The sequence below is a fragment of the Saccopteryx leptura genome, chromosome 6 (assembly GCF_036850995.1).
Source record: "Saccopteryx leptura isolate mSacLep1 chromosome 6, mSacLep1_pri_phased_curated, whole genome shotgun sequence".
Classification (NCBI taxonomy): Eukaryota; Metazoa; Chordata; class Mammalia; order Chiroptera; family Emballonuridae; genus Saccopteryx; species Saccopteryx leptura.
In genome coordinates this window covers 49,845,356-49,916,818 of record NC_089508.1, presented here as the reverse complement: position 1 = coordinate 49,916,818, position 71,463 = coordinate 49,845,356, and the positions used below count along the sequence as shown (strand labels likewise).

Genomic DNA, 71,463 nt, shown 5'->3' with positions numbered 1-71,463 from the left:
CTCTGTCGGGTAACACAGGCGGGCGCCCACTTCCGGGGCACTTGGAGGAAACTCTCACTCACTGGCTGCGCGCGCAGACCAGGATATCTGGCCAGCAGTCTCACGCTCTGAGTGAAACCCCCAACCGCAGGGAAAAGTTGCAGCGTTGGAATTGAGTCTCGCTCCGTCCCCGTGTGCAGCTTTTGCAAGGCGCTGGGGCAGCCCGAGATTCTGCTTTGGCCCACACAAAGACCCCTGACTCTGCCCCTCTGTGCGATAACACGGGTGCACACTGCCGAGGCACTCGGAGGAATCTCTCATTCACTATCTGCGTGCGCAAACCAGGATATGAGGCCAGCCGCGTTTCCCTCTGAGTGAAACCCCTCCAGCACGGAAAATCTCCACCGTTGGAATTAGTTCTCACTCCCTACCGTGCGTGGCTTTCCCAGGGCGCTGGGGCTGCCCAGAGACTCTGCCCTCGGCCCACAGAAAGGCCTCTGACCCTGCCTCTCCGTGGGGCAACACGGGCACCCACTCTCGGGGCCTAGGAAGAAATCTCTCGCCCACTAACTGCACGCACGCCAACCAGGAGACCGGGTAAAATGGCCGCCCCACTTGTCTTTCTTTGTTTGGGTTTGGCGCGAGTGTTAGCTTGTATTGCCCGGGTTGCCACAGGATCAGTTTTTCCTCGGCTTGGATCTCCATGCCACAGCCTGGTTCGGCCGTTTGTGCCGCGGCCTGGATCTATTCACCCCCTTTGCCTGCCTCAGTTTCTATATTCACAGTTACCAGAGAAAGCCGCCCTGTTTAGGTTAGTGAGGAAGGCGGAGCATTTCTTACTCCCTATTTCCTTCGGGGTTTGGTTATATATTTAGCCAATTTTTCACTCGACCATACCTTTGGATGTATTGCGAAGCTTCTGGAGGCTCCAAGTATAGGTTTTTCTGTTTCTGGTTGAAGATCTTGTTGAGTTTTGGGGGAGATTTATCGGTATCGCTTCCTACCCCGCCATTACTCTGACGTCATCTCTCAAGTATGTCTTGATAGAGTAAAAGTAAAGTGGAGTGAGAACTAAATTAGGTTTTTTGAGGGGGTGTGCTGAGGAGGGAACATTTGTGGTGGCTCTTGAAGGCTATGTAGGAGATCACTAGGTGAAGAAATGAGGAAAGCTATGATATGCTTGGTGCTAAAATCCAGGAGCTGACTCTGTCCAGAGAGTTCTCAAAGCATACCATGCTGCTGTGGCCCAACCCTTCTGCAAATCCAGGATTTAAGAAGCAGGTTCAGGTGAGCTCAGAGCCTAGTGGGAAGCAGTGCCCTCTTGTCAGCTGGCTAGAATGTGTTTGGTCAAGATGGAACCTGTAAGATGACAATATGCACTGAATCACCAGGTGTTCCACTGCTTCTCTGGTGGAACCAGCATCCTGGGAATGGGCTGGGGCCCTCTGCTCTAACGTAAGACATTGTCATTTGTGTTGTGATTCCTGTGGGTACAAACTGTATAGAGTTAAAGGAAGAAAACGGAAGGAGGGATGGGAAAGACATGGCAAGAGAGAGAAAATAGGCAGTGGCAAGTCTGCTTTGGTGAAGGCCTCAGGCCGTGGCCTGCCCGGTTATAAATTTATGATCAGAGCACCCTGCGAGGTTACTTTCCATAAGATCCCTTTTTTCATCCACAAAGCTCATATTTCCTTCCTCTGGGATTCCTTAAGCCTGATGATTCTTGGCACTTCTATAAAACAAAAGGCAAGAATAATATTTTTATTTCTTCCAACAAAAAGTGTGAATTGATAGCTCCTAACCTAACCTTATTCCAAGAACCAGTTCTCAGGAAAAGAGGTGATGACATAAATTGAGGGAGTTTCTGGGTCAGCCCAAGTTTCTTTCTCCCCGACACTGCAGGTTCCCCACCCTGCCTCTGCCCTCTTCACCTCTCAGATGCGGAGCCAAGCCTCGTGTTCCCGAGTCACCACTTCATCATGGAGGCTGATGGGAAGAGACCTGCACTAGGGGTCCAGGGTTCTAGTCCAAGCTCCCCCAACTCCTGAGTTACCTCCAGGAAGATACAGCCACTCTGTGGGCCTGAGTCTCTCCATCTAGAAAGGAAAGGTTGCATTAAATCTTTCACAGAAAACAAGCAGCATGCATATTTGGGGGTTGGGTGGTCAGTTAAAATTCTACCCACATAACTAATGTAAAAGTACTGTAAAAAATTAATTTTAAGTGTTTGGAAGCCACTGGAATAAATAATTTCTAAGACTGTACCTTGACCTAACTCCTATCAGCCTCTAGACCAGGGGTCCCCAAACTACGGCCCGCGGGCCACATGCGGCCCCCTGAGGCCATTTATCCGGCCCCCGCTGCACTTCCAGAAGGGGCACCTCTTTCATTGGTGGTCAGTGAGAGGAGCATAGTTCCCATTGAAATACTGGTCAGTTGGTTGATTTAAATTTACTTGTTCTTTATTTTAAATATTGTATTTGTTCCCATTTTGTTTTTTTTACTTTAAAATAAGATCTGTGCAGTGTGCATAGGGATTTGTTCATAGTTTTTTTTATAGTCTGGCCCTCCAATGGTCTGAGGGACAGTGAACTGGCCCCCTGTGTAAAAGTTTGGGGACGGCCTGACCTGTGGCGGCGCAGTGGATAAAGCGTCGACCTGGAAATGCTGAGGTGGCCGGTTTGAAACCCTGGGCTTGCCTGGTCAAGGCACATATGGGAGTTGATGCTTCCAGCTCCTCCCCACCTTCTCTCTCTCTGTCTCTCCTCTCTCTCTCTCTCTCTCTCTCTCTCTCCCTCTCCTCTCTAAAATGAATAAATAAAAAAATTAAAAATAAAATTAAATTTAAAAAAAAGTTTGGGGACCCCTGCTCTAGACTTTAAGAGCAAAAGCGGAAGAGAGTAGGAGGGTGGCAGCCAGGTCCCACAGCTACCCTCTCCCATCCACTGCCCTTTTTCACAAAGAGGAGTGTGTCTCGCACACACCACCTGTCTCCTGAGCTGAATGGTGGTGGCAGCAGCAGCTGGCCCTGCTGCATGTGTTTCCGATGTCTGCAGGGGCAGAGGGCCCCTGTGCTAAGGATGCAGGCCGCTGGAGAAGTGGGTGGCCAAAGATGAGAGGTTCTTGCCCAGCCTCAGAACTCTGCCCACACTAACTGAACCAGCCTGGAGGAGGAATGGGGGACAGGAGCTAGCGTGGACCCGGTGCCACCTGCTAGGGGTGTCCTCATGGTGTCTCAAAGGAGCCCAACAGCTTTAGGAATGTAGGGCTATGTGGCAACCCCCTTATACAGGTAAGAAAAATGAGAAACAGGGAAAGGGAGCAGGTTGATCTCAGGCCTCAAGTGGTGGACCAAGTGCCAATTCTGCAGGTGGTTAGTGAGTTGGGGCATCAGGACCATGACACCTGGGTGGATAATAGGGGTCATGTGCACTGTTATTTCTGTTTCAATAGGACTAATCAGGGTTCTTTTATTGGAACTTGGGAAACAAAGAAGGTAGTTGAGAATAATCAGAACAACCTTTGGAATAAGTGAAAGTGAATTGAGTGTCTGTCCTGGGCCAGGTGTTTCCTCCTCGGGGCTACAAGGGAGGGCAGACAGCCGGTCAAGGCCGGTCCCTCTCTCTCACTCACTGTTCTCAGACCCGTTGTGGGGCCTGCTGCTCACACTTACCAAACAGCTAATTATCTTATGTGACTTATACAGGGTGAGCCATGTATAAGTCACCCTCTCCCTCCTGCTTCTGGCCCAGCCCTGGGTGTGGACGTGATACTCAGAACCAGAGCATGAGTGTTTTTCAAACTACTGTAAAATATTTGAAGCTGTAAACTTCTCCCTGCCCTGCCCAAAGTCTCTCCCTTTTCCATGTGTAGTTTCCCATGTGCCAGAATTGCTCCTAACAGCCAAGTGGGAAAACAAGTCTTTCCCTTTAGCAGGAAATCATACCCCAGTGGGGTCCTAGAAAAGAACACTGTGCTAGGAGTCCAGCACCAGAGCAGCCACAACCCTCTGGGCGCTTCAGTTTCCCCATCTGTGCCATGAAAGTTTTCCCTGATAAGCGGCAGGCCTCTGCAGGGCTGAAGGTCTCCAACCCTTTTATGAGTGGGGTTTATCTCTCAAACGGCATAGAATATTTCTTGAAGGAAGGCATGAATGAAATAAGGAATGAGTGGAGATGGTTTCTGCCTGCCTAGAGCTGACAGGCTAGTTAGGGAGAGAAGACACACACACACAAAGTTAAATAATGACCGAAGGACCAAGTTACCATACAAAGCAAAGGTATGACAGCCTAACCAGGTGGTGGTGCAGTGGATAGAGAGTCAACCTGGGACACTGAGGACTCAGGTTTGAAACCCCAAGGTTGCTGGTTTGAGCAGGGGCTTACCAGCTTGAACATGGGATCATAGACATGATCTCATGGTCGCTGGCTTGAAGTCCAAGATTGCTGGCTTGAGCAAGGGGTCACTGGCTCGTCTGGAGCCCCCCAGGCAAGGCACATATGAGAAGCAATTAATGAACATATAAGAGTGCCACAACTATGAATTGATGCGTCTCCTCTGTCTGTCTGTCTGTCTGTCTGTCTCAAAAAAAAAAAAAAAAAAAAAAAAAGGAAATGTTACAAGACAGCACGTATTCAAACAGACAGTCAGGAGTGCAGGAACATGGAGTAACTCTGGTCTGGGGGCAGCAGGAAGGGCCTCCCAGAGACGTGGACTTTGCGCCTGCAAAGCCTCTGTGTTGGAAATGTGCAAGGCACGCTCAGGCTCTCCCCCAGAGGGCGGGGCTGTGCCACAGAGAGCAAGGAGACTGGGCAGGACCAACTCGGCTCAGAGCATTCTGGTCCAGCCCTGTCCCTCCATTTCTCTGTCTAATAAACAGAAGCTTAGAGTCCACGCACTGGGGTCTTGTTGGGAGTCCCTGGGATGTGTCTGCAGAGGCATTCTGAGCAATGATCTGCAAATGCTGATGCTCACCTCGACCCCCGAGCTCCCCGAGAAAACTGTTGCTTGGGGCAGGCACAGTGTCCCGCAATCCTTCCAGCTGAGGGACAGTGAGTGACTCAGGGCCCAGGAAACTGACAAGGACCATATCAGCACCCACTGATGGAGCAGTACCCACTGGTGCACTGCAGGAAATGCAGGAGAAGCCCCAGCCTTCTGGGGCTTAAATAGGAGAACAAAAAACCGGTGAAACTTCACGTCCTGTGAAATGTAATGTAACAGAACTTGAAATGACATTAAGTGACCTTAACTGCCCCATTTGCATGAGTTCATTTCAACTCAGGGGTGGGGGAATGATAATATTTCATCTCATTAGAATGAACCCTAGTTACATCAGGGTTTACTGACCTCAAGGATGCCAAACTGGTGGACAGATCTCCAGGGGGAAAATTATCCTCAGCAAATAGCTGAGTAAAGAGCTTCTTGGGAATCTCTTTCCTAGACATGAGTTGAATAATGTGGAGAAGAATAACATTTTTGGCTTTAAAAACATCTATCCCTGTCTGCTTTGATACTATGTCCTGAGTCAGGACATACAGAGGAAAAAAATATCCATTGAGTAGGTGAGGGACTGGGTCCTGGAGAGAGGAGGTGACTTCCCCAGGCCATGCAGTGAGTTAGGTTGGGTGTAGAGGCCATTTTCCTGATTAACACCAGGAGCTGGTTGGTCCTCTGTTCCTGCTGATGATATTCCTTGGAACCGAAGTGGGACACTGAATGGTGGACTAAAGTGCGGAGTTTCTTCCATGGGATGCCGATGTAGCCAGCCCACTTCAGCCATTGACTAAATATTGATTGTGTGACTGTTATAGTCCAGGCATTCTTTGAGTCTCTTGAGATGCGTCTTCAAATAAAACAGACTCAAGTTCCCACCTTCATAGAGCTGACATTCTAGTGAGGGGTTGCAGACATAAAACAATAAATGTGATATGGCATATCAGAAAATGATACATGTTCTGGAAAAAGGAGAGCAGAGTAATGGGGACCAGTAGTTTGGGGTGAGGTGAGACCCAATTTGAAAATAGGAGCTCTGGGTAGAATTCATTGAATAAGTGTGAGACAAGCAAAAGCTTAAAGGAGGTGAGGGAGTTAGCCAGGTAGATCTCTTAGAGCAGAGCATTCCAGGAGGAGGGAATAGTCAGTGCAAAGACCCTGGGGCAGAAGTGTGCCTGCTATGTTCAAGAAATACTAAAGAAGCCAGTGTGGCTAGTGGGGCCATGTCATGGGGACTGTATGGGGCTTTGGTGGTTATTCTAAGTGGAATGAGAAAGCACGTGAAGGTGTTAAGCAGAGGAGTGACCTCATCTGACTGATATTTAAATAGAATTTCCAGGGAAGCTGAGTAAAGAACAGACTATACAGGGTTGAGGGTGGAACAGCAAGGTGAGTTAGGAGGCTGTCAGAATAATAGTCCAGGTGAGCAGTGATGGTGGCTTTGGCTGGGGTGGTAGCTACAGAGAGGCAGTCAGATTCTAGATCTATTTCTAATGTAGAAGCAACAGGATTTGCTTGGGGGTTGGATGTCAGGCAGGTGGGGAAGAAAGAAATGGCTGAGTACTCCATGGCTCTGACTCTGAACAGTTAGGTGAATGGGAAAAGGGTCATTCACCTAGATGGATGGGCACATGAGGGTAGTTCAGAGTTAGGGTCGCTGTGAGTCCAGTTAAGGACTTGTTAAGTTGGAGATGCATATTGACATTCAAGTGAAGATGATAAGTTCAGGGCCAAGGTTGGGGTAGGAAACATGCTCTTGTTGATGCACTTTGGAAACAATGGAGCTGGCTCTGGCTGGTTAGCTCTGTCTGTTAGAACATCGTCCTGAAATGACAAAGTTGCAGGTTTGATCCCTGGTCAGAGCACGCACAGGAAGCAACCAATGAATGCACGACTGAGTGGATCAAGAAATGAATGCTTCTCTTCCCTCTCTCCTCTCTTTCCTTCTCTCTCTCTTTCTCTCTCTCCCTCTCTCTCTAAAAATCAATCAATTAATTAAAAAAGTAAGCCCTGGATGGATAGTTTGATTGGTTGGAGTGTCTCCCTGAAGTGCAGAGGTTGCCGATTCGATCCTTGGTCAGGTCACATACCGGAACAGCTCGATGTTCCTGTCTCTTTGTCTCTCTCTCCCTGCCTCTCTCTAAAAAAAGAAAAAGAAAACAACAGAGCTAAATGAACTTAATGCAGAAGTTAATCTAGATAGAAAAAAAAAAATAAGAGGCCTGAAAACTGAGCTCAACTTTCAAAGGTCGTATAAAAGAACAGGATGGGCCCTGGCCAGTTGGCTCAGTGGTAGAGCGTCAGCCTGGCATGCGGAAGTCCCGGGTTCAATTCCCGGCCAGGGTACACAGGAGAGGCGCCCATCTGCTTCTCCACCACTCCCCCTGTCCTTCCTTTCTGTCTCTCTCTTCCCCTCCCGCAGCCAAGGCTCCATTGGACCAAAGATGGCCCGGGTGCTGGGGATGGCTCCTTGGCCTCTGCCCCAGGCGCTGGAGTGGCTCTGGTCGCAACAGAGCGACGCCCCAGAGGGGCAGAGCATCGCCCCCTGGTGGGCAGAGCATCGCCCCTGGTGGGCGTGCTGGGTGGATCCCGGTGGGGCGCATGCGGGAGTCTGTCTGACTGTCTCTCCTCGTTTCTAGCTTCAGAAAAAAAAAAAAAAAAAAAAAAAAAAAAGAACAGGATGGATCAGTAAGTCAGGACACTGAGAAGGAGTCAGTGAGTTAGGAAGGAAACCAGGACAGGGCTGGATCGTGGAAATCAAGTAAAGACAGGATCAGAAAGAAAGAGTACTCACATTTGTCAAATTCTGGAAAGGACTGAGAACAATTGTTGGACTTGGCCATTAGGAGGTTACTGTGATCTTATAAGAATTGGGGGATAGTAGAACTCTTCAACCAAAAACAAAACAAAACAAAACAGAACAAAATAAAACAAAACAAAGAAGTGAAGACTGAGTATAGGTAACTCTTCCAGGTCAATAGCTGGAGAAAGAATGAGCAAGGAAGGGGAAATTATGCAGAAAACAAGGGGATTATTGCAGGTCACCATCCTTGAGTGGGTGACAGGATGAGGGCCCCAGGCACAGGTGGTGGGCAGCCACAGGCAGGAGCACAGGCAGGTGACCTATTGTCTTTCCTGCTTTGTCTGCACCTCCGTTGTTTTCCCTGGCTCCTACTGGCCGAGGCAGAAGAAAGTGCTGTAGCAGTATCTTCACCCCACAGCGAGGTGGGAAATCCATGGGCTACCACAGGGTTTTCAACTGTGGGTCCACGGACCAGACGGCCCACCAGTAATTTCATGCGGGTGCACAGAAAAATTAACTACCCTGATGCTGTATGAAGATTATAGAGTCTATTTGAAAAACACTGGGCTACAGACCCAGGACTTAAAATCAGGCCCAAGAATAAATGAATAATCTGAGGGGGGCTAGATCAATGCATGTAATGCCTTTGACCAAAAAAAAAAAAAATGTATATAAAAAAGTTTTTTATTCTAAAAACCAACCTATTGGGAGCTTAGTTATATAAAAGAAGCTCTGTATCCCCAGTGTAGAAAATATGCTTCACTTCACCCAGGAAGTGAAGAAAAGAGGATTTTGTGATTTTTCCTTTCATGATGATGTTTCACTTTGTTACTAATCAGATAAAAGCAAATAAAAACTGCAAGGTATCCTTTTTCCCCCTAATCAACAAATATTTTAAAAGATGAGCCTTAGTATTCACAAGTGTTTGGTGGAACAGGCATTCACTTTAAATAAGAATGAAAATAAAAATTGGTTCAAGATTTTTGGGACACAACTTAGCTATATTGAAAGACTTGGGAAAGTTCATACTTTTGGAGCTTCGTAATTCCCCCTATAGAATCCAATGTAGAGAAACCACTGGAAATTTGGAAAAGAATTTAATCACAATCTTTCTCACAAACTTGAGAAATCAAAGTATAATTAATGGAATAAATATGAATAAAATTAACGGTTCAAACATAGAGGACTAGTTTATAACATTTTGACGTATTCATATTTCATATTATAGAGAAATGATTAAAAAATGTTAAGTAAAAAAAGTTACAAAATTATTCTAGGTGAATATTATCTTATGGATTATACAACTACTTTTTTTTATAATTTTATTTTTTTAATGGGGTGACATCAATAAATCAGGATACATATATTCAAAGATAACATGTCCAGGTTATCTTGTCATTCAATTATGTTGCATACCCATCACCCAAATTCAGATTGTCCTCTGTCACCTTCTATCTAGTTTTCTTTGTGCCCCTCCCCCTCCCCTTCCCCTCTCCCTCTCCCCCCTCCCTCCGTAACCACCACACTCTTATCAATGTCTCTTAGTCTCACTTTTATGTCCCACCTATGTATGGAATAATGCAGTTCCTGGTTTTTTCTGATTTACTTATTTCACTTCGTATAATGTTATCAAGATCTCACCATTTTGCTGTAAATGATCCGATGTCATCATTTCTTATGGCTGAGTAGTATTCCATAGTGTATATGTGCCACATCTTCTTTATCCAGTCATCTATTGATGGGCTTTTTGGTTGTTTCTATGTCCTGGCCACTGTGAACAATGCTGCAATGAACATGGGGCTGCATGTGTCTTTACATATCAATGTTTCTGAGTTTTGGGGGTATATACCCAGTAGAGGGATTGCTGGGTCATAAGGTAGTTCTATTTTCAGTTTTTTGAGGAACCACCATACTTTCTTCCATAATGGTTGTACTACTTTACATTCCCACCAACAGTGTATGAGGGTTCCTTTTTCTCCACAGCCTCTCCAACATTTGCTATTACCTGTCTTGTTAACAATAGCTAATCTAACAGGTGTGAGGTGGTATCTCATTGCAGTTTTGATTTGCATTTCTCTAATAACTAAAGAAGATGAGCATCTTTTCATACATCTGTTGGCCATTTGTATTTCTTCTTGGGAGAAGTGTCTGTTCATGTCCTCTTCCCATTTTTTTATTGGATTGTTTGTTTGTTTGTTGTTGAGTTTTATGAGTTCTTTGTATATTTTGGATATTAGGCCCTTATCTGAGTTGTTGTTTGAAAATATCATTTCCCATTTAGTTGGCTGTCTGTTTATTTTGTTATCAGTTTCTCTTGCTGAGCAAAAACTTCTTAGTCTGATGTAGTCCCATTCATTAATTTTTGCCTTCACTTCTCTTGCCTTTGGAATCAAATTCATAAAATGCTCTTTAAAACCCAGGTCCATGAGTTTAGTACCTATGTCTTCTTCTATGTACTTTATTGTTTCAGGTCTTATGTTTAGATCTTTGATCCATTTTGAATTGATTTTAGTACAGGGGGACAGACTGTAGTCCAGTTTCATTCTTTTGCATGTGGCTTTCCAGTTTTCCCAGCACCATTTATTGAAGAGGCTTTCTTTTCTCCATTGTGTGTTCTTGGCCCCTTTATCAAAAATTATTTGACTATATATATGTGGTTTTATTTCTGGGTTTTCTATTCTGTTCCATTGGTCTGAGTGTCTATTTTTCTGCCAATACCATGCTGTTTTGATTGTCGTGGCCCTATAATATAGTTTGAAGTCAGGTATTGTAATGCCCCCAGCTTCATTCTTTTTCTTTAGGATTGCTTTGGCTATTCAGGGTTTTTTATAGTTCCATATAAATCTGATGATTTTTTGTTTCATTTCTTTAAAAAATGTCATTGGAATTTTGATGGGAATTGCCTTAAATTTGTATATTGCTTTGGGTAATATGGCCATTTTGATTATATTTATTTTTCCTAACGAAGAACAAGGAATATTCTTCCATCTCATTATATCTTTTTTGATTTCCCTTAACAATGGTTTATAGTTTTCATTATATAAGTCCTTTACATTCTTTGTTATGTTTATTCCTAGGTATTTTTTTTTGTTGTTGTTGCAATCATGAAGGGGGTTATTCTTTTGAGTTCCTTCTCAGTTGTTTCATTGTTGGCATATAGAAAGGCTATTGACTTCTGTATGTTAATTTTGTATCCTGCGACCTTACTGTATTGGCTTATTGTTTCTAGTAGTCTTTTTGTGGATTCTTTGGGGTTTTCGATGCATAGGATCATATCATCTGCAAAAAGTAATACCTTTACTTCTTCTTTTCCGATATGAATGCCTTTTATTTCTTTGTCTTGTCTGGTTGCTCTGGCTAGAACCTCTAGTACCACATTAAATAAGAATGGAGAGAGTGGACAACCCTGTCTTGTTCCTCATTTAAGGGGGAAAGCCTTCAGTTTAGTGCCATTTAAAATGATGTTAGCTGATGGTTTATCATATATGGCCTTTATCATGTTGAGATATTTTCCTTCTATACCCATTTTGTTGAGAGGCTTAAACATAAAATTGTATACAACTACTTTTCAACTATGTCTAATCCAAAAATTATTCTATTTACTAAATTATTTAAAATTTTTAAAAATCACTGGCCTGTGGTGGCACAGTGGATAAAGCGTTGATCTGGAACGCTGAGGTTGCCAGTTCAAATCCCTAGGCTTACCTGGTCAAGGCACATATTAGAGTTGATGCTTCCTGCTCCTACCCCCCTTCTCTCTCTCTCTCTCTCTCTCTCTCTGTCTCTCTTCTCTAAAATGAATAAATAAATTTAAAAAATTTAAAAAAATTTTAAATTATATTTTTCTCCATATTTCTAGTTGGGTTTTCTATAACATCAACTGGGACTGGTTTCACTTCTGCCCATTTTTATTTACATTCCTATTCTTTTTTATTTTTCATTTATTTTCTATTTATTTATTTTGAGAGGCAGGGAGAGAGAAACAGAGAGACAGGAACATCAAACTACTCCTGTATGTGCCCTGACGAGGGATCGAACCAGCAACCTCTGTGCTTGGGGATGATATTCGAACTAACTGAGCTATTTATCCAGGGCTTAATTTCTTTTATTTATTGTCGATTTTTAGAAAGATAGAAAGGGAGAGAGAGGGGAGGGGAAGGAAAGCCTTCATTTGTTGACCCACTCAGTTGTGCATTCATTGGTTGCATCCTGTTGTGTGCCTTGATGGGAATCAAACCGGCAACCTTGTCATTTCAAGACGATGCTCTAACTGACTAAGCTAACCGGCCAAAGTCTTAATCTTTTTTATTTTTATTTTTTTAAATATATTTTATTTATTGATTTTTAGAGAGAGAGGAGAGAGAGAGAGAGAAAGAGAGAGAGAAGGGGGAGGAGCAAGAAGCATCAACTCCCATATGTGCCTTGACCAGGCAAGCCCAAGGTTTCGAACCAGCAACCTCAGTGTTCCAGGTCGACGCTTTATCCCACTGCGCCACCAAAGGTCAGGCTTAATCTTTTTTAAATGGATGTTTTTGTTTCCTTTCTCTTTTTGAGGATTCTAAATATGCTTAAAGTATACTATCCTTACTTCTTTCAGAATAAATTCTCCCTACGCTTGGTTTAACTGGCTATCTTTTTATCATTCATTGTTTAAAAAAAATTTTTTTAAAGATTTTATTTATTGACTTTGGAGAAAGGAGAAAGACAGGGAGAGAGAGGACAAGCTTGGGGTTTCGAACCAGCGACCTCAGCATTCCAGGTTGACACTCCATCCACTGCGCCACCACAGATTAGGCAGCATTCATTCTTTTTGGGTCTTTTGAAATATCATTTTGCTAGCTCATCTTGAATAGTCTATGTGAGTGTGTGTGTGTGTGTGTGTGTGTGTGTGTGTGTGTGTGTGTTCATGTTCAGCCCAACTCTAGAAGTTTTGTGGTTGCTTCCCTCAGCTTCCTGATTCCTTTAGTTCAATATGGACCATACCTTGGTGGCTTGGGGCTCTTATCCATAAAGACTTGAGAATATTATGGATCCAGTGACCAAGCAGCAATTGGTCCAGGTCTTGGCTAGGAGGCTATGTCAACTTCTCCTTTACGTCTAAGTACAAAATACGAATCATAGTCCCAGATAACGGTCAGTGTCAGCTTTTCTTCAGCTCTGCTCCATAACCCGTGCCCCCTTGGCGGAGAGGTTCGCATCCCTTCCCAGCAGCAGAACTCCTAAAAGCCTCTGCTTGCCTCTTAACCCAGAGCTGAGCAGAACCAAAGCTTCCATTTCACTTGCTAATGTGTGCTTCTGCTTCACCTTTGGTCAACAGAAGTGTTTATATTACTTTTGAAAGCAGTTTTAAAATTTTTTTAAATATATTATCTATCATCATTTTGTGTATGGTACAGATGAGAGGGCCTCAAAGAGTGAATTTAATGCTATCTTAACCAAAAGTCCTAAGTTGCAACTTCTTACTTTCCTGACTTCGTCTTGTGGGTGTGAAGGAAGTGTCATTAGCATCTGTCTCCACTCTTGCCAAGTACGGCTTACTCCACTCTCCATCTTCCCCAGGCGTTTCTCAGGGTGAGCACTTGGGTGTGTCACATGTGATCACCAGCCAGCCTACTCAAATATGGCCACTCTGGTGTCCTGGGGATGGATGTCTACTATCTGGCAGCCATTTGAGGACATCTCTGCTCCCACTGTCTGTAACCGGTGTCCTTTTGGAAAGTACCTCCCAGTGCAGGGGTGAGCTCCTGGACCTCCAAATATTCAAGACCACTGAGTCCAAACAGTACCAGAGTCATCTGATTTTCCTGCAAAAGATGGGAGAGCACCCTGTGAAAGGAAAACAGCAAAATGGGGTGATATGATCAAGGGAAGGGTCTACAATGGAACCAGGAGGCTTTTAGGAAGCTAAGCTCACACACCCTTCCGAAGAAACTGAGATAAACTACAAGTGGCTACATCCTGGTAGCTTTCGTAATTAGTTCTCTGTCACTGAACTCTCTACTGAGAAATAAAATTTTCACCTAACAGCAGACATAAGCAATCAATCACATATATAGTACAGTGTAAGTTTGTCAGCACCAATCATAGCTCTTTCAAAACATCTTGTATATCTCCTGTCGGGAGCCGATCTACAACTGCTGGCTGACAAGGTCACAGCAGGAGAAGACCCACAACTGCTGGCTGACAAGGTCACAGCAGAAGAAGATCAAAAACTGCTGATTGACAAAGTCACAGCAGAGAAGACCAATGGCTGCTGGTTGACAAAGTCACCGCAGTGAAGACCAATGGCTGCCAATGGCTGCGGGTTGACAAAGTCACCGCAAAGGAAAGGCACAACGATACTTCCCCCTTTGACCTTTTTGAATTAATCTGGCCTTATATCCCCCCTTTTCTGGGTGTGTGCTATCATTTATGGCACAGGGATAATAGTACCATGCTTTCCCTGTAGATTCGTAGTAATTTCTTTGGAAATGAGACAGAGGGTGTGAGTTCCACAGAAAAGCCTGTAAGCCCTTTGAACTGGGCTCATAGACATAAGAGGCTGGCTATGATATCCCTCATAAAGGATTAAGTTTGTAGGAGAATTTCTTCTTATTAATCATGTTAGAAAGAATAGATTGTGACTTATGAATAGGTAGGAAACAGTAACTATACACAGAGCTCCTTTCAGCCTTCACTTAATTCATCACTTTACCTCCCTAGGCTTTTCATGTGGTAGAGTAGAGAAACTTTCCTTTCTTCTTGCATACCTGACCTGCAGGTGGTTGAACACTCTGAGAAGAATAAAGTTAGAACTTAACTAGTGTATGAATATAGTAGATAAATAAATTTTTTTTGTTTTTTTTTTACAGCCAACACTTTGGTCAGCTCTTTTTTTTTTTTTTTTTTTTTGCACTTTTCTGAAGCTGGAAACAGGGAGAGACAGTCAGACAGACTCCCGCATGCGCCCGACCAGGATCCACCCGGCACACCCACCATGGGGCGACGCTCTGCCCACCAGGGGGCGATGCTCTGCCCATCCTGGGCGTCGCCATGTTGCGACCAGAGCCACTCTAGCGCCTGGAGCAGAGGCCAAGTAGCCATCCCCAGCGCCCGGGCCATCCTTGCTCCAATGGAGCCTCGGCTGCGGGAGGGGAAGAGAGAGAAAGAGAGGAAAGCGCGGCGGAGGGGTGGAGAAGCAAATGGGCGCCTCTCCTGTGTGCCCTGGCCAGGAATCAAACCCTGGTCCTCCGCACGCCAGGCCGACACTCTACCGCTGAGCCAACTGGCCAGGGCCAGTAGATAAATAAAATTTGACTAGACAATAGAATCCTAGACAAGGTAGAGTTATTAATCAGTACTGACCTTTTGGAAATTTGTACCAATATTGTTATTGCTGTTCAAGTTATTGTATAATTGTACTTTGAATGACTTACCACCTGATTTATAGTTTATAGAAATGAATTAACTGTTACCTAGAAAATGTAACCATAGTGAAACAAAAACAATGATTAATCAATGTATTCTGAATACCATGTGATTGTAACTTAGTGTGCGTGCATAAAAAGAAAGCTAGACCAGCATTTTGGCAGAGATGCCTGGCAGTAAATGCTAACTAGAGAATAAAGAGAAAGAAAAGAATTCAGCTCTCGCACTCGATTCGCGCCGACGCCGTCTCTTCCTGTGGGACCCCTGGATTCCCCCCGGGGCTGGACCCCGGCAATCTCCTCTTTAGAATTCCCCTTTTTCTGTCTTTATAAATTGTCTCTTTTTTTTCCCTTCAGAACACAGTTGGGTTTCTACTCAAATCTGTGTCTCCCAATTGCAATTCCTAAGCCCCCCAAAATCAAGCTTTTGTTTGCCTTGCAACTCTTGGTCAAAATTGATCAACAACCCCCTCTCTCATCAGAGATCTCAGAGCAGAGTTCAAGGGTAAGACTGAAGAATAGACCCATGCTTCCCTCTCCCTCTTCTCAGGTGCCACCCCAAGTCCTCCACTGACACCGTTCTCTTCAGTGGGCCCTTTCCTACAAGCAAACCAGCTCTGTGAATGAGTTCAGCAGACACACCACCACTCTGAATTCTATACTGTACTACCTTTTGCATGTGACTACAGAGAAACACTAAATTTTAGCAGTGATTTTATCTGGGCGCATGTATTAGAGTGATTTTTAAAATCTTCTTTTGTGCTTTTAGGTATTTTTTCTAATTAGCGTTTATAATTTTTGTAATCATGAAAAATGTTATTGGGTGCAAACTTTGTCCTTCTAAGGTGCTTGTTAGAAGGAAAACACTTAAAAATAAAATTTCACAATGTTTAACATCTTCCTTTTATAAACTTGCATTTTGTCCAGATACTGAGGGTGGGGACCCTAATAATGAAATCCAGGATGTAAGCTTTGGTTAACATGAAAAACTGCAGAAGCAGATCCCATGACTTTCTGGGCTGCTTGCCCTAGCTCCAGCTTCCATGCATATTTGGGCTGACTATCTCAGCTTTTGCTTGACTCAACAGCTGACACCACCTCACTGATGTGATGTTGGCCCCATGCAGCTATTGTCCCTAAGCATTATATCTACAAGCTCTGGCACTGCTAGGTAGGAGACTGGGGCACTGAGGAGACATCAGGACTCAAGAGACTGAGAGAGTCCTGCAGAGGACTGCAGGACTGCTGGTTTGCAGTACTCCTTGGAACCCAGCATAGAATAAAGCATTGCAGAATGTTTCACCTTCCTCTGGCTTCTCGTGCTTTTCTTCACCTTGGGGATCTCACTGCCGAGATCATCCCTTGAGGAGCTGGTGGGCTCTGACACTAGGATACATACTAGTCTTTTACCTGTCTGAATTTTGGCATGTTATTCCTTTGCTTAACATTTCTTACTTCTTCCAGAGCTAGCTCCTTAACTTGCCTCATACCACACCCTTCGTGTTCTGACTCCTGCTTCTCACTCCAGTTCTTCTTGCAAGCTTGTCCCTCTCCATTTGATTGTTTAGTTATACCTGAACTGCTTATAGTTCTCTAAACACAGAATGCATTCTCATCTTCACACCTTTGAGGTTGATCTTCCAGCTGCTCCGACTTTCTTTTTCCACTTAGAAAACACCTGTTCATACCCACTCAGATCAGTGACTTCCATTGGGAAGTCCTCCTGTTGCTCTCTCCTGGGCACTCTCCACCATGTACATACTTCTGTATCTGCCTTTGTCACATATTGTACGCATCTTTGTGTACCCAGACAGCACCTACACATGGTATTTCATAATTATTAGTAGAATAGCGGCTAGTTTATTCACTCCACAAATGTACATGGAATGCCACTATGTGCTGAGCACAGCGCTAGTTTCCTGGGATTCAAAATTAATGAGATGACCTGTGGTGGTGCAATGGATAAAGTGTCGACCGGGAATGCTGAGGTTGCTGGTTTGAAACCCTGGGGTTGCCTGGTCAAAGCACATATGGGGGAGTTGATGTTTCCTGCTCCTCCCCCCTTCTCTCTCCCTCTCCTCTCTAAAATGAATAAAGTCTTAAAAAATAGTAAAAATGAAACTCTCAATTAAAAAAAATTAATGAGGCCCTGGCCGGTTGGCTCAGCGGTAGAGTGTCAGCCTGGCGTGCGGGGGATCCGGGTTCGATTCCTGGCCAGGGCACATAGGAGAAGCGCCCATTTGCTTCTCCACTCCCCCCCTCCTTCCTCTCTGTCTCTCTCTTCCCCTCCCGCAGCCAAGGCTCCACTGGAGCAAAGATGGCCCGGGCACTGGGGATGGCTCCTTGGCCTCTGCCCCAGGCGCTAGAGTGGCTCTGGTCGCGGCAGAGCGACGCCCTGGAGGGGCAGAGCATCGCCCCCTGGTGGGCAGAGCGTGGCCACTGGTGGGCGTGCCGGGTGGATCCCGGTCGGGCGCATGCGGGAGTCTGTCTGACTGTCTCTCCCCGTTTCCAGCTTCAGAAAAATACAACAACAACAACAAAAAATTAATGAGACACAGACCTTGCTCACAGTCTAGTGGGGTAGCCTGAAAGAAGCACATTAATTACAATGACAACGAGATATGGCAACTGTTTCACCTCTTCTCATTTTTTCTTTTCTCTCTCTTAATTGGCCATAATTGAAATTAAGGCTTGGCCAGAAATGAAAGCTTGGTACATTTCTTCAAAGGAATTTTCCATTTTTTACACTTCATTTCTGAAATTGCTTAATAGAACTGTTTTTGTATTTGTCCTCACTCTGGTATGAGGGAGACTATTTGAACAAAGTAGCACTGTCCCCCCAACAGTTGATTCCCAAGCAAGAGAGAACCCTGTGACTGGCATGCACATCAGGTGACCACAGGTGTGGTTGTAAAAGGGTGGAAGAGGGACATTAAGATGGGGGAGAAAATAATTGGTTGAACTCTATGAACTTGAAGGGCTTTCTAATCTTGATTCCAAGTAAAACAAGGCTGAACTCCAAAAATGCAGCCATCACAGTGCAAACCCTTGAGGGGATACAACCAGATGCTCTTCATTCTTTCTGATACTCTGTTTTAAATGATTTGGACCCAATGGATTTAATCATTTGCCAAGTCAGAATGAGAGCACTGCCAGGGATCATCAGATCACTCCCGTTCTGCAGACCTTATCTTGCTTTAGGGTTGTCCAAATGAGAACCTCTGAGCCTGTGGGCAGAGAAATATGTGGTGACAGCAAAGGGGCTTCTAGTGAATCCCTGTTGGTTCAAGCGTCCTGACATGACTGCCACCCAGGGAACCCATTAAAAGTACCTCACACACACCTGACCTGTGGTGGCACAGTGGATAAAGCATAGACCTGGAACACAGAGGTCATTGGTTCAAAACCCTGGTCTTGCCTGGCCAAGGCACCTATGGAAGTTGATGCTTTTTGCTCTTCCCCCTTTCTCTCTTTCTCCTTTCTAAAATGAATAAATTAACAAGTAAAAATTTTTTTTAAAAATTATAAATATGTATTTTTTAAAAAGTGCCTCACATAGAATTGAAGAAATTTCTTCTACCAGCCTGCTTTAAAACAAAACAACAAAACCAAAATTATTTCCCTCATTTTTTTTTGAAATTAATCAGAGACGCCTAAAATCATAAGGAGGAGGTGTTAATCTTCAACAGATGTCCAGGATTATAAGCCTAACTGATCTGTTGCCAGGCTGGACAAAAAATAAATAAATAAGATGCACTTCGAATTTTAGTTGCAGGGTGGCCTTTCTAAGTAATTATATAATTTCTCTTAGATTTTTAACAAATAGAACTTGCAGACCTCCTTTCTTCCCCAGGTCTCTTGGCTGTTCCAGTGTATTTTCACAATGTTGGGGCTGAGTTTAGCTCCCTGCATGGTTAAATGCAGTCTCCAGGTTCATCCCAACATGGATTAAACTCCTTCTAAGCCACCTGGATATGTTACTTCACCCGTCTGATCTACCCTCTTCTCATCTGTAGAATGATGATGTTAATGCCCATCAGCAGGTCTATGTTGGGTAGCTAATAGAGCAATATGTGTAAAGGCCTTAGCACAGTGCTCAGCTCAGAGTAAGCAGCTCAACATTTGTGATCAGTGAAGTCTCACGTAGCTCACTGGCACCAAGCAGGGCCTGTCTCAAGTTGTTGGGAGAGTTTTTCAGGGTGCATTTCTAGATCTCTTACCTGTACTTTCTCCCCGAGGGGGAAAAGTAGAAGACACTGAGCTGGAAGAAAGACTGCTGACCTGAAACCCATATAATATTATTAACCTATGCACCCTAATAAATTCAATTTGACAAAATAATAATAAATAGAAAGAAAGAAATATACAAATTTAAAAAAGAAAGAAAGTCAGCATTCTTCCAGAGAAAGTCTTGCCTCACCCCTGCACAGGGTTTCCTTGTTGAAATTTCTGTGGACCAAACCAGCCAAAAGCCATCACATGGATGACAGCAGGGCCAGGGGTGTGAACAGCTATTTAGGAAAGTCAGGAAAAGGAGGAGTTGGGGAGAAGTGAGCTGTGGCCTCCACCATGCAGGCTACTGTGTGGTCAGCAACCTCTTAGGACCTGTGACCTAGAGGACAGGAAAAAGGGATGAGCATGCCAGGAGACCCAGCCCAGCCAGACCCTGAAGACTGCAGAGGGTGAGTTGCTCATTTGTCAAGTTTTCCATGCCAGGGACAAGGGAAAGGCAAGGGTTCTTTGCCTTTTTGGGGACTCTACAAAGGGTGACTGTGTCTGCCTGGGACAGAAGTCAGGAAACCTGGCGACTAGCTGTGCAATCTTGGGTAAGTCATCAGTCCTCTCTGGGACTGCTTTCTCATTGTAAAGTAAGGACTTGGCAAGGTCAGGCTGATAACAAGAGCTAGCATTTGTACAGTGCTTGCCACTTGCACTTTCTTAACTAGCATCTCACTTGGTCCCCGGGGCAGCCCTTGGTTGGACGGATGCTCGTCACATTTCATAGATGAGAAAACTACAGTGCAGAGGGGTGAGTTATTCAGCTGGTACAAAGCAAGGCTGGATCTAAATTCCTGGTCTCTGGGGACAGTTCTGGCCTCTGTGAATACATTGTTCCTTGGAGCTCTGGACTCCACAGAGCCCCGGTTCCTTGTCAAGATTTCTGGATCTTTGGTGCTGCCTCCCCCCTCCCCCCACCAGGCCCTCGCCTCCTTCCTGTAGCCAGCTGTTCCAGCCTCTTTTCTATCCCCCTCCCAGAATTACCTTTCTTATTCTGCAGGGCAAGACACTAATATTTCTGAGAAGAGGAAGGTGAGCGCCAGCTACAGCATCTCTTCGCTCTCTGTGTTAGCACTTGCATGCAGTTAACTTTCCAGAGTTCTCTCTGCTTTGTGGGCTGTCTTCCTCTGGGGTTCCAAGAGGTAAAGAAAGTAAGGGCTCTCTAACTCTCAGGGCAGCGTTTCTCTCTGGTGTGGGTCACAAATATCCAAGATGTCGGTTAATTGTGCAGATTCTTGGGTCCCACCCCAAAGTTGCATTTTAGCAAGGTCTCCCTGTTTCTGACAGGCACTTAACAATTTGGGACCCACTACTCTTTTTTTTTTTTTTTCCATTTTCTTTTTGGAGTAGGGGGCCACCACTTTTTAGCAGACTGTACCATTGGGCTGTTAACAGATTCCTTTTTCTTTTTTTTTTAATTGAGTGAGAGGCAGGGAGGCAGACAGACAGACTTCTGCATGCGCCCCTACTGGGATCCACCCAGTAAGCCCCCTACCAGTTGATGCTCTGCCCATCTGGGGCTGCTGCTCTGTTGCTCAGCAACCGAGCTACTTTAGCACCTGAGGTGAGCAATGAAGCCATCCTCAGTGCCTGGAGCTAACTTGCTGAAACCTATTTGAGCCATGGCTGCTAGAGGAGAAGAGAGAGAGAAGAAGGGGAGGGGTGGAGAAGCAGGTGGTCACTTCTCCTGTGTGCCTTGACTGGGAATCGAACCCAGAACTTCCACATGCCAGGTGGACACTCTACCACTGGGCCAACCAGCCAGGGCTAACAGATTTCTTAATAGTGACTATCCTTATATTGTTGGAGTAAGCTTTTCCTGATAAACATAGATTATTATTTTTTAAAGTAGACTTCAGGATTTAGGTTGGTTATATTTTAGTTTGAGTTTTGCATCTTTAAAAGTTAAATTTGTCTAGAATTACCTTTTTTGGGGGGTATGCTATATTCATGGGGATTGGGTAATGCTAGCTTTGTAAAATAAATCAGTGATTTTATCATTATTTTCTACTATCTGAGATAGTTTGATATCGGACTTATTCTTTGAATATTGGGCAGAATTCAGCTATAAAAACCAGGTGGGCCTGGCATTATTTTAAGTGGCTGACATTTAACTGCCTTTCTAATTTTCTAAATGATTATTGATCAATTCAGGTTGTTACTTCTTGAAATTAATTCATTTCTCTAAGTTCACCAAACATTTGTACTTGCTACTCTTATATTTCTGAAGCCCTCCATTTTCTGGAGTTTTATTGTCTTTACCAATGATAATATTGTATTCTTTTCACTCTTTTCTTTAATCATGATTTCATAGTCTTTTCAAAGAACCAACTTGGTTTTTCAGTATATTGAGAGATAATTAAGGTAGGCTAAGCTGCATATTTAAAATGAACAATTTAGCCTGAGGAGGCAGCGGTGCAGTGGATAGAGCATCGGACTGGGATGCAGAGGACCCAGGTTCGAGACCCCGAGGTCGCCAGCTTGAGCGCAGGCTCATCTGGTTTGAGCGAAGCTCACCAGCTTGGACCCAAGGTTGCTGGTTTGAGCAAGGAGTTACTCGGTCTGCTGTAGCCCCACGGTCAAGGCACATATGAGAAAGCAATCAATGAACAACTAAAGCAGGGGTAGTCAACCTTTTTATACCTACTGCCCACTTTTATATCTCTGTTAGTAGTAAAATTTTCTAACCACCCACCGGTTCCACAGTAATGGTAATTTATAAAGTATGGAAGTAACTTTACTTTATAAAATTTATAAAGCAGAGTTACAGCAAGTTAAAGCATATAATAATAATTAATTACCAAGAACTTTATATCAGATTTTCGCTGTTTGGCAGAATAAATCTTTATAAAACAACTTACTATAGTTAAATCTATTTTTTTATTTATACTTTGGTTGCTTCGCTACCGCCCACCATGAAAGCTGGAATGCCCACTAGTGGGCGGTAGGGACCAGGTTGACTACCACTGAACCAAAGTTTCGCAACAAAAAACTGATGATTGGATGCTTCTCATCTCTCTCCATTCCTGTCTGTCTGTTCCTATCTATCCCTCTCTGACTCTCTCTCTGTCTCTGTAAAAAAATAAAATAAACAATTTAATAAGTTTGAACACGTAGATATATCTGTAAAAACATCGTCAGAATCAAAACCATCATCAAAATCAACCATCGTCATCATTTTTTAAGTTTTCTAGTTTTTAAATATACTCTTTTCTTAAATGGAAGGTAGCTCATTTATTTTTCATCTTTATTTATAAATACAGTCAATTCTTTTTTCAATTTACTTTATCTTTCTTTTTTATTTATTTATTTATTCATTTTAGAGAGGATGGGGGGAGATAGAGAGGGAGAGAGAGAAAGGGGAGGAGCAGGAAGCATCAACTCCCATATGTGCCTTGACCAGGCAAGCCAGGGTTTTGAACCGGCAACCTCAGTGTTTCCAGGTTTACACTTTATCCACTGCGCCACCACAGGTCAGGCTACTTTATCTTTCTGTATTGTTTAAGTAAGCTATAAAAAACAAAGCCATTTTTATTTTAGGAAAAAAGTACTAGAGGAAAACATAGCATAGTTTTAAAATACTACTAATAATCTAGATTGTTATGGTGACAACACCAGAAGCCATTTCTTTGCTCAACCAGCCTGGCCTCCTGTCAGTCAGAGGGGAATAAAAACCTTTTCTAATTCTTTATCCCAAAGTGGCTCTTTTTAAAATATGCACTTCTTTATGGGAAATTACAGCAGTCCTGATAGAGGGAATTCCTAAGCTTTGGGTCCTAGACTTTATCTGAGTCTGGGTCTGCCAATTCCAAGCTATGTTCTTTTGGGACAGGAAACAAACCTTTCAGGGTCTTTGTTTTGTCACTTATAAAGTTTCTCATTTTTTTTTTTTTTTTTTCATTTTTTCTGAAGCTGGAAACAGGGAGAGACAGTCAGACAGACTCCCGCATGCGCCCGACCGGGATCCACCCGGCACGCCCACCAGGGGGCGACGCTCTGCCCACCAGGGGGCGATGTTCTGCCCATCCTGGGCGTCGCCATGTTGCGACCAGAGCCACTCTAGCGCCTGAGGCAGAGGCCACAGAGCCATCCCCAGCGCCCGGGCCATCTTTGCTCCAATGGAGCCTTGGCTGCGGGAGGGGAAGAGAGAGACAGAGAGGAAAGCGCGGCGGAGGGGTGGAGAAGCAAATGGGCGCTTCTCCTGTGTACCCTGGCCAGGAATCGAACCCGGGTCCTCCGCACGCTAGGCCGACGCTCTACCACTGAGCCAACCGGCCAGGGCAAGTTTCTCATTTTTATAGCTAAGAACATTCATTGCTATAAGAACCAAGCTTCAGACTTGGCTTTGCCTCCCTAGAGCCTATAAGGTTAGACCTCATAAAGCTCAAGTAAACTGGGACCCGAGTAGTGCACTACCAAATCTGGTATCTGATCAAGCCGATGCGCTCACCACAAGCCCAGTCAATTCTTGTTATTTGTGTCAGTTATATTCTTTTCTTTTTTCTTTCATTTCCTTTCCCCTTCTCTCTCTCTCTCTCCCTCTCTCTCTCTCTCTCTCTCTCTCTCTCTCCCTTTCCTTTCTTTCTTTCTTTCTTTCTTTCTTTCTTTCTTTCTTTCTTTCTTTCTTTCTTTCTCAATTATATTCTATAAAGTCATTGCAAACAGTAAAGAATCTGAACAATTGCTGCTAAGGAAAATACAGGCTTTGGTTCTTAACTACATCCGGGCACAAATTTTTCATCAAACAACAACATGTAACCTTATTTTATGTGTGTTTCTGTTTAAAGACTCCTTTAAAATTATAAATTGTTGATCTGTTAATATAGAACTCACAGTTGACAGCACTTTAACTCATGTCTGAACTAAGCTTTTCTAATGCATGTTTTCTCTATAAGGCACATCACACCCTTTTTGCACTTAACACTGTTAGGTGCTATTTCAAACAGCAAAGTCGCCAACAGAAAGCACAAAGATATGAAACATGCAGTGCTAAGTAGATCATGAAAAGGACACTCATCCACAGCATGAGAGCTGAAACAAGATGGCAGAATATTGCCTGGCTCAACCTCAGCTGGGAAGCTGTGCATCAGAGACTCAAATTTATCGCTGCTTCGGTCATGTCCACAATGACCGCAAAAGTGTTGCAAGTATTGATTTGATTTGGGGGTTACAAATAAATCTTAGCAAGAAGGTGAATTTGCAAATATGGAATCTGCAACTAGTGAGGATCGATTGTAGCTCAATCATTTAAGGTTATACTAACCTCATGGGATATAGACAAAGCCATTCTCTCAGACAAAAATTTATTGTAACGGGATGCTATAAATCCTCATTTACTGCCTCATTTTGGTTTTCTGGGACCTGGTGTCCTCATTTCATCACTAACCTCTGCTCAGATCACTGGATAGCTAGCTCATCTGTGAGAGTTTCAGACAGCTGATGCCTTTGGGATATTGTAAAATACTCCCTGGACCTGGAGAGTCAAGACCCAGGGTCTGAGTCCTGGCGTGGCTCGTACTAGACGTGTGGAGGCTCTGAGGCATGATGAGAAAACATTGGCCTTGGATTTGAGCTCTATCTCTAACCAGTTGAATAACACAACTGCCCTGAGCCTCTTTCTTCCCTATAAAATATCATGGTCCACTAGATTGTCACAGAGACCAAACTAAGTAGTGAGTGGGAAGTATTTGGAAAACAGTCCAGGTTCGTGTTAATGCGAGTGAGAAAGGCATTCTCATCACATTGAAAGCACACAGGGCCTTCCTTACGCCCACAGTCTGGGCTTCATCTCACGGGGCCCATCCCATTCCAGAACCTAAAGAGACACAAGCCCGAGTCAGCTGATGCTAGATGGAAGGAGAAGACAGGGTCTCAAAGACGTAGAGCACACTTGGGCAGCAGTTCCTCTCCATGCTGAAGTTGATTCAACCCCATGGGAGGTCTTTGGCCCTAGTTAGAGGAACACAGGTGTCCTGGGACCACTGTAAGCCCTAGGCCATCCCAACCTCATAACTCTGTCTTCTTTGTCTCTCAGCACCATGAGTGCCAAGGAGGATGCCAAGTGGCTTCAGTGGGTGACACACCAGTTTGAGACCATTGCAGGAGAAGACCGGGAGATCGACCTGCAAGAATTCAAAACAGCACTGAAAGTGAAAGAGGCAAGTGTCCCGTCTAGGAGCAGGGATGCTGCATTGACAGAGGAAGAGCGGTCTGGTTCCCAGGACATGGTGCCTCACAAGAAGGGAAAAAGGTCCCTTCCGCTTCCTCTGGCCTCCGGGCTTGAGGCCCCACTTAAGCAGAATTGGAGGGTGTTCCTGTCTTTGTTACTGAGGCCCTACCATCCCTCTTGGTAGCCATGCCTCATGCAATCTTCACAACAACACATGAAGTTAGAAATCAGTAGCTTGTCAAATCTTAAGAAATATTATTGATTTGACCTCACAATTTCCACTAGCCTCATTGGTGGAGTTGACGTTATCATGTGAGCTTCCTTCCAGGAAGTGAGCTTTCGTACTGCCACACTAGTTCCAGTCTACTCTCAGTTTTGTGGATCCTCTGCCCGTCCCCATAACAGCCTGCATACCTGACAAACAGTGATGACATTAGCAGAGACACAGCAGGAAATGCAAGTGCCAACTTCTCCCCAGGTGTCCCGTGGGCTGGCATCTGGCGGTGCTCTATGTCCTTGATAAGGCTGAGCCAGTGAGCAGCTGAATGCCCACTTTGGGGTCAGATGGCCCCACACTTGCTGGTACCTGGGATACTACAAAGAATTCTAATGTTCTGCCTCCTCCACTGTGATTGTGAGGAGGGGAAAAAGACCTAATACTTTACACTATATCACCATCATAACGGGAGGCTGTAAAATGTTTTAAGATAAAGGCCATTCAGGATAGTGGAGAGTGATAAAGGCATTTCTCAATAGATCCATGGGGAGAAGAGTAAAGCCAAGGCAGGCTTAATGTGCACAGCTGACTTCAAGCTTCATGTGAACTCATGGTTTCTTTAGGTCAGAAACAAAAGCCCTGCAGGCTTCTCTCCCTGCCTTGAGAAAAGCATCCAGGTCACCACATAGCTGGGACACTGAGCCAGCCTGTCTTCTGAATATTGGTCTTTCCAGCCTGACCAGGTGGTGGCACAATGGATAGAGCATCAGACTGGGATGCAGAGGACCCAGGTTCAAAACCCCAAGGTCGCTGGCTTGAGCGTGGGCTCATCCAGGTTGAGCGCGGGTTCAGCCGCTTGAGCACGGCTCAGCAGCGTGAGTGCAGGGTCGCTGGCTTGAGTGTGGAATCATAAACATAACCCCATCGTTGCTGGCTTGAGCCCAAAGGTCACTGGCTTGAGTCCAAGGTCACTGTCTTGAGCAAGGGGTCACTCACTCTGCTGTAGCCCACCCTGGTCAAGGCACATATGAGAAAGCCATCAATGAACAGCTAAGGTGCTGCAACAAAGAATTGATACTTCTCATCTCTCTCCTTTCCTGCCTGTCTGTCCCTGTCTGCCCCTCTCTCTGTCTCTTTCTCTCTCACTTAAAAAAATATTTATTGGTCTTTCTAGTGCCTTACACCAGGCGTGGCAAGCAGGGGCTATGCAGGACATGACTACTGAATGAATGAATGAATGAATGAATGAATGAAGTGAACTGACACTTAAAAATAAGCCTTAAGTGTAGGCTGTAGGAAGCCTAAACAAGTAAAGGAGAATATGAGTGACATCTACTCTGTAAGGCCATTCTGGGTTCATTTATCCCCAGTGGTCACCCCAAAGAGGATGGAAAGTACCTGGGAGAGCCTGCAGGAGGACCCGACGTCTAACCCTTTCTCAGTGCTGAGTAAGGGGCCACTGGATGTCTGGCTGCAAGGCTAGCGGAGGTGCTGGCATGTAGGGACAGACAGCCTATACAAATGACCAGGTCCAGGAGCCAGAAGGGGGCCTGAGCCCCAGACACAAGTCCATCCTCACTGTGGGACTCTAAACAGTTCTCCTACTGGCCCCCAAACTTGTTCTTAGCAGATCGGATAGACACTGCACCCTGTTGTGGCATCATGGGACCTAAAACCCACCGCCCCAATCATATGCATGCGTACACACACACACACACACACACACACACACACACACTGAATGAATTCAAAGCCCAGGCCCTGTGACCACGTTTGTGCTTGTCTCTGCCCTTCTATGGCAACAGTCTTTCTTTGCTGAGCGGTTCTTCACCCTGTTTGACTCGGATGGAAGTGGCACCATCACCCTCCAGGAGCTGCAGGAGGCACTGACCCTGCTCATCCACGGCAATCCCATGGACAAACTCAAATTCCTCTTCCAGGTGTATGACGTCGATGGTAAGGGCTCTTTGTAGCGGAAGGGGGTACTCCATGGGCAAGGACGAAGGGAATCAGCCCATCTCAGTGCCGTGCCCAGCACAGGGCTGTTTCCTCCAGGTGAGGCTGATGGTTCTCCCTCTGTGTGTCCCCCTGCCCCCATCTTTCTGTCTGGTCCCTACCCCCCTTTTGTGGTGAGTGGGGGAGAAGGGGTGACACCGTTGCCCAGGAGACAAATACCCTTGATTCAACTCAACAGAAACCAGAGCTTTCCTTTGTCTCTTTCTATGTTGGAAAAACAAAATCTCTTTGTTGCTTTTTCCTTATAACAATAATAATATAAGCCCACTGTAAACATTTTACACAATACAAAATGGTTTAAAGAAGAAAGCAAAAATGACCGATAATATTTTCTATACTGTCTTCTAACTGATCACACACACACCTACCACACACATTTTTCAAACAAAACAGGATTATACCAAGCTGCCTTTTATCACCAAAGAATGTGAACATTTGTTCATATAAGACTATAACACTTTATAACATCATTTTTACTACAGTCAATACACATAACATCAAATTTACCCCTTTAACCATTTTAAGTGCACAGTTCAGCAGAATTAAAGTTTTACATTGTTGTGCAACCATCACCACCATCCATCTCCAGAACCTTTAATTTTCCAAACCGAAACTCTGTACCCATTAAACTCTCATTCTCCCCTCCTGTAGCCCCTGGTAATCATATTCTACCTTCTGTCTGTAAAAATTTGACTATTCTAGGTATCTCATATAAGTGGAATCACATAATATTTGCCCTGATTATTTCACTTAGCATAATGTCTTCAAGGTTTATCCATGTAGTACTAGGTGACAAGATTTCATTTTTTTTAAAAAGACTGAATAATATTCTATTGTACATGCATACCACATTTTGTTTATTCATTCATCCATCAATGGATGCTTGGGTTGTTTTTATCTCTCAAGTATTATGAATAATGCTGCAGGGAACATGCGTATACAAATATCTCTCTGAGACTAATTGCAATTCTTTTGGCATATACCCAGAGGAGGAATTGCTTGGATCATATGAAAATTCTATTTTTAATGTTTTAGAACCATACTCTTTTCCGTAGCAGTTACACCATTTGACATTCCCACCAGCAAGGCACACGGTTCTAATAGCCATCCTAGCAGGTATGAAGTGGTAATTAAATGTACCTGTAGCATCATTTGAGTGGCTATGTCATATTACACTGTACGTATATGGTCCTATGTTCCATATAGCACAGCCTAGTAGTTAAAATCTCTGACTGTGAGGCAAGACTACTTAAGTTTAGATCTCAGTTCTACCAGCTACTAATCATGTGACCTTGGGGAAGTTACTACACTTCTCTGTGCCTCAATTTCTTCACCTATCACATGAGAATAGTGATTCTCATAGTACGTAGTCATAAGGTTGATGGAAGCATTAAATTACTTAACTTATCTAAACTCAGAGCAGTACCTAGCACAGGATACACCTTTTATTGGTGTCAGCTATCATTTTTTTTATTATTTACTCAAACCCTATTACCAAAATAGAGAACTTCATTGTTCCCCCTTCTTTTGGGCAGGGGGCATTATAAATGACACTGCATTGAACATCCTGATTTTTAGCTCTTTGGTGACTTTGTAGCTTAATGGGTCTCTGAAGGCTTAGAATCTTCAGGGCAAAGGGGAACTGAAATGGGAAAGAGGCATCCAGTGAGACTGAAATGATCGGTGAGGCCAGACTGTGCAGGCCCAGAGGCCGAGGTTTGGAGTCTCAGTACGATGAGCAATGGGGAGCCATCAACAAATGTTGAGCAGAGGCGTTACAGGGTTGGATTTCCATCCTGAAAAGCTCAACCGGCCTGTAGACCTGCTGCTGGGCAAGGCCCTCTGGCCTGTGGGGTTTCTCTAGCTCCCATTCCCACCTGACTCAATCTAGCAGACCTCATCCCTGGAACCCATTCTCCAAGCTGACCCACCGGCCCACTCCATGGACAGCTGACCATGCTGCTTCCTGGGCTTCTTCCTCAGACTCCACTCCAGTCTTCATGGGACCTGACTGTTTTCTGACCACCAACCATTGTCACACCTGGGGTTTCTGACAACCTCAGACAGAGATATTGGCCTGTAACAGGGGGAAGCAACACACTCACCTCCTCTTGCAGACAGTAAGGAGGAAGACAGGGCAGGGCAGGTGTAAGGAGATTTGTAGTTTTACAGCAAGAACTAGAAGGTATTCCTTTCCAATGGTTCCAGTTTTCACTGAGAGCAGGGAAGGACTGATTGGATGGACTTGGAGGTGAGAAGTGGTCCTGGCAGACAGTGGGAGAGTGACCTTACCAGAGAGGCAAGAGAAGACTGCTGGGCAAGTTGCAGGCCTTGCTGTGACCAGGGATCAAATAATTCCTGCCCTCTCAGGTGATTTTCCTCAGCAATGTTCACCTAGCCGCCCTGGTGCAGGAAAGGAGAAAACAAGTGGTTGAATTCACCCAGGGATGGGCTCTTTTTAGGGTCCATGGAGTAGAAAGACAGAGGAACACAAAAGAAGAATGTGTGTATAAGAATAATTGTGAAGGAGGACTCTGGATTAGCAAACAGCCATGGAGAGAGTAGAGCCGGATGGGTGAGAGGGGGTTAGGGGAGGGACTGGTGCTCTGGATGTGGTCTGAAACCTGTTGCATGGTGGCTCTTGACTAGGAAAGCTGAGGACAGGAGGTGTGGCCGGAGAGTGATGTGTTAGAGACTCTGCTCTGTAACGTGATTACAGACTTTGGCTTTGGCCCAAATGGCTATCACAAAGCCGGTAAGACTTTCCATTTATATGCAACTACCTTCTTTTAGATTCTGCGTTAAGTGCTTTATAATTAATGATCCCTCATCCTTGAAGATAATTAATTCTGAAAGGGAAGATTTATCATCCCCATTTTCAGGATGAGCAAAATAATGTTTACTATGGTAAAGAACTTACAGCTCACCCTCACACAGGTAGCAAGGTGCAGAAGCATGTTGCTACATGAGTTTCAATATCCAAAGCAGCCCAAGAAATCACTAATCAAGGGTCCTGCTGTTTTTGAAGAATGAAAACATATTTTTTTAAAAACCCTCAAATCTCATCTCAGTTGACAGTTTTGGCTTCCTTTTCACTTACTTTTGTGAAAGTGGCATTACTGTTATCCACTTATGTTCACATAAGGCCACATGCTGCTGTGGCCTCTTGGGACAACATGGATGAGCGAAGCCTACTACAATTTGGGGAAATCAGGGAACTACCCCCTCAGCATCACCCCATAAACAATTTGCCTCTGGAAAATTGAGACTCTGGGCACATAGCTCCTTACAATTAAGCAAACAAGTGTGTCTTCCAAATAGTTGGTCTTGGATGTTGAGTGGTACTTAAAGAGGAGGCTGCAGGTTCCGCAGGAAGGCATGCACAAAGCAAAAGACTCTCCATACTTGGGGAGGGGTTTATCTCTGCGGAGCTTGGCAGTAGGAAGCCATGGAGAGTTTGTGAGCAGAGGGTGATGCATGTTCTTTGTGGCCTATACACAGACAGACAGTTGGTTGGCAGGAAGATTGAGGTGGACGAACAGGAAAAGTTCACCACTTTATGCAATGATAGAGTAGGGCAGAGGGGTCTGCGGGTACAGAGTGGGTCCGGGAGGAGGCCCCCACTTGACTTCATCCGCTCTTGGGAAAGGCAACGGCTCCATCGACGCGGACGAGCTGCGCACCGTGCTGCAGTCGTGCCTGCGCGAGAGCGCCATCTCGCTGCCGGATGAGAAGCTGGACCAGCTGACTCTGGCCCTGTTTGAGTCGGCGGACAAGGACTGCAGCGGCGATATCACCTTCGAGGAGCTCCGAGATGAGCTGCAACGCTTCCCCGAAGTCATGGAGAACCTGACTATCAGGTACGGACCTGCCTCCGGCATAGGCAATGCATGTGTCGGGTTTAGACTTAAGGTGCGAAGAGTAGTCTGAACGCCCCGCTCCGCCCCGCTCCGCCCCGCTCCGCCTCAAGAGAGTTCACCACGCCCAGCTTAGCCCAGCCCAGCTCAGCCCTAGTCCGGCCCCACACCAGCCGAACCCATTTAGCCCAATCTTGCCCACTTTTTCGCAGGGGATAGGTGGAGTCATGCCTCCATTTTCTATAGTGTCTCTTCAGAATCAACTCACAAATTTAAGCACCTACTGTGTGCTGAGCATTTTTCATCACTGGTATATTTGTAAAAAGAAATTAAAGTTTTAAAAGGGATTAAAGTTACAAAAGGAAATTGAAGTTATTTCACCCGAAGTAACATCCCTAGGATCATAGAAGTATTGCAATTAGCAAAGGCTGTCATTGAACTCCATTAAGCTGCTGCTACGTACCAGGCACTGTTCTGAATAATAGCAGTGCCTTGCTGGGATTGCATTCCAGACCTAGAAATGCATAATTTCTACCAATAAACAAATACATGCCCTGGCCGATTGGCTCAGTGGTAGAGCCTCAGCTCAGCTGTGGAAGTCCTGAGTTCAATTCCTGGTCAGGGCACACGAGAAGTGACCATTTGTTTCTCCACCCCTCTCCCTCCCCCTTCCTCTCTTCTCCTCCTGCAGCCATGGCTCAAATGGTTCAAGCAAGCCCACCCCCCCACCCCAGGATGGCACCATGGCCTGCTTCAGGTGCTAAAAATAGCTCGCTTGCCGAGCAACAGAGCAGTGGCCCCAGATGGGCAGAGCATTACCCTGTAGGGGCCTTGCTGGGTGGATCCTAGTCAGGATGCATGTAGGAATCTCTTTCTCTGCCTCCCTGCCTCTTAATAATAATAATAATAATAATAATAAATAGTTAGAGAAGTACCAATGTAATGAGTTGTGGAGAAATAATATAAATAGAGTGTGACAGACCCAAGTTTGTCCCAAGCTCTGAAGAGTGCCAGTTTTGTAGTTCATTCACTGCATATCTCAGATTCTTCTATCCTTTTTGATTGCTGTTGTTGGGGGGAGGGGGTGTAGTTTGTTTGTTTGTTTGTTTATTGGGAAGTAAAGAGAGGTAATAAAAATAGTCACAGATGTGGTATCACACAGACTGAAGTTCCATTGCAGCTCTACCCAGCTGTGTGGCTGTAAGCAAGTCGGTTGTCCTTTCTGTTTCCTACTGTGAAAGGAAACTGGCCTGCTTGCCGCAAGGCTCCAGAGAGTTGGTGGTCTGCAATAAGAGTAGGGTCTCTAGGTTCAGATTCTGGTGGTCCCCATCACAAGCCATGTGGATTCCTCCCCTCCCCCACCCACCCCAACACGCCCTCTTAGTGGAGCCCCTCTCTCGCAGTGCTGCCCACTGGCTGAAACCCCCCACTGTCCAGCGGCACCTGCGTCCACACCGTCCTCGCCTACTGACCTCTGCCTACTGGCACAATCACCGCAGCCAGCTCCTCTGCCTGGCCACCTACACAGGCCTCCACGTGCTGCTCTTCGCGCTGGCAGCTAGTGCGCACAGGGCCCTCGGCATCAGCGTCATGGTGGCCAAGGGCTGTGGCCAATGCCTCAACTTCGACTGCAGCTTCATCACGGTATGGATCCGAGGGCACAATGCAGGGAGGTGGGCAGGGGATCAATGAAGTCTCCTCACAGACAAAACAGCCCACATGTGGACACCTGAAGTGCCAGGGCAGGATGGCACCTTAGAAATCGGTGCTAATACTCAGTGGTAGAGTCTGGGGCCTAGAGAGGGGCAGTGATTTGTCCATAGTCACACAGCACATAAATAACATAGCTGGCATTTTTGTGCACTTTACTGTGAACCAATCAGGGTGCTAAGCACTTTCCATTTGATCTTCACAACAAAACTATGGTGGATCTGGAGGAGGTGGGGCTGGCTCTTGAGCAAGGCTCCAACCAGAGAGAACCCTTCAAGAGTCCTTGGATGCCAGACTAAGGTGTCAATGTGATTGATCCTCTGAGCCAGGGAATGAGGCCACCAAGCATTTTTGCACACTCTTACAATTAAAATAAAACAAAAGACCCTTTCAAGAACCCAATATACACTCATTTAGTTATATGTATGCCCCAATATCATCAGCCAATCGACTTATGGCACAAGATACATATAAGGCAAGGTTACATTTTAATATACTGCTCAAAAAAATTAGGGGATATTTTATAGCTTCATATTCATTTTGAAATATCCCCTTATTTTGTAAGCAGTGTGTAGTCAGGGATATACATCTCCAGTTTAAACACTCTTCTTGATAATATCAGCTTTGTATTAGAGTGGATGGTATTTTAACCTCATAACTGGCTACAGAGAGTTCAGCCTGGGGAGTGGGAGACACATAACTTGTTTTCTTGGTAGCTTGCTATTGTATTATCATCACTATTTTCCATCTTCACTTTCTTTGCAGTGAAATCTTTTTAAGCTACTGTCACTTCTGTGAGGGAATAGTTATCTTAAGTTAAAACTAGACAATGTAATCTGCAAATCCACGTATCTGGGCACAAACAGTTACAGTAAAAACAAATGAGCAAGTAAGGGAGCCCTCATCAAAAGCCTCTTGGAAAGCTAAGTGTTCCCCCAGGACACCTTGAGAACCATAGGTGACATAAGCTTATCTGACATACAGACTAAATGAGAGCACCATGTCAATGCAGATATTAAATGTTAGTAAAAACATATGTGCTTCTCATGTGTTTAGTTCGATAAAAGTAACACCAACAGGCATTCTGTAACATTTTCTCTTCCCACCCCCATTCTGGAGATCCTACTCTGGAGACCCCAGCTGCGGGCTCAGGAGAGCAGCAAAGGCTTGTAAGCGGGGTGGGGGTGGGGTGGGGGTCAGGGGGCCCCTTCAGGAAGCCCAGCCAGCTCAGAGGGAGGCAGGGAGACAACTGCTGGGGAGGGAGGACAGGGCAGAGACAGAGCCAGGTGGGGCTCTCTGTCCCTTTGCCCTGCCAGGTGCTGATGCTCAGGCGCTGCCTCACATGGCTTCGGGCCACGTGGCTGGCCCAGGTCCTGCCACTGGACCAGAACGTCCAGTTCCACCAGCTTATGGGCTACGTGGTGGTCGGGCTCTCCCTCGTGCACACAGTGGCCCACATTGTGAACTTTGGTGAGTGGCCTTGGGCTGGAGGGATGGTGGGACATGAGCCTTTCACAGACCACTCACTTAAGCAGTGCCCGTGTGTGCCGCCTGCCCAGTGAGTGGAAAAGTGGTGCCCTCGATTAAGCAGCCCTCCGGACAAAAGTCCCTGCTGGCACGGGTATCTGACACAGAGCGGCGGGGACCACAAAGGGAAGGCAGAGTGGGAAGAGCTTGTCTTGTGCTTATCTCCAGCGCTCCAGGCTCAGTCTAAGTCCAGCTCCTTCCAGTTTTGGGAACTGCTGCTGACCACAAGGCCTGGCATTGGCTGGATCCATGGCCTGGCTTCCCCAACCGGTGTGGCTCTCCTGCTGCTGCTGCTCCTCCTGTTTGCCTGCTCCAGCTCTTGCGTCCGCAGGAGTGGCCACTTTGAGGTGCCCAGTGCTTACCCCTTTGACTCTCCCAAGATGGGCTCCCACCTTCATTTCGTGTTATGTCCCTCTAACTTACCCCAGAGCCCAGGAAGGTCCCAGGCTAGTATGCATATTGTGTGCATGTCATTTGGCTTCTGTCATTGGGTTGTAGTTCACGTCTGCCGAGGGCAAATGCTTTGCTCTGGAGGAGTCTGCCTTTTCTCTGGCTCATCCCCTTGCTCCATGTGTTTATACTGGGCTCAAGACGGCACAGGGAGGGGAAGGGACACAGGCCCCCAGGATTCTAATCCCCACGTGACTATTTACAGATCACTCAGCTTCCTCGTCTGTAAAATAGAGCTATAATTCTCTACCTTTGAAGTTATATTAGGAATTAAATGAGATAATATAGGTGCAACCAGTAACTACCTACCTGGAGAATAGGTAGGTGCTCCAAAAATGTTAATTTCATCTTTGCTTCTGTCTCTCTGACCCCCTTAAGACACGGGAGGTCACAGAAAATTTAGTTTGGAGACCCTGGCTGTCCCCTGGACTGATCTGGTCACATCAGAAATAGACAAAGCACCTACTCTGGGTCAGCAACAATCCTTTGAAGTAGGAATCAGCATCCTCGTTTAACCAATGAAAAGTCTAAAGCTCAGAAAAATAATTTACTAGGCCGAAGTCCCAAGCTAGTAGCGGAGCACATATTAAAACTCCATCTCAGCTCTTTTTTTGTCATTCCCAGAAAACCATTACTGTCTTTCCTTTCTTTCCCTTCTTTCCTCTGAGAAAGGGTCAGTGTGACAGACATCAGTGCTGATGAGCCCTTTGGGGGTGTTCCACTCTGCCCAGGGAATCCTGGAGTGTTTCAGATGTCTGGCTGTTGGCACCTGGAATCTTCCCTTACGGGCTCCCTGGGCCAAACCCCCAGGGCAAAGAAGCAAGGAAGCTTCCCAGCCCCAGCCTTTTACCCAGCCTGGTCCCCAGGAGAGGGTGTATGTGTATGGCCGAGACTCGGGCACCGTCCTGACTTTGAGGATGGCCATGGGTCCTGGCTCTGTTCTGCCCCAAGCCTTGACCTCCTGCAGCTTGTGCCCCCACCCCTGCAGGTATTCTACTGGACCCACCTGTCCTACCTCCCCATGTGGATCCTGCTCATCCTGCACGGGCCCAGCTTCTGGAAGTGGCTGCTGGTCCCCGGCATCCTGCTCTTCCTGGAGAAGGCCATCGGGCTGGCAGTGTCCCGCATGGCAGCCCTGAGCATCGTAGAAGTCAACCTCCTTCCCTCCAAGGTGCAAAGAGGGCCTGAGGGGCCACGGGGAGACACGGAGAGCGGTAGGGTGCAGCAGCTGGGGACCCTGTTCGACCCCCAAGCAAATAGGGAGCCCCAGCACAGTGGAGGGGACAAGCAAAGTGCAGGACTAGTCTAGACCTTCAGGAGTGACGTAAGAAAGGGAATGACGGGATAATACTAAAGGCCAGGTCTGCACAGACAATGCTCAGTTAACATATATTAAATGCCCATAAGGTGGGAGGCCCTGTGCCAGGTGACAGAGACACAGAGAAGGCTCAGGTACTGCCTTGCTCTCCACAGGTCCACGGGCTAGTAGCAAATTGGCCCTTTCATTATAGTGCAGGGCTGTGTTGGTAAGAGAAGTCGAGTCTCAGGAGGTATCAGACACTTTGTCTTTGAAAAGTTAGAGCAAACTTCAGAATGAGGGAGGAGATGCTATATCAGGGTTTTGAGAGATGAGTAGGAGTTTGTTGGATAGATAAGACAGGGAACGGTATTCTTGGAGGGATGGGCAAGACCTGGTGGTGAAGGGAGCCTCATTCTGTGGGTCCTAGTAAATTCCTGAGCAGGGCACGGGGAAGGGGGCGGTGGAATTAAGCTGGTTTCTATTCCAGCTAGATTGCTCTAGTTGCTCTGTGTAGGATGGCACAGAGGGGACCATCTGGAAAGCTGTTGCACATGTACAGACAAGAGCTCATAAGGGTTTTGACTCTGAACTGGGGCAGGGGCTATGGGATGGGGAAGAGGCATTATCACAGAAAGACTAAAAAGGTAACTGGCTGCATATTAGGTTAGAGAGAGAAAAGGAGGCTAGGATATCTCCCAGGTGTCTGGGTGACCGGGGCTATTTATGGAGGAGGGAAGGCAGTTCTGGGAAGGCAGGGCTCTGGACAACTTGCGTGTGAGGACATTGAAGGTAAGTAATGAGGCTGTGGTTTATGTCCAGACTTATTGGTCTCCCAGCTGGTGATCTTGAGCAAGCTATTTAATCTTCTCTGAGCCTCAGTTTTTCATCCAGAAGGTGGAGAAAGTATGATATTTGTCTCAGAGTTACTGTGAGCACTAGAGATAACAATGTAAAGTGCTCCACACCGCTGTGGCACATGGTAAGTGCTCAATAAGCTGATGCTATCATCCAGGAGGGCGTTATTATCCCATGAGAGATAACCATTAGTGGTTGGAATGCTGACCAAAGCTACAGCAGTTCCAAGAAAGAGGCTAGAGCAGTCAGGGAGTACTTCACAGAGGAGGGGGCAACTAAAGAGCACCATTTACACCATAAGAAATAGAAGCAGGCCATGAACCCCACTTCAGACAGCCTGACTCTTCCCTTCTCTGATAGTTGCCCATCCCTGGTTGATAGATGTGCTTCAGGGGTGGTCCCCTCTCACAGGCACAGAGGGTATCATGTCTGAGCTGGCTTGCTTTATGGCAGAAGGTGGCCCAGCCTCTGCCCTCCTGCTCCGGGGGCTTCAGACAGCTTTGGATCTGCACAAATAATGCTGATGTCCTTCTCTCCCCAGGTGACTCATCTCGTAATCAAGAGGCCCCCTCTTTTCAACTACAGGCCTGGCGACTACTTGTATCTGAACATTCCCACCATCGCTCGCTATGAGTGGCACCCCTTCACCATCAGCAGCACTCCGGAGCAGAAAGGTACACCAAGTCCTCGAACCATTCAGATACTCACCGAGTTCCGTGTGCCAGGCATAGACTGGGAACCAGGCACGTGGAGGTGAACACCAGATGTGCAGTCAATCTCCAAAAGCTCCCTGGGAAACAAGGAAACAAGTCTCTGAAACATTCAGACACTTGCCGGATGGCATGGTCAGGGCTGAGCCAGCTGCCGTGAGGGTCACCGGGGAGGGCCTGACATGACGGAATAAATATGCGAGGTTTCGCAGACACGCGGCATTTCGGCTGAACTTTGAAAAGTTAATAGTTTCATAGACAGGGAAGGAGATGGGGGAGGAGACGGAGGGAGAAGCATAGGAGAAAGCACAAAAACCTGAAACAGGGGATGTCTGATGTTGTTAGAGTTAAGGGTGGGAGTGGGGTGGGGAGGAAGGAAGGGAGGGACAGAATGAGAGGAGGAGGGGGCCGGAGAAAGGGTCAGAAAATGGATGGAAGGCAGACAGTTGGCTGGCGAAGCCAACTAGAGCCAGGGTGGGACCAAGGACGACTTTGAATGCAGAGTTGGGAGCAGGGTGGCACAGGCAGTTGGGGCCCGTGAAGATCTTACGCAGAGGAGTAGCCAGCCTGCAGGGCATTTTCAAGGGGGCTGTGACAAGAATCCAGGTTTCTCCACTCCCTGTAGGCATGAGCCCAGGGGAGCCCCGAGGCAGCAGACTCCGCATGCTCTTTGACCCAGCTCTGCAGACTCCCATCTCTCTGCAGGTCCCCAGCACCACAGAACTGCTCAGCCGACCCTCCCTTTGCCAGATGTCCTCTGATCCCCACCCATGCATATGCCTTCCTTCTAGCCCTGGGCTGTTGTAGGGGCCAGCACCCAGACCCCTGCCCTCCTGGCCAGGCCAGAGATTGGCCGGCCTTCCCACCTCAAGTGGGGTTTCTAACAGGAAGGGCCTTGCATGGCCTGTCACGTTGAGACCCTTGCTTGGCTTCATGAGGGGAAAAGGGTTCTCTCACCCACCCCATTCAAAGATTTAGTTTCACTTAGGATGCCCAGCAGGACCCAGCAACCACAGCTCAGGGTGCGACCCAAAGCCAGGATTCTCCCCCCCCCCGCCTCCCCCCCCCACACACGAGGCTGCGTACCACCCGCCCTCCAGTGACCTGATTGGTGGCCTGGATGTACGGTGGGGTGAAGATAGGGATGGGGGTTGGAGAGGGCAGGTTATTTCCTATTTTTGTTCCCTTTTCTGTTTTCTAAAGAAGATAAATGCTGTCAGAAAATTCAGACAAAATGGAATCTATACAGAAGAAAATTAAAATCTCTCAAATAATTCCATCAAAGAGAATACTTGTCAATCTTTTGGTGAACAGCTTTCCAGCCTACACATCTATGTGGATAATCAGGTTTAGAGATAATTTTACATACATGGGATCACACTGTTCACACTGTTTTGCAGCTGACTTTTTCTCAGTGAATAGTATGTCATGAAAATCTTTGCATGTCAGTTCTTTCAATTATTTTGGGGGGGCTGCATAGTATTCCAGTGTATAGCTACTACTCTGATTATAATGACTATGTTTATTAAATGGATGAATCATTTATTTGACTAGTCTTAAAGGGAATCCCTCAGGGTCTCAGCTTGGAGTCTGCCTGTCTCGTGAGCCTCGAGTCTCCTACAGTGAATTGAATAAGTCCTTCTGGGGCCTGGTAAATACTCTGACTTAGTTTACGAAGCTGGTTTACAAAGATCAGGAACAGGACAGAGGTCGGCAGCTGAGGCTGATTGAATGCAACTGACATTTAGGGAGGCTGCCTACGTGTGAGTCACTGTGTTAGGCACTTCAGGGTGTATTTGTGTAGAGAAGCCATAACCCCCCACACACACACACACGCACACACATGCACACACATGCACACACACTTGCATCCTTTGGAGGAGGAAGCCTGGAAGAGGACCATGGGAGCAGGGGTCTGAGGATCTGAGCTCTGATCCTGACTTTTCAGTTCACAGAGCTGTGAGAACATGCCACACCATACTGGGCCTCTGTAAATACAGAGTTGAACCAGTTTATTCATGAACTTGGAGAGAGGGAAAAGTGACATCTTTATTTCCACTAACCTCTAACTGAAATTTGGCCTTTTTTTTCAATTAGGAATGCAGATAACAACCCACAATAGTGTTAACAATACCTGTGACTTTTTCTAAATGAAAACCATACATTTCTTTCCATCACCTGACAGTTGTGGCCGATATGTCATCTTACTTCATGTAAGGTACTGTGGGCATGTAGCTCCCTGGGTCTAGCTACTTCATGTGTTGGCAAAGAAGTACATGTGTCCCTAAATCACACATTTGGTTTTTAAAAATATTTTGATAACTCTCTCATTATAACTAATTTCACTTGTAATGCCTATGTATGTCACTGTATGTATTTAAAAGCTACATTTTGAGAGTCTATCCTTTGCTTTCATAGAACTGCCAAAGCAGCCTATAGTTTAAAATAAAAGAAAGAAGAGAGAGCTTAGGGGCTTCTTTAATGTTGTGGGTTCTCTCTGGTCCCCCTCAACAGAAGGGTGGCCCCCTATACCATCTTTCTTCCAGTCATCCACTCAGCAGAGAACCTTAGTAAGCACCTGCTACATCCCAAGCATTGGGTACAATAAAAGTCATTGATCCCACCACCAATTGAACACCTACTATGTGCAGAGCCATTGACAGGCACCTGACTAAATGTGGGGAGGAGATGATCCCCACCTTGATAAGACCTTGGCCTGATGGAGGAGGAAGACCTCACCCCTAAAGAGCTCCTCATGTGCTCAGAGCAGCTCTGATTCCTATCTTGGCAGAAGAGACTGACCCTTATTGTGCAGGCTTAGACTGACTTCATTGAGAAAATTTGCAAGAGAGAGATCAGTTAGTTCTCCATGTCTTGTGACTGTGGCTGCTGATTTGGATCTGAGGAAAGACATTCAGCCCAGGACTTGAGCAGTGTACCCCCATTTCCAATTCCTCAGGTGAGCTGGTCCTGCTTTCCACTGGAGTGCAGCATTGACACCCCCCAATTTTTCATTCAGACACCATCTGGCTACACATCCGGTCAGAAGGCCAATGGACAAACAGGCTCTATGAATCCTTCAAGGCATCAGACCCAGTGGACTGTGACTCCAAGAGACTGTCAAGGAGTTTGAGAATGAGAAGGAGCCATTGGAGGCCTCAGGTAGGGGGCTGTGGGGAAGGATCGGCCATGGAGGCAAACTATAGTGACCAAGTTGCCTTCTTCCCAGCTGGTGGGCACCAATCATTGAGCAGCAGTGTGTTTACTGGCTGAGTGGCAGCATGGGGGCCAACGCAGCTGAGGACTGTGTGGTTCAAAAGCCTCCTCAAAGCTTGAGCTTCCCCAGATTCCCCCCAGTCCATGTCCTTCACTATAAGGTGGGGGACAATGAAAAGAGAAGGGAAATTGATCAGAAAAACTCACCTCTATGTCTCTGCTCCAGCACTTGCTAACCATATGGCCATGGGCTCATCCTTTAACCTTGCTGAGTCTTAGGTTGTTCATTTAGAAATTGGGGGTAATTCCCATCCTTGGCTTCCCTTTCTCGCATGATTCTTTTAAGGACCAATGGAATGAATGACTATAAACTATGGTGTAAACTGGGCAATATGGTCCAGGTGAACCATTCATTACCACCATCAACACTATCAGCATCATTACCAGTACTGTTGCCTTTTGAGCCCTGATGAAACCCACAAAGCTGACCAGTTGCCTGTGTCTGCAGTGAACACAAGTTCTGGGGGGGTTGGGAGGAACACATAGGGATCATAGCAGCACCCAAGGAAGTAAGAATAGATGAAGGAGCAGGTTCCTGAACACTTACTAGCCTGTACCGCCCGGCTGGGAGAGAGGTTTACATGCAGAAACCCTGCTGAAGATCAAAAGAAGAGGCCTGGCCCATCCCTGCCTTGCCCTAGAAGAATTTAAAGTCCAGTGGGAAAACCAGGCGGAATCATGTCTGGTCAGACCAGAGGATGCTTCTAGAGTGGTACCAAGAGCAAAGCTTAGGGAAATGGAGGGTAAGGAGAAACAAGAGAACATTCTCTACTGTTAATCAGGGGAAACTTCCAGAAGAAGGAAACTGACTTTGAAAACCAGGTAAGTCATGAAACACCAAGAATTGTTACGAGTTGTGTTGCCTTGGGACTGTATGCACCTCTGATAAAGAATAAATTGGCATAGTCTTCCTGGAGGGCAGTCTGGCTGTATGTGTCAACATTTTAAAATTTTTTATTTATATATTGATTGATTTTTTTTTTTAGTGAGAGAGGAAGGGAGGGAGAGAGGGACAGAGACAGGGACATCAATCTGTTCCTGTATGTGCCTTGACCAGGGATCAAACCAGCAACCTCTGTACTTCAGGACAATGCTCTAACAAACTGAGCTATCCAGCCAGAGCAATGTCAGCATTTTAAATATGGCCCAGCAATTCCATGTTTAGGGATTTAGTCTAAAAAGCTAACTGGACAGTTGCCCAGGAAGTATGTTAATCACCTTGTTCATTCATTTCATTCATTCCTTTAGCAAACATTTATTAAGCACAGTACTTCTTTCTTTCCAAGTGCTGTTTTAGATGCTGGAGACATATCAATAAACAAGACAGACACTGCCACTGTTTACGTTCTGAAGAGACTGACAATAAACAAACAAAATCAATAATGTGTCAAGTGATAATAAATGCTATGAAGAAAAATAAATCATGGTAAAGGATTGAGATTGAAAAGGTGCTATTTTGTATATGGTAGTTGTTAACAATAATGAGGAAATGAGGATAATCAAAATTTCACAGAGGGAGGTAGCTAAATAAGTTGCTGGTCACCCTTATAGTGGAATAGGAGGCCACCTAAAAAAGATATGCACTAGAAAGTGTGGAAACCTAGTCAAGGTGTAATAAGTGGAAAGGCCAGGTTACAGTGTGTGTGTGTGTGTGTGTGTGTGTGAGAGAGAGAGAGAGAGAGAGAGAGAGAGAGAGAGAGAGAGAGAGAGAGAGAGAGAAAGAGAAGAAAGAGAGGAAGAGAAAGTCTAGAAGGGCAGAGAAAATGTTTAGAGAAGTTATATTGTCTGATTCAGGTACTTTTTTACTTTATTTGTTAATGTTCTGTGATATATGAATCTTTAAAACTAATGTATTAATTTTGTGATATAAATAAAAAGCAATTTCCATTTTAAAACCAAACAGGGTTTGCAACCCCAGCCCAGCTACTCCAAGGCCTTGGCACAGGGAGCAATGGCATCCAACAAGGACGTCACTGTGGAGCTGACATCCTACAGTCACAAGGGTACTCCGTGGCAAGGGGACGAAGGCCTGGTGCATGCAGGGACAAAGGATGGGACTCAGGAACAGTGGGGAGCCTCGACCAGCAGCCGGGTTCTGGTAAGGCTGGGGTGCCAGTGGTATGTCTTCCTAAGGATGGCAGGTCCCTGGGACTTGGAAGAGAAGGCCGTAAGGGCAGTCCACATTCAAGAAGCACCACACTTTTCACGGTGCTTCTGCAACCAGTTACCTGTGCCCCACTTTTATAACTTTTGCCATATTCACTTCCTACTGGTAATATTTCCTGCCTAACATTTCTCTTTACATCCCAACATTACTTTAAACTTAGTTGTATTTAAGAAGGGCTCTTTCAGTGGCTATCGTTAATGGAAAATGGTGTCCTGTGCCATAGACAGAAGGTAGCTCTAAAAGTAAAAATAATAAGAACCAGTGCTGTTAGACTCTTGCCAGGTGTTTCTGCCTGCCCAGGTTCTGAACCTGAAGCTGCACTCCGCTGCTCTGCTCACGTTCTCCCTCTCTCTCTCTCTCCACTCGCTCTCTCTTTGCTCTCTCTCTCATGCTGTTACTCTTTCTCACTTTGTTAAAAGAAAAACAAAAAGGAGGGATTAGCAAGTACTAAAGACATAAAAACCATAATGGGAAGCTTTCTCTTTGCAATCAGAAAGACTAAAAGGAATTGAAAGGCACAGGCCTCTCACAGAGTACCTCCTAAAGTCACCGGAAGTAGTTCACGTCCAGCACCCCAGGGAACACAGTGTTCAGTCTTCCCGAACAAAGAAGTGACGTGGGGGGGATGTGAGGAGCTCTGGACAGGCAGCAGGAGACCCAGGCTCTGCCCCAAGCTCTAGGAGAACTGGCGAGTCATCAGCACCCTCAAACTCAGCTCCTCTGTGACAGGAGGAATTGGCCTGGGTGACTGTGAAGGTCACTTCTGACTCTGCCTCTGGCACCAGAGAGGGAACTATCACAGGGCCCTGTAGCCTGTTTGAGGGGCTGCTTCCTTCACCTTCCAGACTTTGACCTCAACAGTCCAGTCTGACTGTCTGCCATTGCTCCAGCCCAGAGGAGTCAGGCAGGCCGGCTCCCTGTCCCCAAGTAGCCCCAGCTCCCTGTCCCCAGGTAGCCCCAACTCCCTGTCCCCAGGTAGCCCCAGCTCCCTGTCCCCAGGTAGCCCCAACTCCCTGTCCCCAGGTAGCCCCAGCTCCCTGTCCCCAGGTAGCCCCAACTCCCTGTCCCCAGGTAGCCCTGCTCAGGCTGGCCACTGCTGTTCTGCAGGTTCAGGTGAGCAAAGCTTTGAGGAACAGTCACTTCAGAGGAGCTGGACCCCGGAGGCTGCTCAGGGGTGCACCAGCTGGGGTGGGGGAAGGGTGTTCTAGACTGAGGGGAGGCAGTGTTCAAGGCCAGGCATCTGACCTGTCTGGAGACATGGAGGTTATCGGGATGGCTGGAGACAGAGCCGAAGATGTGTCTGGGTGAGTGGTGCCCAGTCCCACCTGGAAGCTGACTTGTACTGGCCACACGAGCTGTGATTGGCAGTATTTACACCAGAAACCAGCAGACCCTAACAGTCAAGAGTTTTGTTGTTGTTGAAGAGTGAATTTTCCAGAACACCACTGATGTTCTTAATCAGAAGGGCCGCATGCTTTCTGGAATGGTTGGGGCACAAAGAGAAATTTCGTTTTTGTAAAGTTGCTGAGACTGACAAGGGCTGGGAAGCCTCTGGGAAATGCCGACACGCCCACTCCCAGAGACCCACAGCTCACTACTGTCCTCACAGGTCTCTGAGATGTTCCCTGAGAACCACCAATTCTGTAACATCAAGGTAAGTGGCTCCAGGAACTCCCGCCCCAACCTGCCTGCAGAGAAGGCTTGCTATGGCTCTGGGTGCGCAAGTCCCTCAAGCCCCCATGGGCTGACTTCCAGGTTATCCAGATAATGGAACCAAACCCACCTGTCCCAGTCCCAGGGATGCTGGTTGAGCCGCACTCCCATCAACTCTGCAGTCTAACATTCCAGGGCTCTCGCAGACATGCGCTCAGAGCACAGGAGTGGGAGCCGGTTAGGCCTGGGTTCCAGGCTGGGATACGGCTGCCTGCATACAGAGGGGTCCAGAAGCCTCAGGGGCCAGCTCTCCCCTCACCCACTCACTGCTCTGTTTCCTCTGACCTCTCTGGTGCTCAGTGCTACATCGATGGCCCTTATGGAACCCCCACCCGCAGGATCTTCGCCTCTGAGCACGCCGTGCTCATCGGGGCAGGCATTGGCATCACCCCCTTTGCTTCCATCCTGCAGAGCATCATGTACAGGTGGGTGGCCAGGCCGTGGCCCCTGCCTGCATCCTGGGGCAGAGTCCCGCGTGAGCCCTCCCCTCTTCTGTCCCCCTTCCTCCCTCCCTTCTCCTTTCCCCTGTCTCCCTCTCCCCTTTTCTCCCTTTCCTCCCCTGCTCCTCCAGCCTCTCTTTTTTCAGTTTCATCTCTCTCCTTCCTCCTGAGCATGAAGGTTCTGTCACCCCACCCTCCCTTCCTGTCCCTTGCATTGTTCTCTGAGATCTTGAAAAGTCTCCTACTCGCCCTAAATTCAAAACCCCTGCTCCTGCCTCTCCTAAGGCACCAGAAGAGGAAGCACGTCTGCCCCAGCTGCCAGCACTGCTGGATGGAGGGCATCCAGGACAATGACATGAAGCTCCACAAGGTGAGCATGGCCTCCCCAGGCAGGTCTGGGACCCTCTCCCTGGGACACCCCCTGGGACAGGAGCCCACCCTCCTGTGCAGAGGTGGGGGGGGCAGATGACCTCTCCCCTGCTGGGATCCTCTGTCCCTACATTCTCCCAGTGTCCCGCAGTCTCCGGTACCTCCCCCATTTCATCATCCCTTGTCACCTCTGAGAGAGGTTCTGAAGACAGCGTCTCATTAAAGACTGAGGAGCCTGAAAGTCAGGCAGCCTGAATTCAGTTATAGCCATGATGCTCATTCACTAGCCATTCCCTTGTGGTGGTTTTAGAAATGAAAATGTTTACCTTTGAAAAATTATTATTTTGACTGGGCCACTTCAAAAAATTTCTTAAAAAAAAAAGAAAGTAATGTTTTTCTGGCTGTCCTATTCTTGGGATCTCAGAACACTGCTTACTGTAACAATGATCATTACAGAAAATCCTGACCTGGCAGTCAGGAACCAGTTCTGGTCCCATGCTGCTCTGTGACCTAGTCACAGGTCCTCACCTCCATGAGCCTCAGTTTTCCCCTCCATTAAATGGGGATGATAATGTGTGCCCTGCTCAGAGCAGGGTGGTCATACAGGCCTTGGAGGTCACAGATATGACCATGCTGTGCATGAGGTAGGCCTCGCCTCAGAACCAGAGGGCCCCTCTCCCTAGGTGGACTTCATCTGGATCAACCGAGACCAGCGGTCGTTTGAGTGGTTTGTGAGCCTGCTGACCAAACTGGAGATGGACCAGGCCGAGGAGACCCAAGAGGGTAGGGAGGGACGGGGCCGGAGGAGGGTGGGAGTGTGGCAGGAGTTTCAGGGCCAGGGTCTTTGTGAGAAGCTGTTTAGATTACTCCACTTCTATCAGAAATGTAGGGAAGAAAGGTTTGCTTTTATTTCCCACTTAAATGTAACATTTTGTGAAACAAAAAATAAAAGAGGAAAAAGTCATTCATAATCCCATCCAACTATGTAGACTATTCCAGGCATTTTAAAGGATTTCTTTCTGCTATTTTTCCTTATTTGCATTTTATAAAAATGTATGCCCTTCTTTTTTTTTCTAACTTCTCTTTTTCATGACATTTCTTTTCATTCAAAGCGAGTACTTGTTAAGAATTTAGATTTCCAGGCCTCCCCTGAGACCTTCCAAAGCAGAGTCTCTGGGTGAGGGCCCAGGAGCACACATTTTTAACACACTTCTCAGATGATTCTTATTCATACCTTTTTTATTTAATTTTCTCCCACAAGTTGCTAGTCCTTTATTTTTAAAATTTATTGGGGTGATGTTGGTTGAGAAGATTCTATAGGTCTCATGTAGATGTCTATGATACATGATCTGTATATTGCATTGTGTGCCCGCCACCCAAAGTCAGATCATCTTCCTTCACAGTCGATTTGGCCCCATGTACCCTTTACTATCCTCCAGCCCCCTTCCCGCTGGAATCCACCATACTGTTGTCTGTGTCTATGAGTTTCAGTTTTATATCCCACATATGAGCGAAATCATCTGGTTCTTGGCTTTTTTCTGACTGACTTGTTTCACTTAGCATGATATTCTCAAGGTCCATCCATGTTGTCACAAATGGCAGTGTTTCATCTTTTCTTGTGGCTGAGTAGTATTCCATAGTATAACCACATCTTTTTTATCCAGCCATCTATTGAAGGACACTTTGGTTGTTTCCGTCTCTTCACCACTGTGAATATGCTGCAAAGAATGTAGGGGTGTATATATCTTTGCAAACAAATGTTTTATAGTTTTTTGGATAGATACCCAGAAGGGAAATTGCTGGGTCATATGGTAACTTTATTCTTAATTTTTTGAGAAACCACTATACTATTTTCCATAGTTTTACATTCCCACCAGCAGTGAACAAGGGTTCCTTTTTCTCCATAACCTTTCCAACACTTGTTACTACTTGTCTTGTTGATAATAGTCATTTCAACAGGTGGAAGTGGTATCTCATTGTAGTTTTGATTTGCATTTTCCTAATACCTAGTAAAGTTGACCATCTTTTCATGTATCTGTAGCCATTAGTATGTCTTTATTTTACTTTATTTATTGATTTTAGAGAGAGAGGAAGAGAAGAGAAAGAGAAACATCAATCTGTTCTTGTATGTGCCCTAATGGGGGATAAAACCAGCAACCTTTGCATATTGGGACAATACTGTTACCAATCGAGCTACCCAGCCAGGGCTGGTATGTCTGCTTGGGACAAGTGTCTGTTCAGTATCTCTGCTCATCTTTCAGTTGAATTTTTTGTTTGGTGTTGAGTTGTATAAGTTCTTTATATATTTTGGATATTAATTCTCTGTCAGAGCTGTTATTTTCAAAAATCGTCTCCCATTTGATTTGTTGCCTTTTTGTTTTGTTGGTGGTTTCTTTTGCTGTGCAGAATTGTTTTAGTTTGATATAGTCCCATTCACTTACTTTTGCCTTTCCTTGCCTTGCCTTTGGGGTCAAATTCATAAAATCTCTTAGACCAAGGTCCATGAGTTTAGTAAGTATGTTTTCTTCTATGTAATGTATTGTTTTGGATCTTATATTTAGGTCTTTGATCTATTTTGAATTAATTTGTATACATGGGGACAAATTGTAGTCTACTTTCATTCTTTTGCCTGTGGCTTTTCAATTTTCCGAGCACCATTTATGAAAGAGGCTTTCTTTTCTCCATTGTTTATATTTGGCTTTGCCCATATACATGTGGTTTTATTTCCGGGCTCTCAATTCTATTCCATTGGTCTCTGTGTCTGTTTTTCTGCCAGTACCATGCTGTTTTGAATATTGTCGCTCTGTGGTATAATTTGAGGTCAGGTAGTATTATACTTCCAGCTTTATTTTTTTTTCCTCAGGCTTGCTTTGGCTCTTCAAAGTCTTTTGTGGTCCCATAAAATCTGATGACTTTTTGTTCTATTTCTTTAAAAAATGACATTAGGATTTGATTTTAACATACTTCTCAGATGATTCTTATACTTTTTTTGAAAAAGTTTTTTAAGGGATAATTTACATACAACAAATACACCAATATAAGTGTACAATAAATATGAAAATTTGACAAATGTGTACAATTGTGTAATCATCAGCACAATCAAAATAGGGAACATTTCTATTACCCCCCAAAAGTCCCACTTTGCATCAATACCCCCCACCAACTTATAGTGCTCGGCAACTACAGATCACCTATCACTACAGTTTCTAGAATTTCATATAAATAAAATCATATAATATGTAGTCTTTCTGTGTTACTTTTTTCACTTAACATAATATCTTGAGATTTATCCATGTTGTTGCATATATCAGTAAGTAGTTTATTCTTTTTATCACTGAGTAGTGTTCTTTTTAATGATATGTCACAATCTGTTTTTCTATTCACTTAATGGATATTAGTGTAGTTTTCACTTTTTGGCTATCGTGAATAAAACTGCTATAAATATGTACATATAAGTCCTTTGTGGACATATATTTCTATCTTTTTTCAGTAAATAGGAGTGGGATTACTTAATATGCATTAAGTTTAACTTTATTAAGAAATTGCCAAACTGTTTTCCAAAGTGACTGGACCATTTTGCATTTCTATCAGCAATGTCTCAGATTTTCAGTTACTCTACAACCTCACTATGACAATATTAGAAGTCTTTTTAAATTTTCCATTGATTTGAGAGAGAGAGAGGGTGGAAAGGAGAAGGGGAGAAGAAAGAGAGAGAGAAGCATCAACTCATTTCACTTAGTTGTTCCATGTAGTTGTGTACTCATTGATTGCTTGCTTCTGTATGTGCCCTGACTGGAGGTCAAACCCACGATCTCTGGTGCACCTGGACAATGCTTTATCCACGGGGCCACCCAGGCAGGGTGGCAGTCTTTCTAATTTTATCTGTTCTAGTGGGTGTATAGTGGCATCTTAATATGCTCTTAATTTGTATTTCCCTAGTGACTAATATCTTCACGTTCTTATTTGTTGTTTGTACTTCTTTGCAAAATTTAAAATATTTAGTCCACTCTTTAAATCCAGATGTTTGCCTCCTTTTTTAAAGATCAAGTTGTATCAGTTATATACATATTCTGGGAATAGGTCCATTGTCAGGTGTACATCTTACAGACACACTCTGCCCAGTCTGTGGTTTGTCTCTTCATTTTTTAAAACTTTCTTTTGAAGTACAAAATGTTCAAATTCTCAATTTTTTTCTTTTATTCTTCACACTTTTTGTGTCCTATCTAAAATCTTTGCTTTACCCAGGTCATGAGTATTTTCTCCTATGTTTCCTTCAAAAAGTTCTGTAATTTTAGCTCTTCAATTCAGTCAGTCTTATAGTGAGTTTAACAAAGTCAGGATAAAATATCAATATGCAAAAATCAATTGTATTACTATTTACTAATAACAAAAATTATAATTAAAATTTTTAAATAGAAATTTTAAAAACATAAAATACTTAATGATAAATGTAGCAAAATATGGGCAAGATCTGTGCACTGAAAACTACAAAACATTTGAGAAGTGGTTTTCTTTAAATGTTTTGTACTTAGAGTTCATTAAACTTCTTGGTTATATGAGCTTGTCGTTTTCATCAAATTTGAATAGATTTCAGCCATTCTTTCTTTACATTTTTTTTCTCTCTCCCCTTTCCCTTCCTGTCACTTCAATTACACAGATTTTAGACAGTTTGATATTCTACAGGTCACTGAAACTTCGCCCCCACCTCAACCTGTACTTCATTTTGGATAGTTTCTATTGCTGTGTTTTCAAGATCACTTATCCTTTCTTCTGCCATACCTTATCTAGCACACCCATCCTAATAAAAATTTGAGGAAGTTTTTAAAAAAATTAGATATTGAGAAGCTGATTCTAAAATTTATTTGGGCCTGGCCTATGGTGGCACAGTAGATAAAGCATCAACCTGAAACACTGAAGTTGCCGGTTTGAAACCCTGGGCTTGCCTGGTCAAGGCACGTATAAGAGTTGATGCTTCCTGCTCCTCCCCTTCTTCTTTTTCTTCTGTCTCTCTCCTCTCTCTAAAACGAATAAGTAAAAAATCTTTAAAATTTATTTGGCAAGGGAGATGTTGAGGGGAATACAGGGGAGGGGAGGATGCATTTGGGGAGACACTAGAATCTATGTAAACACAATAAATTAAATTTAAAAAAATTTATTTGGAAAACCAAAGGGCCTAAAATAGCTGTTAATCCTATCTATTGTATTTTTTATTTCTGTTATTGTATTTTTCTTCTCTAGAAGTTCCATTTGGGTCTCTTTTATATCTTTCATTTCTCTCCTCATCATACATGCTTTGCTCTGATTTTACATTCTCAAGCCCAAGCACATTTACAATATTTGTGTAACATGTTTGACTAAATCCATTGGATCTGTTATTTCTGGGTCTGTTTCTAATTACTAGTTTTCTCCTAGTTGTGAATTGTGTTCTCCTGCTTTTTTGCATACCTGATAATTTTTTTTAATGTTGTTGGTTTTTTTGTTTTGTTTTGTTTTTTTTAATTTTATTTATTCATTTTAGAGATAGGAGACAGAGAGACAGAGAGACAGAGAGAGAGAAAGGAGGAGGAGCAGAAAGCATCAACTCTCATATGTGCCTTGACCAGGCAAACCTGGAGTTTTGAACTGGCGACCTCAGCATTCCAGGTCGCCTGATAATTTTTTTTATTGGATGCCAGGCATTGTGAATTGCATGTTGTTGTCTTCTGGATTCTGTGGTATTTCTTTAAATAGTACTTACTTTATTGTGGTGTACAGTTACATTATTTAGGATAATTTGAATCTTTTCAAGTCCAGAGCAGACTTTATTGTGGGACTAATTTTGCCTCAGTACTATGACGTTACACCTCTAAGAACTCTACCTACTACTGCCCTGTATACTGCAAGGTCTCCCCACTCTTGCTGGTGGAAGCACAAGTTATTCCCAACTCTGTTTAAGCTCCAGATACTGTTCAGCCTAGTGTTTTGTGGAAATTCAGCCTGGTGGTTTTGGCTAAGCCTTGTGCTTAGCCAAAGGCTTACAGGAAACTTTATGCAGATTTCCAGAGGTATCTCTCTCCCTCCCTCCTCCCTGACTCCCTCCCTTCCTCCCCTCTTCTCTTCTTTCTCTCTCCTTCTGCAGCTCCCTTTTCTCAGTATTGTGCCTTCATAGTCTAGTTGTCTGGGCCTCCTTGAACTCCAGCTGCCGCCGCCTCACTCATGAGTCTAATACCAGCTGGACAATTGCAGGGCTCATTTCATTTGTTTCCCTCTCTTGACAATTACAGTCCTGCACTACCTGTTGACCATCATTTTATGTGTTTTTGTCCACTTTTCTAGTTGTTTAAAGTGAAAAAATGAATATGGTTCTTTTTACTCCAACATACATTTTGGATATACATAACTGGTTAGTGCAAATAAGCATGTGAATAAACATATATATATATTTATTGGGGTTGAAGGCTCAGTATTCTTCTGATGCGGTAGCAATCAAGAAGTTTAAAGAGTGGTCTAAGATAACATTTAAACACCTTAGCATATACGAGCTCTTCTACTGTTTGGTCCCTTCTTTTATACTTTCATTAACTATGAATGTTTCGAATGTCCTCCTCTAGCCCCAGCAGAGCCCCCTCACCCATCCAAGTGTAACTTCTACATGCTTAGTATGTATGATAACATGCTTCTCTGAATTACATCATAGTCCTCATAAGCCATCTTTGTGTGATACTGAGGTTTTTTCCTGTGTTCTAAACTTAATCTGTTAGATTCATTATTTTTGTTTCATTTTGTTTTACTTTTGCAAAAACTTATATGAGGAGAAAAATCTTTAGATAGGCTTCTAACTTCAAGAGAATTGGTGTGTTTTTTTAATACTGGTTGAGCTCATTGGAATTAGATCTTATTTGGCTATTTAATCACCATAATGTTGCCATGAGTAAATTCAAATTCCAATAATAAACACAGTGTATAAGTTATGTAATCAAACATTGTTTTCTACAAGAAACATTCAAACAGATGTAGTTTTATTATAACAAACATTCAAAGCCTTGAAGCTCAAGTCAACCGTCTTTGGAAGATAACTATTAAACCTTAGAAAATTGCGGTAAAGCTCTTTGCCCTTTCTTGTAAATAACAATCCTAGCAAACATTTATATAGCATCAACTTTGTTCTAAATGCTTTTATGTGTATTAATTCATTAGAAGCTGGATGGTATAATGACAAACTAGGGGAAAAGTTTAGACTTAATTTAAGTTTCTAGTTACCGGTACATAAATATTTCTGTTTGCTTCTTCCTCATCTGTGTAAACCAAGGGTAACAGCTAACCCAATGCTGTCTGGTCTCCAGCCATCTGAGTCAACACCTTTCTCACCTCACATTTCTACCAAGGTTTCTCACTGACTGCAGCCAAAACTTGTGGCCTCTGATTTTAATTTGCATTTTATACTGAGGTTTGAGTTAAAGAATTTGTTGTGATTTATCATTTTTAACTTCTATAGCTTAAGCTGCAATCATTCTGTTTGGTTTGATTCTTTATCCCCTAATAGCTACAGAAGCATGGGCACATGATTTAACTGCTTTGTTTCAATTTCTTCGTCTGAAAAAAATCTAGCTATGACTGGTACCTCCCTCATAGGATTGTTGTGAGGATTAAATGAGATATCATCTGTACAGCACTTAGAACAGTGACTGGAGCTTAATAACTGCTCAATAACTTGTGTAGTAGTCACAATGTAGCAATAGTAACAGTAGTATTTAATGGCTATTACTGAATGATACAATTAGTAGTTTGCCATATCTTATCATATTTAACCAAGCTTCTACTACTGGACATTCTGTTTATTACTAATTCTCCACTATCATAATTAAAGCTGCAATTAATGTGTACAGTATATGCACATAGTTTTTTTCCTCCTTCCTTTATATGATTTTCTTAGGAGAGGGTCCCAGAAATAGGATGACTGCCTCACATTCAGCTGTCTTAGAGAGGGTGAGACTATGTCAGGTCAGATCTCCCGCCTCCCTCCCACACAGTGTCTCCTCCTCTCTTCTCTTGCCCCTCTCTGGGGTGGGGTGACTGTGGGAGGGGAAGAGAGTCAGGACCCTCTCAGGCAGGCAGGCATCCATTAGAGTACAGCGCCCTCCCTCCCACACCACCCAGCACTACTCAAGTTCACTGACATGTGAAATACAATGTGTATCTCTTCTAAGGCCATCTGCATTTTAACAGTGGCCAAGACCTTAAGCCAAAGGGTAATTGGGCTAATGGTGCCATATGAAATACTCAAGAGCTAGTTGAGAACTGCACAAATCCTTTAGTCTAGGGAGAAGAGACGGATGCAGCGATCATCAGCTTATGAATCCAGCAGCCCTGCTGGAATCAGGCCCTGCAACTTCTGTCTTTGCACAAATGCATGGGTCTAAGGCAGCACTCGCCAGTCTTTCCCCCATCGTGGCACACTGGGAAACGGTAACGCCGGTATGCCATGTCTGGGAAAACGGAGGAAGGAGCCTGAACACAGAGCTGCCCACCTGGGAGCTCCCATTGCCCTGAGGGCTGATACCCTGTCCCATTGCAGGCATATAACTGATAATGCTCAGATTTAATGATCTCTCTCTCTCTCTCTCTCTTTGAGGTGTGGCAGAGAGAAAAAGGGAAAGACAGAGATAAGAATGGAAAGAGGAGAGAAGCATTAACTCGTAGTTGCAGCACTTTAGTTATTCTTTGATTGCTTACTCATGTGCCTTCACAGGGTTGGGGGTGGCTTCAGCTGAGCCAGTGACCCCTTGCTCAAACCAGCAACTGTTGGGCTCAAACCAGTGACCTTTGGGTTCAAGCCAACCACCATGGGGTCATGTCTATGATCCCACACTCAAGCTGACAGCCCCATGTTCAAGCTGGTGAGCCCATGCTCAAGCCAGATGAGTCTGCACTCAAGCTGGGGGGACCTTGGGGTTTTGAACCTGGTACCTCAGCATCCCAGGTCGACACTCTATCCACTGCACCACCAGCAGTCCGGCCCTAAAGGTCTCTGTGTTGCCAGCCCGTGCCCTCTCCCTTTGATCCTCTGGCTCCTCTTCCTGAAACACTGTTTCTATTCTGTCACACCCTGCTCACATACCCTCTACCTGGGCTTTTAAGACCTTTCTCATTCTAGCTTCAGGGTTTCCAGTCCCATCTCCTGCTGCTCCTGTTCAAAGATCCTCAGCTCTAGCCAGAGGTCATATCATGCCCCATAGTCATGTTTGTTCCAGCCTCTTGCCCTTGGCTCATGTCATGTCCCCTTCTTAGGATTCCTTCTTTCATCTCCACTTTGAATCTTGCCCCTCTTCCAAGACCTCACCTAATGCCCATGCCCCCCCCCCACCCCCAGGAAGCAGCTCCGTCTGCTCCAGCCCTTCCCTGCATATCAGGAGTATTCACCATCTGATCCATTCACTCAACACTTGGCCCTTTGGTTCTCAGCTACCTTTCCATGTGTTCATGGTTTATGTCCCCAATCTGACTGAGCAAGAGCAGGCACCATTTGGAATGGAAGGGCACACACTTTGGAGCCCAAGGACTGCCATGCTTCCCCGGGATTCATTTCTCCTCCAGAAATATAACTCCTGGGGTGGTTGTGAGGCTCATGTTAGACAGTGGACATAAAACAACCCGTATATGCTGTGCACAGAGTAGGCCCCGCTCGAGCAGTGGGCATCATCCCTCTCTGTTGGTCCCATGGGGGCCCTGGGTGAACACAGTAGCTGTAGGGTAAGTTCCAAGCCCTCTTGGTGTCCCTCCAAGCCCCAGGGCAAGGTGGCTGATATTTTGCCCTGTCCCCATCACGGCTGCTGTCCTTTCAGTGCCATCTTCTCCTCCCACCACATAGGCCGCTTTCTGGAGATGCACTTGTACATGACTTCTGCTCTGGGCAAGAATGACATGAAGGCCATTGGCCTGCAGATGGCTCTTGACCTTGTGGCCAAGAAGGAGAAGAAGGACTCCATCACGGGCCTCCAGACGCGCACCCAGCCCGGGCGGCCTGACTGGAACAAGGTAAGGGCCAGCCGGCAGGGACCAGCGAGGCTGCGAGCCTGCAGCGGTGGCCGCGTCGATGAGGCCAAGCAGCCAGGGGCAAAGCATGAGGCTGGCATTTGAGGTCCAGCCGGGATCTCAGGGCTGGATCAGAGACAGGAAACCTGCTTCTGGATCCATCACTAGCTCACTTTGTGCCGTCATTAACCTCAGTTTCCCCATCTGTTTAGAGAGGAAGTTAGCCTGTCTGACTTCCAAGGCTTCTCCCAGCCCTGATTCCTTATGAACCAGAGTAGAACGGAACTGAGGCCCATGGACACAGAATTATCCACAGTCTTCCTATTTTATTTCTCAGATTGGTTTTATAATTTTTCTGCCCTTAGTACTTACCATCTGGGGTCTAGAGTTTCACAAAGTGACCCAGAAAGTACCGCTTGTCAAACTTGTTGTAGATAATCCAGGCCCAGGTAGTGAGGACAGAGGGGGACGGGATGCCAGTAGTTCTGGGGCACCAAAGAGAACTTCCCACAAAGGCAGTTCTTAAGCAGCATTTGGGTGGAAAAGGGTAAAAAACAAACACCTGACTTCAAGAAAGAGACATTCTCATGATGGCACATGGCCAGCAGGAAGACCAGCATGAAGTTCCAGCAGTCGGGGTTCAGCATGCCACACAGGGCTCTGTCATTGTCCTCCAACACAGCAGGGAGTGTGGTGTGCATTCCCCCTCAGACATAGCTCCTTGGGGCAGTGCCTGGCCCGCCCCCTCCGGGGTCTGGGTCAGGTTGGGAGTGGCACACAGCTCCGAAACAAATGGCTGCATGTCGGTCTCTCTGCTCTGAAAACAAGAGGTTGAGTCTTGGTGCCCCTCACGCCAATGGACAGATGGCCAATGCGGCCGCTGCCAGCCCCTTCCATTGTCAGCTTCAGGGGGCTGTCACTGGGCGGGTCCACAGTCCCACCTCTTCTCCCTCTGCTCTTCCCCAACCCCATGGACTCCAGGTGTTCCAGAAAGTGGCCGCTGAGAATAAGGGCAAGGTGCAAGTCTTCTTCTGCGGCTCCCCAGCCCTGGCCAAGGTGCTCAAGGTCCGCTGTGAGCAGTTCAGCTTCAGATTCTTCCAGGAGAACTTCTAGCCCCGTCTTCCCAATCTTCGCCCAGATCCCCGCCCCCAGCCAGCAGGATGGCGTTGCTACCAGTGCCCCAAAGGACCAGCCTAAGACAGCCACCTGATCCTGCTCTACACCGAACAGTCCCACCTGCCACCAATGGGCAGGTGGACTTCTCTCCCAAGGGGGTGGGTGAGAGGCTTCCAGGGCAACTGCTCCTCCAAATATTTCCCGAAGGGGCCTTCCCCCTGCAACAGTGGTCCTAGACCCACCTAACCATCACAATCATTTGGGAAATTGCTCCCCAAACATTTTATTTTGGCAAATTTCAAACATACAGAAAATTAAGAGAATTGTACAATGAACAACATTACCCACTTTCTAAAGTCCTCAGTTAACATTTTGCTATATTTACTTTATGACATATTATGCATTATCTCTCCCTCTGTCCTCTCATCAATGTACCTTACTTTCCTGATGCATTTCAAAGCACACTTTGCTACTCAGAAGAGATTTCTTTAAGTGCAGAGTCCTGGGTCCCACTCCCAGAAGTTCTGATTCTGAAGATCTGGGGATGAGACCTCCTAGAATGTGTATTTTCTCTAAAATCTATTCCTGTAGGGAGGGATAAGCAGCATATTTTTTTCTACCTTTCTCTGTTATTGTCTTCACATCTTTTGTCTATCTGTGCCCTTTCTCCTCTCTCTCTCTCTCTCTCTGTCTCTGTCCTGGGAGTGTCCCTCAGTGTCCCCCCACTGCTCTGCATGTTGGTCTCTCCCTTCTCTCCAAGCACTGAGTTATTGGAGAAATAGGATGGAGACCGTGCCTCTGTGTCTGTGGGGTCACAGAAAGGCCAGGTGCTGGAAATTAGGTTGTGGCTCAGCTCAACCACAACCTAGCTGTATGGCCCTGGCATCCTCTGCGTCTGTTTCTTCATCTGAAAAAATGGGACCGATGGCATCTCCCAGTCACAAGTGAAAGTGAAATGAGACATCACTGTAAGCCCTCCGGACGCTCATCTTCCCTCCCGGTGGGGTTCTTTATCCCTGCAGACGTGTTGTCTCCACATCTCCAGGCTATGTTGTGGCTCCTTCTCTGTGTGTCCCAGGCTTTGCACCTGTCACTGCCTGGGCGGGAGTGGATGGCAGAGACAGCAGGTGCAGAAGCTCTCCTAGGAGGCACTTTGGGGAGGAGAGGCCCCGGGCTGTGGGCAGGGGGCGGGGGGGGGGGAGGGCTGGCCTCACTCCCTCGGATCTGAGTTGCTCACACCGCAAACCCCTACGAACCCCTCAGTTCCTGGGCACCCTCCACCTTGCAGCCAGTCTTGCCAGGTGCTGCCTTTTCTGTGAGAGTCTGAAGGACTCGTCCCCAAAGCTGCCTTCAGGGAGGTTGGGATCAAGCCCTTTCTAATGGGATTTTAGATTGTGCCTTTCTTTCTTTTCCACGGGTTGGGGGTCTCTGGGAGAGAACAGAAAAAGAAGCTGGGTGGCAACAATGATGATGATGGGGTCTAGCTGGGGGACTGGGGCGCAGCAGATGAGGGGGTGGTGTGCAGAGGATGATCGGACAGGGCTGATGGAAGAGTCCTGTGGATGACAATGAAACAAAGCCGAAGGGGAAAGTTCTCTTCAGAAAGAAGCAGAGAGCAAAGTGGATGAAGCTGAAGTGGGGAGAGGGCGGGACACACTGTGAGGACCGGGACAGATACAAGATGGGACATAGGGCATCGTATTCAAGATGCTGGAGGGTAGGAGGAGGACCCAGGAGGAAGAGGGGGATCTAGCTGCCAGCCCCACAGTGAAGGAGGTAACCGCGTTCAGGATGGGGGCAAAAAGGAGGGGACCTTGCTGAGCCTCTGCTGGGGCTGGGAGGCCTGGTGTTGGGCCCTTTCGAGCATGATTGTGTTCCATTTCCAACCAGCCTGGGGTAGGCATGCATCTCTCACAGAAACTCAGACCTGGAGAAGTTGTTACCAGCCTGAGGTCATGCAGTCTTAGAACCCACTTCCTCCTGTTGAGTCTGTGTTTTCCCCTCTTCATCAGACTTGGGAAGGCCTGGGGAAAACCCTTCACTATCTGGAGTGTAGAAGTAAGTTACAGGTGTGTCCTGACATAGGGCTGGAGTATGTAAAGAGGATGGAAATGTCACTTGGAAACTTGGCAGAGCCGAGTGTGTTTAGCACTGGACTTACACACACACAGTCACCATTTTACATTTATTCAGTCTCTGTCCACACTTTCCTAAGACCCTGGAGGCCCAGTCCTCAGTTCTTGGCTCTCTGAAAACATATTTCTATCAGTCTCCCACGCCTACATACAAACGGCCACTCTTCATTTGGAATTTTGTGTTATGCAGAGGGTGGGAGCAGGTGGCGGAACTTAGGTTCTAAAGTCCACGGAGGGCAGGGGTGGGATCTGAGCTGCCCCTCGGATCGGAGCTGCCTGACACCATAAACCCCGATGAACCCCGCGGTCCCTGGGCGCCCTCCACCTTGCAGCCAGTCTTGTCAGGTTCTTTCTGTCTTTCTGGTGACAGGCTAGAGCACTCGTCCCCAAAGCTGCTTTTCTGGGGTTGAGATCAAACACTTTCCGATGGGATTGTAGATTGTGCCTTTCTTCTCCAGGGGTTGGGCTGGAGGTCCCTGGAGAGAAGGAAAAGAATTCAGACTCTGAAATCCGCATGTTTGACTTGTGAGCTCTCTCTCCAGACATGCTCCAGTTGCCCACTGGAGGGCGATGCAGAATCAGGGATCCCAGGAGGAGTTGTTTGCTAGGAAGGAGGCTGCTTCCTGAGTGGCAGTGAATCAAAGACTGGCCACAGAGACCGCACCTCACTCCAAAGCTCCCGGCTCAAGGGCTCAAGGCAGCACCTCCAGGCGCAGGCAGAACTGTGATGTCAAGAGACTTCATTTTTGAGAGAGTTTCTCTAGCTGTCAGCTCCTCATCCCAACCACAAATGCATGCACACACAAACCTGCTGCCACACACACACACACACACACACACACACACACACACACACACACACTCCTTCCTTGCCACACCCAGTGACCAGGTTCTGGGCTTCACTCTTTCCCATCGGTAATGTCATGACAGGTCCAGCTGGGGGGGAGTTGAAGGTCTGGGCTCTGCCATCTCATATCATCACAGGTGGCGGGATCAAATATGTGGGTGTACAGATCACTGGCTCTGTCCATCTGGATGGTTCTCAGATGTCCAGATGGGGCCATCCTGCTGTCAACAAGAAACAAATGCAGCCGTATGGCTGGCTGACTTTTCTCCTTTCGCCCAGATGTTGGCAATACTGTAGCTAAATCTGGCCCCGAGATAGCTAAGGTTGACACACAGACACAGAGAACAGGAGCGCAGGCTAACTCTGCGGGCAAAGGGTGTGTGCTCCTCAGGGTCAGGACTGTGGCCCCAGAATCTAGCACAGAGGGAGGGGCAATAGGCCTAATGCAGACATAGGTCCTCACCAGGCCAAGGGGTTACTTAAATAGAAGTATCCTTAGGAAGGGTCCTCTGCCTGTAATTGTCATTTGTAATCTGGGAACCAAGGTGCAAACACAAGCTCCTTGAATGAACTGCTTTGCCAGGTTCCATGACACTGGTCCACTGTAAGGACAGTGGGCATTAGGGAAACAAACAGGCAGGTCCCCAGACGAGCAGCACAAGTGTAATCTATTAATACACTGAGAACATACAGCATTCCTGGGAGGGGAGGGTGACACGGACAACACTGAGAAGTGTCGCTACCTTGCAGACCAGGTCAAGATTAGGAAGAGATTAGAGATGCCAGCAGAGACTGGCTCCAGGCAAACACCTTGGAGATGTGCAGTGGGAAGGTCTTTGCCCCCTGAGGTCAGGGCACTAGACTCCACATATATCTCTGCCCCAGTGCTGTGTGACCTTGTTATGCCTGTGACCCCTCTGAGCTCTCGCTTCCTCATCCATAAAATGAACAGATGCAGGGTACGTGTTTAAATGTTAGTATATGCATAATAATTTCTTAAAAGATACAGACAAAAATGTTTATTTTATCTCTCTCTCTCTCTGAAGAGCAGGAATGGAGGAACAGGGAGGAAATAGTTCTGTTTTCTGTTTTTAAAGTTTTGGGTTTTTTTTTTACTTTTTATTATCTTCCCCTCTTTAAAGTTTGAAGTTTTTATAATAAGCATGTATTAGTTTTGTTCATTTTATTTTTAAAAGAAACCCATGATAGAATGTTAAGTTTTAAAAGTACTAAGTTTCGACATATTTTATTCATGTAACTGTAATAAAGTAGTGTAATCTGCGGGTTACATATAGACACCAAGATAAGTTATAGGAGAAATATTAAGAGGAGCTTTATTAATAAGCTGGCAGTAGAGCTAACCCAAATCGTGCAGCCCAGATCATAGTCCTGATGCTGCTTTTATAGAGACAAAATCACATACTGGTTAGGGGAAAAAGGAGGGGGAGCATAGTACAAAAGTCATTTACTAATAAGCTTACAACATTTATCTATAGAATCTATTAAAAGAAGAAAACGTTCCTACACATCAAGACCACAAGATAACACAGTAGTGATAAATGTTTTACATACCCGACAAAGACATTCCCAAATCTAGGATTTACAACCTATCCCTGTCCCCACAATAGTGAAAAAATGAAATGTTTAACTTAGGATAAGGAGAGAAGCTAAATGAAATTACCTTTGCTAAGAGAGTTGGGGTTTCCTAATAAGCTAGTCCCCGCTTGCTTATTTTACAAGTTTTGTACATATAAAGAATTTCAGAGGGATGATTATTAGAAAGCATATAAAATGTTACACAATACAGGTTTTTCAAGCAAGGGAAGTGGACTCGTGATCCCTTGGTCTAGAGGTAAAGGTCACTCTCATGACTTCAGGATGAGAGGAAGAGTCAGGATTAGTGTAGGAATTTTTAATTAAGGTATGTAAACATTGTTTCTTGAAGGCCTTTAAGAGAAGAGGAAGAGGTTTTCAGATAGGCTGTATCTTCTTTGCTCTGTCTAGCAAGTGGCGTCAGTCCTTCCAGAGAACTATAGGATCTAGTTAAACTATGACTAACTGATTTTTGCCCCTGTAAGCTCTTCTTGTTGTTTTTTCTTCCTCAGAAAGGAGGGGTAAGGGGGCCTGACTCTTCCTTTTAAAATATTAATGTTAACAATTTTGCAGTTCCTTGGCACCTTATCACATAACAAAACATAAACGGAATGTGTATTGTGCACGGGATCTGCAGACAGAACTGCGCGGGAAGAGGATGAGGAGACCCACCAAATAGTGCGTGCTGGCGGCCGCGGAGCAGGTGGAAGAGGGCTCGGCGCTTTTCTCTTTCCTGTTTCACATACTATGTGTTTCCCGTATAATGTTTCACAGGACAGAATTCTTACACCATGCATTTCATGTATTAATCATGTGATGTTTTACTTTTTTATCTATGTACTTATGCTATGGCCTGTGTGCATTTTTTAAAAGAATAAAACAAAATGGAGAGATTGTCTAAACCGTTGTCTAAAATTCCCTCATGTAGATTATTTCTCAAATGAAAGTGTTTCAAACACCTCTGGGGACATGAGACTACCCTCTCCAACTGGGGGCCTCTTTCAAAGGTCTAAATATTAAAATAAAAGGCCCCTTCCAGGCCTGAGGCGGGTCCTGAGGGACTACAGAGGCCCTCGGCATCCAGGTGGACTCTGTGCCCAGGACTGGGCCCTGCACCTGCCGCCTCACAGTGCAGACGCCTCAGGGCGCACTGTCTCTGCTAAACAAATACTCGTGTTAGCCAGCCTTCCTGACAGATTGATGCATCTTTTTATGACCTGTCTTTACAATATGATGACTTTCTCCTTTAAAAAAATAAGATTAATTCAGACAAGACATTTATTTTATGGGGAAATTTATCCCAGGAGGCAAAATACCCAAGCTGAATGGCAGAGATGGCTGGAAGGAGACTCGATTCGAAAGAAAACTTCCAGCCTCCCAACCTCAGCCATGCAGCAATGGCCCCAAATGGGCAGCCCTGATCCTACCCACGGACTAATGGGACCCCCCTGAACCATCCCCATGTGACAGGGGAGGAAAGGGTGCAGTTTTTGGTAAAAGAATAAAGTTCTGAGATTCATCCAAATTTGGCTGGGTGTGAGTTTATATATACAGATGAAGCTTGTCTTTTTTTTTTTTTAAAGCTTAGTTTTATTTATTTTATTTTATTTTATTTAGATATTTTATTTATTCATTTTAGAGAGAGGAGACAGAGAGAGAGAAGGGAGGGAGGAACAGAAAGCATCAACTCCCACATGTGCCTTGACCAGGGAAGCCCTGGGTTTCGAACCAGCGACCTCAATGTTCCAGGTCTATGCTTTTACCCACTGCGCCACTGCAGGTCAGGCTGAAGCTTGTCTTTAATGCTGAAGAAGGTTCAAGGGAAATGAATTATTTGTTTCTGCATTTCTGTGACCGGAATAGCACTACCGCCTAGTCGGCGCCTGGCAGTGTTTCATGAGTAGTTCTGCCCCCCTCGAGCCCCAGGAGGTGCCCTTGACTCCTCTGTCTCCCCCATGCTCCTCCCACAGTCAATCACCACGCCCTTCCTATGTGACATTCTACATGTTTCCAGTGGTGGGATTCAGCCGGTTCGCACAGGTTCGGCAGAACTGATACCTAATTTTTTTGAATTTGGTGAACCAGTTGTTAAAACGGTACCTGTAATCAGGATTCTCTCTAAGGTGGATGTGGAAATCACAAATTTACGTTTCCTACTCTTTCTTAATGTTCATCTGCACAACAGCATATTCTAAGCGCCCATAGTAATGTTCATTCTGTCCATAGGTGAAAAAAATTACAAGTGGGGACGTCAATCAATAAGCAATATGGAAATATCTTAAATAACAGTTTTATTTTTTTGTCAGGTATTATTTAGTATTTTTTCATTACTATTTTAAAACTCTTATAACATAATCTAGCTCTGTGTACCTCTTTTATTGTTCTTATTTAAGTATTAAATGCATGAAATAATAAACTACCTTTTGGTATATCTTTTTTTTTTTTTTAATTTATTTTTTTGTATTTTTCTGAAGCTGGAAACGTGGAGAGACAGTCAGACAGACTCCCGCATGCGCCCGACCGGGATCCACCCGGCACACCCACCAGGGGGCGACGCTCTGCCCACCAGGGGGCGTCGCTCTGCCCCTCCGGGGCGTCACTCTGCTGCGACCAGAGCCACTCTAGCGCCTGGGGCAGAGGCCAAGGAGCCATCCCCAGCGCCCGGGGCCATCTTTGCTCCAATGGAGCCTCGGCTGCGGGAGGGGAAGAGAGAGACAGAGAGGAAGGAGAGAGGGAGGGATGGAGAAGCAGATGGACGCTTCTCCTGTGTGCCCTGGCCGGGAATCGAACCCGGGACTTCTGCACGCCAGGCCGACGCTCTACCACTGAGCCAACCGGCCAGGGCTCGGTATATCTTTTTTTTAATACTTATGGTCATTATGGCAAAGAACTGGTTGTTAAATTATTTGGATCCCACCACTACATGTTTCTCAAATTCATTCTCGTTTCTATTGGCCTGCATTTGTTCAGTTTTACATTGGCTTTTGCCTGGACTGTTGTGTCCACCTCCTGACTGCTCCTCCTTTCTCCAGCCTCTGTCAGCTTCAGTCCATCCTCCACACTGTTGGGAATATGATCACACAACTTCCTGTTGGGTAAGTCCCGAGACTGGCACACAGACACCCCCCGACCACCACCACAAGCACTCCATATGGCTCTTCTGTTATGATTAAAACCAGAATTATCCCTGGCCTTTGTCTGCCTCTGGTGTGTTGCCAACATCCATCTCACTCTCCATGCTCTAAACTACCATGTAACTTAGAATTTCCCCCAAACACCAGGAAGTGTCACACCTTCAAGCCTTTGTCTCTGCAGTGCCTGATATTTGGATCACCCTCTCTCACCTTCATATTGTGATTTCAGAACACTTTTTTCTTTTCCTTTTAGTGCATGCACGCGCGAGCAAGAGAGACAGACCAACAGGAAGGGGGAGAAATGAGAAGCATCCACTCATAGTTGTGGCACCTTAGTTGTTCATTGATTCCTTCTCATATGTGCCTTGACCGGTGGTAGAGGGTTGCTCCAGCCGAGCCAATTACCCCTTGCTCAAGCCAGCGACCTTGGACTCAAGCCAGCAACCTTGGGCTTCAAGCCAGCCACCTTTGGGCTCAAGCCAGCAATGTCTATGATCCCACTCTCAAGCCAGTGACCCTGCGCTCAAGCCAGATGAGCCTGTATTCAAGCCTACAACCTCAGGGTCTCAAACCTGGGTCCTCAGCATACCAGGCTGAGACTCTAGCTACTGTGCCAACACCTGGTCAGACAAGATTTCAGAACATTTTATTATCAGCCCATCTGTGGAGACTTCCTGGAAGGCCTCTGTCATGACAAATGAGCAGTCTCCTCCGTATGACGACCTGTGTCCTACTCTGTAGCCAGAGTGTCCACCACAGGTGTTGTATTTACCCGCTTACTCATCTGTGCACTTCTAGAGGGCAGAAGCAGGGTCTATTCATCGTCATCTCCCCGGTGCTGGCACGTAGGATGTGATCAATGACAGTGTTGGTGCACTGACATGACTCCTTTAATCCCCCTCCCTCCTTCCTTTCCCTACCTTCTCTGCTTCTCCCCTTCAAGGTGAAAATGCCAACACCCTGCAGGCAGACAGGACCAGCTTTCCAGGTGGACAGAGTGAGCCTTCAAGGTGTAACTTCAGGGGCCTAGAAAGAGTCCTGCCTCGCCCCACCTCTCATACCTTCCAGACTTGGTTTTTTTCTTTTTGAAGCATAGGCCAGATTTAATATAGAACTCCTCACAGCCGAGGTGCAGTCTGTCTGCAGCACCTTCTGTAAAATGAGGAGGTGGGGCTCATGTGCCTGTACCTCTGTGACACCTTCTCCTCTTCCTTATTCTTCTTCCTTGAATTAAAGAGATGAATGACTTACAAAGAGCAAGTGAATCAGAAATAGGGAAAGCAAAAGAAGAGAGTAATTTTGCCAAGTTATTATTCAAAGGAGCTCTCTGGGACCCAGAGAAAGAGCAGCCTCATCAATCACCCCACAGAGCTCTGTGGACAGGTGGGTGGGAGTGGCCACGTGCTGTCTGCAGACAGTTCTGTGCGAGAAAGGCCAGGCCAGGAGCCTGGGGCCCTCTGCCAGCCACCATGCAGAGAGGAAGGGTGGGAGGGAGCCAGAGATGCTGAAAGGAGATAATCAGCCCAAAAACCAAGACCAGGCTCTCTGACTTGCTTTCTTGATAGGCCAGAGCCCCTGGAGGCCCCACTCTGGGCTGGGCCAGTGCTGGGGAAAGCACCACCCAGAGCAGAGAAGAGAGGGACTGGGAGCAGGTTCCAGGTCTGGAACTTGCTCTCTGGGCATTCTGCTATAGGAGGCAGCCCTGCCTCATCCCATCAGAAGGGGGGCCTAAGTCACATTCAGCCCTATATCCAGGGCTTAGCCTTTGATGCTCCTCAAATGAGTGATGGATGGATGATGGATGGAGGGATGGATGATGGATGGAGGGATGGATGGATGGATGGATGGATGGATGGATGGATGGATGGATAGATGGATGACAAAATTATTACAGCACACTATCTTCTTCTTTTTGTGTGTTTTATTACTTTACCTGAATTTTTATTCATAGTTTATCCTTGCTTCTTAAATTGTAATTACAGTAAAATCTACTTGGGGGCAGGAACTAAATCTGATACCTCTCTGTACACAAGTTCTGTATCTAGGAGGCCCATAAGTATGGGAGTCCTGGTCAGGTAGCTTAGTTGGTTAGAGCAGTGGTCCCCAACCCCCAGGCCGCGGACCAGTACCTGTCCATGGGCCATTTGGTACCAGTCCGCAGAGAAAGAATAAATAACTTACATTATTTCCATTTTATTTATATTTAAGTCTGAACAATGTTTTATTTTTTAAAAATGACCAGATTCCCTCTGTTATATCTAAGACTCACTCTTGACGCTTGTCTCGTAAGTTCGACAATTATATTTAAAAATACCACAGTTTTTACGCCGGTCGCATAATTTTATTTTGTGCATTTATCCATCCCACCCGAAAAGCCGGTCCGTGAAAATATTTTCTGACATTAAACCGGTCCATGGCCCAAGAAAGGTTGTGGACCACTGGGTTAGAGCATCGTCTTGATACACAAAGGTTGTGGGTTCGATCCCCAGTCAGGGTACACATAGGAACAGATCAAAGTTTCTCTCTCTCTCTAAAATAAATAAATTAAAATTAAAAAATAAATAGGTCTGGGAAAGAAGAGTGTAGGAGAAAGGGGTAGAGCCTCCTGAATAGCTTCAGAACTCGTAGGTTTCGTTTCTTTTACCCTGCCGGCACGAGTTTCGCACGAGTTTCATTTCAGGGCTTTGCAGCAGGTGACCAACCACAAAGGAATGTCCGATGAAGTCATGATCTGTTGAAACTGCTGACGATTGGAAATGCATCAACGTCCGTAATTAGTGGAAAAACACCCCTGCACCCAGCAATAGCAATAGCCAATGAGCAAATGCCCCACTATCCTTCCTACTTCCTTAAACCTGACCCTTAGAACATGGCCTAAGTCTGAAGCCGGGGCTGCTCTCCCTTACGAGACAGCCGGGCAGTTTTCCTTTCGTTAAAGCCTGTTAACACCGGTCTTTCGGACTCCGATGGATTCTATCAAGAACCTCAGCCCTTCTCCAGGTCACATGATGGCATTTCCTGGGAGATTATTGGCCCCCGGGCTCCACATTAGAGCACATCATGATGTTAGTAGATGAGTTTGTTGAATCCCTACCGTCCTGGGTGCTGGAGTTTAACAGTGGATAGAAGAGGCAAGGTTTCTGTTCTCAGTTTCCTCATCTGTCAATTGGACACAATAATAAAAACGATATCTGTTAGATAGAAAAATGAGAAAGATTAAATGGGTTAACGTGTGAGAGGTGCTTCAAACAGGCTTGGCATGTATAAGTTTCAGTAAGACGTTGGTTATTTCTGTCTTGATTTATTTGGACTTCTATAAACACACACACACACACACACACACACACACACACACACACACACACCACAGACTGAGTGGCTTATAAACAACAGAATCTACTTCTCACAGTTCCAGAGGCTGGAATCTGAGATCAGGGTGCCAGCAGGGTGGAGTTCTGGTGAGGACCCTCTTCCAGGTGGCTCTACTGCTACCAGGAGGCCTTTGCAGTCATGGTCTTCTGGTACTCAAGACCAGCCACATTTTGGGGCCAACAAATGCCCTCTCCTCCCCTGGGGTGGAGGGGAACACAAGGGTCCCAGGCTTCTGCAAACACCATGCTCCTCCTTCATATCCCAGGGAAGCCTGCCCGCTGGACCGGCCGTGCTGTGTGGACTCGGGGGAGCAGACAGCACCCCTTCAAGCTCCCTTCCCAAACCCGCTAATCCTGGGCTGCAGGAGGCAGGAGGAGACCAGATCACAGCTCCCCTAGCTCATTAGTGCTGCATTGTGAATTCCGGGGATAATGTATGTTCTTTTCTTCCCTGATTGCTTCTGAAATCTCCCGCCTGTTTATCAAATCCGAGCCAGGCTTTTCCACCCTCTGGCTTTATCTCTGAGCTCCTCTTCTGCAGAAGAGGAAAACAGGGAAATACTCCTGGGGGATTCGGTTCTAGTGTTGAGGACAGAAAGGCCAATTTCTATGAGCTCATTTCCAGGAGAACAGGGAGATGGGGGGCTTCAGGGAAGGAGGCAGGAGGGCCTCAAAAAAGCAATTGACCCCCACACCAAGCTGGACTAAGGCAGATCTCCCAGAAAGGAAAGCTCCTCCCTCATGCCCCCACTGTGCCCAGCAAACCCTCTCAAATCAGTTGAGGCCCACTAGTTCACCATTAGAGAATCATTCATTCATTCACCCCACAGAATTTGTCGAATGCCTACCTTATGCTAGGCACTGTGCTGAGTATAGGGCACCAAGGCACCAAGGGCACCAAGTATAGGGTCGATACCATCAAGTAGATGCCAGCGCAGGGCCTCATGAAGTGTGGTGGTGGATGAAGAATGGGGGGTCAAGGTCAGGGTGCAATGAGACGACCCCTGACATCGGTCTTGAAGGAGTGAGAAACGGCTGTGTGTGTGTGTGTGTGTGTGTGTGTGTGTGTGTATTGCATACGAGTTCCAAACACCACGTGCACAGGCACAGAGGTATGACTGTTTATTTGGGGGAAGACCAGTGGTGGGATGGACCCAGGATAGGATGGACCCAAGTCAGGAGTGAGGACCTGTGTGGCCTCCTGATATGGCCCATGTGATACCAGGACCTTTCACACCAGGGCAGTAGTCTCCGTGTCTCTTCAGATTCTGAAGAGCGAGCGTCTGAGTGGCTCCACGCACCCCACTGCTGCAGCCAGCGGACTGACTGCCTTTGCGTACGGGGCACCAGCCGAGGCTGGGGGCAGGGCGGGACATGTAGGACTACCCCTCCAGAGGCTGTGACATGTTCTTTGTGCAGGTCTTACCAACACCTTTCTCACTCCCTCTTGGTCACAGGCTGTTTCCTCTGTATCACCTGCAGCTGGTCTGGCAGCTCCCTAATGCCGGGTTCTCTCCTCCCCCTGCGCATTTCCTACAGAGCACTTGAGAAAGAGTAAACAGCAAGCATTTAATAGAGACCTTTGTCTGATCTGGGATTGTATCTAATGTCATTGTTGAATTGTTTCGCTCTTTACTCAAGGTTTACAGTAGTATATTTGTCCATGGAGGGTTTACCTCTGTCAGTGTCTGTCTCACCCTGTGAAGAGAGAGGGAGCAAGGCCACCTGACCCCAAATCCTTCCCCCTCTTCTACGCTAACTGAATGTTGACTTTGTTCTAGGCAATCCCAGGTGATAAACAATGATCATAATAATTATCAGGAACATTCCAATGTAGCCAAGTGCCTGTTCTCCCTCGTGATGGGAAGGAAGAGTCTACTGAGGGTTCTGGGACTCTCAGATTCTTCTTGTCCTGATAAAGGAACAGGTGAAGCTGGTGCCACCTCTATCTCCTGCTTCCTGTCTTGACCAAGATTCTTGGACATCCTGAGAAATCCAATGACCATGAGGCAGAAGCTAATACTCGGGGTGAACATAGGAAAAAGGCAGAGGTCACTCAGACATTCAGGGCACTGTCAAGCCTCTGCCCTTATCTGGGCACCTGGGTATAGTACTTGGCACATGGCCACCTCCCAATAATTCTTTGTAGATTGAGGGAATGTCTTTAGGACACTGTCAGTTGGGAAATGCTTTACCTGCAACTAAACATATTTCTAGCTAATTTATTTAGTACCTGTAAAGATTAATAAAGCGTATGCTAAGATTATAAATGGAATAAACTGAATGGACCTCAAATTCAGGTGCCACCCTGAAATCTGAAACAGGATGCTGTGATGAGCCCTGTGGCTCCCTAGCCCTTAGCCTTTTCTGCCTGGAATGGGGACCACTTGCCCCGCTCCAGCTGGCACTTGCGCCCCTACATGTCCCTCAAGGGAAGGGGAGAGTTGCTCATTTTCTTAGGAGTTATTGCTTCTTGGTGCTAGTGCTCCGGCCTGGGCCTGACTCCCAGAGCTGAGAAGTCACACAGGACCCAGCTCTTCCCTGGGAAGAGCGTGTCAAAGCCTCACCAAACACTAGGAGGGGAGGGAAGCCGAGAGGGGGCACTTTAAAGTCATTTCCTGCCACGCTGCTCCAGCCTTGCATTATCCCTGATGTGAGCCATTAACCTGCTAATGACCAAACAATTAGCTCTGGTTGAAGCTGCCGCTTTCACAATCTTTTAAGTCTCCGCTCCTCAGCTCTATAGAGGGACCCTGCCAACCTCACTTTCCGCCCCCCACAAGCTGTCCTTGGGGGAAGGCCTAAAGGGCTCTCTGCAAACTGGTTCTGCACACCCTCCTGGCTCCCTCCAACAGGAGCTGAAAAGGAACTTTTCCTCGAGAGACTCCACAATCACAAACACAAGTTATATTTTTACCATATGGGAAGGGGATGGTCCAGATCATGAAACAACCAGCTCTACTGAGGTCCCTGTGGCAGGCCTGGAACCTGACTTGGCAAGATCTCTTTTTAGCCCCAT

The 71,463-nt window shown here is 45.9% G+C and overlaps 1 protein-coding gene across 2 annotated transcripts; it reads left to right on the top strand.

The window, feature by feature from the left end:
• The first annotated feature begins 19,815 nt into the window (after positions 1-19,815).
• NOX5 (NADPH oxidase 5) lies at positions 19,816-57,752 on the top strand. Of its 2 annotated transcripts, XM_066342094.1 has the most exons (17): positions 19,816-19,865; positions 25,496-25,619; positions 27,653-27,803; positions 31,320-31,333; positions 31,440-31,723; positions 33,124-33,364; positions 34,747-34,900; positions 35,126-35,304; positions 36,396-36,578; positions 38,104-38,236; positions 41,292-41,434; positions 45,325-45,369; positions 45,729-45,853; positions 46,154-46,238; positions 46,921-47,020; positions 56,085-56,251; positions 57,230-57,752. In XM_066342094.1, the coding sequence occupies exons 1-17, from the start codon at positions 19,816-19,818 to the stop codon at positions 57,359-57,361; spliced, it is 2,310 nt and encodes a 769-aa protein (XP_066198191.1). In that variant the 3' UTR covers positions 57,362-57,752. The 2 variants fall into 2 exon arrangements, with proteins under 2 accessions (XP_066198191.1, XP_066198192.1); XM_066342095.1 differs by lacking the exon at positions 31,320-31,333 and having other exon boundaries at positions 31,513-31,723.
• The last annotated feature ends 13,711 nt before the right edge of the window (positions 57,753-71,463 follow it).

What these genes read in the sequence shown, in the direction of transcription:
- NOX5 (XM_066342094.1), top strand. Translation starts at nt 19,816, where the DNA reads ATGAGCATGCCAGGAGACCCAGCCCAGCCAGACCCTGAAGACTGCAGA. An exon ending in CAGCACTGAAAGTGAAAGAG is followed by an intron (nt 25,620 to 27,652) that starts GCAAGTGTCCCG and finishes CTATGGCAACAG; the next exon opens with TCTTTCTTTGCTGAGCGGTT. An exon ending in GGCCGAGGAGACCCAAGAGG is followed by an intron (nt 47,021 to 56,084) that starts GTAGGGAGGGAC and finishes CCCACCACATAG; the next exon opens with GCCGCTTTCTGGAGATGCAC.